General features: G+C 63.2%; 2 protein-coding genes across 2 annotated transcripts; both read left to right on the top strand.

Moving 5' to 3' along the window:
* Positions 1-1,845: 1,845 nt before the first annotated feature.
* Positions 1,846-3,704, top strand: FOXL3 (forkhead box L3). The gene is made up of 3 exons (XM_016166089.2): positions 1,846-1,952; positions 2,301-2,469; positions 2,729-3,704. The coding sequence occupies exons 1-3, from the start codon at positions 1,846-1,848 to the stop codon at positions 3,119-3,121; spliced, it is 669 nt and encodes a 222-aa protein (XP_016021575.2). The 3' UTR covers positions 3,122-3,704.
* A 23,030-nt stretch (positions 3,705-26,734) lies between these two features.
* LOC107497364 (proline-rich protein HaeIII subfamily 1-like) lies at positions 26,735-28,563 on the top strand. The gene is made up of 2 exons (XM_016119077.2): positions 26,735-26,867; positions 27,463-28,563. Exons 1-2 carry the CDS (start codon positions 26,757-26,759, stop codon positions 28,291-28,293), a joined length of 942 nt encoding a protein of 313 aa, XP_015974563.2. The 5' UTR covers positions 26,735-26,756; the 3' UTR covers positions 28,294-28,563.
* Positions 28,564-57,062: the final 28,499 nt, after the last annotated feature.

The raw sequence follows: 57,062 nt of genomic DNA, 5'->3' as shown, positions 1-57,062 counted from the left end.
AGCTTCCCCGATGGTCACGCGACGACATGGACTCGAGGCAGCGGGCGCTGTGAGGGCCCCTCACGTCGCCTCTCGCGGCGGCGAGCACTCCGCTCCTGCCGCTGCCTTTAAATCCCCGGCCACGCCCGTGCGCTCCACTTCGCCACCCGTCATTCCGACAATGCCACCACAGCCACGCGTCACGCACACGTAACCTTTCGAGACCGGCGTCTCTCACGCAGTCGGCGGTTCCCCGGGGTTGATGCGTGGCTGACCAGTGTCTCGTGGTGTGGACGGACTACAGCCGGGTCAGCCACCTCCCTGTGGAGGGACATCTGGGCCTGTCCCAGGTCAGGGATCTGACGAAGGGTGCTGCTGGACTGTGTGCGCCCAGCGGTTTGTGTGACTTGCTCTGGGTCAAGGGCCCAGGGGCATGGCTGGCGGGTCGGCCGATAGCGAATGCTCAGTTTTTTAAGAAATGGCCAACTGTTTTGCAGAGGAGCTGTGCCGTTTTCTGTTCCTGCATTCCAGCACTTCTAATTTTAACACCTGATAGGACGACAGGGGGCCACTGAATGTGCCTGAGCCCGAGTGTGGCTCAGATGGAAGACGGAAGCCAGGCAGCCCCAGGGCCAAAGCAGAAGGGGCCACTGCACGGCAGCCTGCTGTTTCGGGGGGACCTGGTGAACCCTGCCAAGCCAGGCCCGCCCACCCACCCTCCTGCACCAAGGGCAGTGGCAGCCCCTCCCCCGGGGCTGGCTGGACTGAGCACAGGTCTTTCAGAGTGGAAGGTGCTGCTCCGCGGGAAGACTCTGGAGGAGTCTATCCAGACTTCCTGGCCTCCCACAGACTCACCCGCTAGGCTCGCGAGCATAATTCTGCAGGTCATCCATGGAAATAAACACCTTTTGGTGGCACAGCCACTGTGAAGCGACCCCCCCCCCCCCCGATCCCGCCTCACTTCTGTATCCTAGAACGTCCTGAAAGCCCTGTTTCTCTTCTGCTTGCGCCTCCCAACGTCAGGCGCTAGAAGGGACCAGTGACCGGCGTCCTGGCTGCCTGGAAGCAGGGGCTCCAGCCCAGAGCGGACCGGACACGGCTGAGCCCGGCCCGGGCCCCTGACCGAGGCGTGTGGCTGGGCCGGGGATTGCTGCGGCCACACGGGGCGCGGGAGGAAGTGCTGACCCTGGTCGGGCCCTAGTCGGGCCCTGGTCCAGGCCTGGACACCCCCACCGGACCCGCACGCCCCGCCTGGACCAGGGAGCTCTGGGGTGAAACAGGCCGGGCCGAGCCCGGAGAAGGAGGGGCGGCAGCCTGGCCCGTCTGTGGCCCGGTTCTCGGCTCGGTTCTGGCAGCCCCGAGTCACTCCGGGAATCTAGGTGCACGCGAAGAACCTCCGCGTCTCCGCGCGCACCCGAGGCGCACCGACCGGCGGCTGCCCAAGGTGCGCGCGAGCAGGAGCTCTGTCCGGAACTCGCAACTCCGCGGCCCGCGCACGGAGCGAGGCGAGGCGCCCCAGGCGGGCGGGGGAGGCGGGGGCGCCCCGCTCGTCGGACCACCCAGCGCGCTGCTCCCTCCTCCCTCCTCCCGCAGCCGGTCGGAGGGTCACCGAGAGCCCCGCTCCGCGCCCCTGCGCGCTTAACCAGTGGCTGGGGCCTCCCCCGCACCGGGATTGGATGCCAGAGACAGGGTGGGGGCGGGCGGGGGGACCCCAGCAGCCCAGGTTCCCAGCTGGGGCAGAGAGCTCCCCGCAGTGCAGACGCTGCTGGTCCGCTCCCGCGAAGACCTCTGCACACACCGGCAGACCTGCGAGCCGGCGGGCGGCGTGGAGGAGGCGACAGCTGCGGTGGTGGCCCCCACGCCGCGATGTTCGACAGCTCGCAGTACCCCTACAACTGCTTCAATTACGACGCCGACGACTACCCGGCAGGCAGCTCCGACGAGGAGAAGCGGCTCACGCGGCCCGCGTACAGGTGACCTCCGCAGGCGACTCGGAGGACCAGGACCTGCCTGGGACGAGGGAGGCTTTCTTTTCTCGTGTGGGGTTCAGAGAGGGGACACTTAGGTCCACACAGGTAGTGGGAGAAGGGGCTCTCTGCCTCCCTGAGGGGATCCCCAAGGGCAGGCGAGAGCTTCTGGGGTGCGGGATGGAGCCGGGAGCGGGGGCTCCGGGGTCACTCACCCGAGCACCCCTCCGTGCTCTCCTCGCCCTACACCTGTGGCGGGGCCCGCGCGCGGGGAGGGCTGGCCGGGGACGTCCCGCGGGCGGCTCTGGGCGGTGCCCCCTCCGCGCGGCGCGGCCTGACGCGCCCTGTCCGCAGCTACATCGCGCTCATCGCCATGGCCATCCAGCAGAGCCCGGCGGGCCGCGTGACCCTGTCCGGCATCTACGACTTCATCATGCGCAGGTTCCCCTACTACCGCGCCAACCAGCGCGCCTGGCAGAACTCCGTCCGCCACAACCTGTCCCTCAACAGCTGCTTCGTCAAGGTGAGCGCCCCGCCCCCGCGAGCGCGCCCCCGAGCCTCCTGGGGTCCGCGACACCTGGGCCAAGTCGTCCCTGCTGGGGGGAGGGGCGTCCCAGCGGCAGCTGCTCGGAAGTTTATTCTTAGCAAACTGGGCGTCCTCCCCCTCGCCACCCCCAGGACAGGGTCCTGTCCCCTGCTTACCCCACTTCCTGAGCGAGCCCAGAGGCGGAGTTGGGGGCGCCCCGGGAGCCAGCCCCACTGAGCCCCTGTTTCTCACACAGGTGCCTCGAACTGAGGGCCACGAGAAGGGCAAGGGCAATTACTGGACGTTCGCGGGCGGCTGCGAGTCGCTGCTGGACCTCTTCGAGAACGGCAACTTCCGGCGCCGGCGCCGGCGGCGTGGCCCCCAGCGCGAGCGGCCGAGAGGGGCGGGCGCCAGGGCGGCCCAGGGGCCCGCGGGCCAGCCGGAGCCCGCCGGGGCCCCCGCGGCCCCGGGCCTTCCCCCGGAGCCACCGACCCCCGCTAGCCCCGCGGCCTTGGAGAAGGACACGCACAAGGACATCAAATTCAGCATCGACTACATCCTCTCCTCCCCTGACCCCTTTCCGGGGCTCAGGCCGCCCCCTCAGCTGCAGGAGGCCCAGCAAATGAGCCTCCACTTTTGGACAATGTGAGAGGGGGCTGAGGCTGTTTGCATGGGGGTGGGGGGCACCCAATCCGTCTGGGGTCTCCTGGGTGATTTCAGCCTCACCTCTGGCCAAGAAGGGAGGTTTTGTCAACATCTAACCACGTCCACAGACTCAGGCTCAGTGCGGACACCTGCCTGGGAGAGAAGCTGTCTTCAGACAGGTCTTCATGGTGCTGCTGGGGCTTCATCCTTTCAAGGGGGAAAAAAAAAGTTTCCTTGCAGGAAAACCCACGGGATTCCTGTTTGACTTAAAGGTTTGCTCTAGAGTTACGGAGGAATTCTGCCCGAGGCATAAGAACACAGGCTCCGGGCCCGTCCACTTAGAGTCGAGGTAACATTCCATGACTGGTTTTTGAGCATTTGCTTCATAGACCACCGTACCCCAGAACCTGACGGTGACAGTGACTGACACCGTGAGTATCTCCTTAGAGATCGAAGTAATAAAAAAAAGCACAAATGCCGAAGTCAAATACTCTCTGACCCCATGAATGGTGCCCCAAGGTTTTGACTGTGTCCCTGTGATGGTGGTGTGATTGGAAGTGACCAATGCATCTTGTGCTCCGAGAAGAAAATACTGGTGATTGTTTAAGAAATTCTATGCACTTTTTTATACATGAAGGAAGGAAGGAAGGAAAGAAGGAAGGGCAGGAGGGAGGGAGAGACACAGGGTTCGAATCTGGATAACACGGGGCAAAGCTCACTTTTCCTCTGAGGGGGGTCAGGTCCCGTCGGGGCAGGTTGCATCCGGTTGGTCTCCAGAGAAAGCGGACATTCCACAGTCGGCGGTTGGCAAACCCCACTGGGCCGTGAGGTGCACACTCAGGAAGTGTGCCACTGGAGGTGGGTCCACTCCATTTGAAATGTAAATCATTTAATTACTGTGTAGGGACTGGCATTTAACAACAACGACAACAAAACAATTATGCACAGTGAAACTATTTGACCAATCTTATCATTTTTCACCAGCCCAATTTTGCAGAGTTAATTGCTTTCCGTGACTTAATTTGAACATCAGTAAGGATTACACCTAGTCTGATTCACTAGGTGACAATGACTGGCTAATTTTGTAACCGGCAAAAACACACCCAGGGAGGCCAACTCTGTCCACTGGTGATTTGTAGTCTTGCTTTGTCAAACTCTGGAAAACGAGCTGGGAGTGCGGGCAGGCAGGCAGCCGAGCGAGGCGGGTCACGGAAAAGACGGGCTAGGACGTGGCTTCATTTCTGACCCAGAAGACCTGACGTTTTCTGAGGGCACTGATTCCTCCCTCCACCTGTAAGTACAGACCGCGGTCTCCTGTAGTTGTTTGACACAGGGGGAGACGGCTGATCCCGAGAATGCTGTGAACGCCTGGCCCCCGCAGTGGAGATGCCCACTGGTGACCGGCCCGCTCCCCGCCCACCAGCGCCCTTCGGCCTGGCCAGGCCCTGCCACCGGCAGCCTCTGCCAATGAGACGCCCGCCAGGCTCACAAAAGGAGAGGAGCCATGCCTCCAATGGCCCTCCTAAAAGCAGGACGAAGGCCAGTGACCGAGAGGACACCTCTCCTTCACAGATGACAGCTGCCAGAACTCTGCTGGCCAGGCTTGGTGCTGAGTCCCGGATGCCGGCTATCCGCACAGCGCCCCTGGGAGGTGGGACCTGGGACTCCGATCCCCATTTTACAGATGGGGACCTGCGGGGCAGGGCATGCGGCCCAGGATGCAGGCGTGCAGCTCCAGGGATAGGCTGAGGACATGTCCTCCGTGCTGTGGCTCGTCCCGGCTGGGAACGCGTGTGCACACGTGCGTGTGTGCATCGTAGGTGTGTGTCGTGTGTCTGTCTGCGCTCCTTATTTATACCCTTTTGTCAGTTGTGCTAAAAGCGTCATTTTAAATTATGCTAGATATAACTTAGACGGTGACACGATGCAGGTGGCACTAGCCATAATGTGTGGCGTCGATAGTATCTGAAGATATATTTTTCTGCTACCAAGTGAACAAATAAAATTTGCATTTTATCTTTTGGGTTCTCGCTGTATTCCTGTTTCTCTCTGTTGCCTGGAGCCCGAGTAAGGACAGAAAAACCCTTTACCCTAAATAGACAATCTCTGGAGGCCCCAGCCCAGGACAGGGAGAACAGCCTTGGAAGGGGACGGGCTTTGACGGGCACCTCTCCCCACCCCCCACCCACCCCCACCCCAGTAGACGCCCCCTGGCTGCATGAGCAGAGGAGTGTCACCAGCGGCGAGATCTGTGCACTACAAGGTGTAACATTTGTTTTGCAAAGGATATCAATCATGTTTTAAAAGCGAAGGGACATTTTCAATTTGCTAGCGTCTGATATCCTGCGACTTCAGAAAAGCTCGCAGCCCTTCGTGTGAGTGGCATTTAATACCAAGCAACACGGCGGGGTGAGGGCTGGCTCTGACCTATTCAAATGTCGCCGCCACGGCGCAGGCTCGCGCATTGCAATTATAATTAGATGCCGCATGCCTCTCTTGCAAATCCGCTGATTGATCACCGACGCGTGCGTTCCCGCCACGTTACCCCGAGCAGATGTCTGCCACGCACAGTTACGGATCACCAGGTTCCCATTAACGAGGTGGGGAGGCGCCGCCTGCCGCGTTCGAGTCGGGGGAGGGTGGGTGGGGGGTGTGCGAAGTGCCACCGTGCACAGCAAAGTTCCTGGGCTTGGTGGCGTCCAAACCGAGGACCCTTCTCCCAGGCCTCCCGAGGCTGTGGGGGAGACCCTCCTATGGGGAGAGCCTCCTCACACAGCCGGTCTGAGCCGGGGGCGCCCTCCAGGGACAAAATTCAGAACTGCGCATGGGCGGCCCTCGAATGCACACCGGCCTCGGTGTGCCTCGGATGACGCCCCGCTCCTGCCAGCGCAGCGAGTCTTCCCAGGGAGGCTGACGGTGCCTGTGGTCCGACACCTCCTTGTACACCTAGCTGCCGCCCTGGCCCCTGGTCTCCCCCTGGGCAGCAGCGAAGAAAGACCTAGGAGTCCTTCCTCTCCTTATTGAGCAGATCTGGGGGCTGTTCGTTCACTCGAGCCCCACGCCAGCCGCTGGGGCGCAGCTGTGAACCAGAGGCCGTGACTGTGTTCCAGCCGCAAGCGCCGGAGCGGCCCCTGCGCAAACGGAGGTGCGCGCCCCCATACGGCTGGAAGCAAGCCTGCGCGGGGCGTTGAGACGGGCTCAGTCTGGGTGGGGGCAACGACGAGCTCAGAGTGTAGTCGGCTGGGCCCTCCCAGGATGGGCGGGGGCCGCCATGCCTAGAGGAGAGGGCATTTGGGTGGTGGGGGAGCCAGCGGGAACCCTGTGGTGGGGGGGGGAGGGGCGGGGCTTGCAGAATAGACCAGAAGGCCAGTGTGTCTGGGGGAAGGTGCAGAACGGGAGAAGTGCCTGGGAAGACCCCAGTCTGCTCTCTCAGCCCCCAAGTCCAGGCCAAACACCTCATTTCTTTAGCCTTTGAAATTCACCTGGTGCATCTGTATCAGTTTGTCGCTTTTTTCCCGATGCGTGGACGTTCTGCAGGATCATCACCTCCCATATTCTGGGCACTTTACCTTGGTTAATGTGACCTCCACGACAGCTGACTTACTTGTGCACACACACCACACAGCTCCTGCCCTTGTCCCACGCCTTCTCCCCAACCTGCCCCATCCTGTGCTCGAGAAACTGAGTTTCGGGACCCACGACACAGGCGCAGGCGCGAGGTGGCGCGCAGCCGTCCTCGCTCCCAGGCCCAGCGCGCCTGCGCCTTCTAGCCGGTGCTCCATGCGGTGTCGGAATGCGGGCGTTTCTCTTCCCGCCTCTTCCCGCCAGCCCCAGCCCCCTGTGCGCTGGGGTGGGGCAGACACGGAGACGAGGCGCAGGCTCCGAGAGGCCTCGCAGAGCGGTCACTGCTGAGGCGTCCTGGTGGCCGCCAAGGGTGGTCACGCCTGCCAGCCTGCAGGTCAAATGGACGCAGACCCCAGAGCCATTCTGCCCACCTGCTGTGGCTGCCATCTGATCCCTGAGCATCGGGGACTCCGAATCCGGGGACGGAACGAGGCCGTGACCCCCACGCAGCCGAATGCCCCCAGCTGCCTTTTGCAGGGCCCACACTCCCAGTCTCCGGGGGGTCAGCCCCTGCACGGCCCTGGCAGTCGTCACTCCAAGAGGGACCAGGAGGGGCAGAGCGCAGGTCTGCACCTGTAATTTGTGCACTAAGCCAGATTAACAACCCATAAACATTTGCGAGTCACGTGTTCGTCCCGTGAAAAATCCCAGCCGCATCATGTGCGAACGGCCTCGTCCGCGGCTTCGTAGTTCTCACACCCGCTCCTGGGAGCGAAGGCGCGGGGTGCTCGCGGATGCCCCGCTGCGTGCCGCGTGCCGCAGCTGCGACCACTGCGCTGAGGCCGACGCACCTGCGCTGAGCCTGACGCACCTGCACGGAGGTTTCTAACGCGCGGAGGCCGCGCGCTGCGCCGCCACCGTTAGCAACTAAGGAAACGGAGCGGGCGCGTTTGAACTTGGCCCAGCTCGTGTGGGATGCAGGCGCCTGAGGAGGCGTCGCCCGTGTGACGGCGACCCGCCTGCACGTCACGCAGCCGCCCCCGTGCCCCCTGTCAGCACGCTGGGCCCCGTGCCCTCGCGCCCCATAGGCGCCCTCTGCGCCCCCCACGCCTGGAACTCACGCGACGCGCGTTCTCAGGAGCCGCCTCGCCCTCCAAACCCGCTCAGCTCTCAGCTGGGACCGGGACCAGACTCGCGGGCTGGTTCTGCAGACACCATGCTGTTTGCCCCTGAGTTGGGGGCCAGAAGAGGGAGGCGTGTGGACCGCTCGCTCTTCAAACACTCGCGGGGGCCGCTGGGCTCGGGCTGCGAGGGGCGTCACGTCCATCCCTGCGACGAGTCACGTGATCGTGCATCCCCGGGAGTGTATGTGTGTCGAGCCCCCGTTCCGGCCGCTCAGGGCCCAAGGCACAGCAGGCGCTCAGCTCACATGGGTGACCCGTCAGGGCGACCGCAGGCAGCGGCCAGGCCCCCGATGGCGCCTCCCCTGTAGGTACAGGTGCCTTTGGCACAGTGACAAACATGCTGGACCACGCAGCCCGCACAGTGGTGGGGGGGGCACAGGAAGCCGTGCCCCAGCCTGGGGTGGGAGCCTGGGCTGTTCGGGGTCCGGGTACAGCCCGCTACCCACCAAGGACACAGGTCCAACCCCTCCGGGGGCACCTGGAAGGCCTGCCCTGGACTGCTGGCCCAGCGCGGGGTGCCTGAGAGTGAGCCGGCGAGCTCGGCGCCGTGTGCGCACGTGTGTGGCGCGGGCCTCTGTGAGCTCCGGCTGAGTGTGCATCGACTGCGTGAGCGGCAGGAGCACACGCGTGTGCGTGTGCAGAGCGTAGGTTCTGCAGGTGTGTTCCTGCGGGGGTGAGGTGTGTCCCCCCCCAGGTGGCAGCCATCTTTGGGAGGCGGGGCAGCCGGGTGGGTGGGGTCTCTGGGACCTCAGCAGTGCGGTGGGTCGCTCGAGTGAGACACACTCCTCAACGCAAACACCTTTCCAGCCCTTTCTGCACCAAGAACTGTGTGCGCCCAGCAGTGGCACCTGCGCGATCCTGTCTCCTGTGGCAGGTCGGGGGTGAGGGTCCCGGGGTCCCCACGGAGAGCCCGCCTCACGGAGTGGCCGTGCAGCTGAGGGGCAGGCGGTGGGTCAAAGCGGATGTCAGCCGCCTCCCGTCGCGGCCTGAGGTGTGATTTGGGACAGGGTCGCACATGCAGCAAGTGTCCGATTCTGGAGCGTCGTTAAACGTGGGAATCTCCTGCCCCCTGGAGAAAGCCCCCGAAGGGATAGGTCCTTTTCTCCTGTCACACACAGGAGCCACATGGGCTCAGCGGCCCCGAGCCCAGGTCGGCCCACCGAGGAGAAGGTGGGTGCGTTTCAACCTGTGCAGAGGATAACGGGGGACGTGAGCTGGGGCCCCGGGGCCCCCGCAAGTCCAGGTCCACTGCCAGTGCTGGAACCACGACGTGCGTTGCCCACGCCTCACAGACACACACCTTCGCAAAGACTCCCCTACTTGCGTTTTCGACTTCGTAAGGGACAGAAAAATGACATTTCCAATCACCTGTGTGGCTAGGCTCTCCACACGATGCGTGCTCAATGGGGGGACTCATAAGGAAGTGACCCACGCGTGTCCTCAGAGCCTGGCCCCCAGCGCCGTCTGCGATTAAGGCTCAGACTGGCTCCAGCTCCGTCCTTCCCGTAACCCTGACGCCCCCGGCCCTCTCCCCCGTCCCCACAGGAAGCACCTGAGTAGTTTTCCAAGCGCAGGCTGTTTCCTTCCGACCTGTCACTCTTTCCTTCTGGGGCCGGTTTCCTTCCTCCTGAGTCACATGCTAAGTCGTTCTTTCCGTGAAAGAAAATCTCTGTCTCAGTCTGAGGATATCTCCCCTCCCCCCTCCCCCTTCGAGTCTCTTCCATTACCTAATGGCACGTATAGTGGCTGGTTAAAAATCTGCCGTCCATCCAAGGCCAGTCCTGACTATTCTCATTCCTGGGCATCTCCCCTTAACATTTTATTCATTATTAAAAGAGCGCCCCCCCCCCTCCTCCCCTCGGAAACTCTGGATTGTTACGAGCTGGCTGCATTTCCTCTGTCACGTCACGCCCTCCACCCAGTCATGGACCCACCTGACGCCCCTGGGTTCAAGGTGAGCCGCACACACCCCTGAGCACGTCACCCCTGGATACTACAAATACCAAACTACAGTTTGGTATTTGTTACGGACGTTTTAAAGGTAAAATTCGCCTGGAGTGAAATGGGTGAATTTCGAGTGTGCCCTATGTGAGTTGCAATAAATGCATCGGCCTGTGGCCCAAAGCCAGGGAAGACACAGAACACTACGTAACTCCAAAAGTCCCCCGCCCGTCCCGACCCCGGCCCCGAGCCATGCTCTGTTCTGAACTTTTTCTCTCCGCAGAGAGGTCTCGCATGTCCTAGAACTTCACGACACCCGTTTGTCGGGGAGGTGTCGACGGTCAGCATGTTTATACACCCCTAGGCAGCCCGTCCCTTCCGAGGGCAGACCAGTATTTTGCCCACTTTGTTGGGCTTCTGTCGTTTTATTCCTGGGCTGTAGGAGTTCTGTATATACTCCTGATAAAGTTCTCCATCAGCTACACATTTTACTATTTTTTTCTTCCAATCTGTCTTTTGCCTCTTCATTGGATCAGCGACACACTGATGAGGAGGATTTTTAGTCTGGTAAAGTCTGAGTTTTCCAAAATTCTCGTGGCTATTTCTTTCCTTCCTCCGAGTTCCAAAGATGCCATGCTGCCCTCTGTGCGGAGGTGTCGTAGTTTCATATCTGACGCTTAGCCGTATGCTGCATCTTGTACACTGAGTTGGGACGTGGCGTCAGGAGGGGGTGTTTGCTCCTCCCACATCGTCCTGGAAGACCCCTGGGACCGCCTAGAGGTCCTTGTGGGACATCCATGGTCCGTGTGTGGGCGCCTGTTCCCAAACTCCCTCTCCGGCTCCGTCGACTGTCCGTCTGTCCTGGCCCCGGCGCCACACGGTGTCGACCCCCACGCTCTGTAACGGACACGGACAGTGGGGAGCGGCAGACGCAACTCGCTGTTCCTTTTCAAAGCTGTTTGGCGCTCCGAGGTCTTTTGCGATTCCGAATACATCAGAATCAGTTGTGAGTTTCCATCAGAAAACCAGCCGAGATTATGGTTGGGACGGCGTGAAAGCCACAGACCGACTGCGGAAAAACTCCCATCTTGATGAGAAGTTCCTATTTTTGGTGCTATTGTAAATCATAGTTTTTAAATTTCAATTTTTGATTCTTAGTTGGTAGTGTCCAGAAATACAATTAATTTTTGTATATTGCTCTTATATTCTGCGACCTTGCTAGACTCACTCATTGGGAGTAACAGCTTTTCTGTAGCTTCCATTAGATTTTCTACAAAGATGATTGTGTCTTCTGTGAATAAACACAGGGACTTGAACAGATACCTGGACACAAATGCTCATGGCAGCAAAACTCACAATAGCCAGAAACGGGAAACAACCCAAAAGTCGACCGAGGGACCAACGGATGAGTGAAAAGTCGCGTATCTGCACAACCGGACATCATCCAGGCGTGAAAAAGAATGCCACACTCACACACACCGCAACACGGCCGCGCCTGGGAACGGTGCTCGGTGAGAGGAGCCGGTCACAAAGGCCACGCGGGGTGTGGCTGTTTGTATGAATTGTCCAGAACAGGCAAACGCACAGAGGCGGAGAGCAGCCCGGTGGTTGCCAGGCTGGGGCGGGACAGGGAGAGCCCGCAGGGGGCGGGGGAGCCTCTGGGGCGTTGGGGGTTAGCTGGTGGCGGTGGAGGCTCAACCTCGTGGATGTACCCCAAATCCCCGACTTGTACACTTTTAAATAGCGACGTCTGTGTTCTGTGGATCATGTCCTCATTTTAAAGCTGCGCACTCGCACGCCCCGAGCCGGACGAAACCCCTGCCATAGAGGCCGAGCGTGCCAGCCTCGGAGCCGCAGCTTCCTTGTGCCTGAAACGGGCCGTGACCCTGACTCACGGGCCGCTGTGCCAATCAAGTGAGATAAGGCAGGGAACACCCTGGTCACCGTGCCAAGTAACCGAGATAGCACACGCAACGTGACACGCAGCTGGGGAAGTGTGGCCATGTGAAAAACGTCACCTGGCCGGGTTCCCATCACACCTGTGTGCGATTTGGGCCTGACACCTGGCAGTCGGCCTTGATCCTGCCTTGCCTTCGCCGCACGGCAGCTCCTACGGCCTTCACGCCGAAAGGACGCGGCGACTTCCTCCAGCCTTCTCTCCTGAGCCCTCCGGCCAGTCGCCACACGATCCTGCCTGCTGCCTGCTCCAGCCACTCTCCCACCTGCAGCCAGAGCGGGGCTCTGGGAATCCCACTCTGCCCGCTTCTCACGCCCCTAGAGCAAAGCTCACCTCTGCACCACAGCCCCTGGGAGTCTGGGGTCTCCTCCCTCACCCCACTTTCTCCTTCCTCTCCCCTCTCTCCCACTCGCTGGGCTCAGGCCACCTCCTGACTACTGCCCAGGGCCTTTGCACCACTGTCCCTGGCCGGGAATGACCTCCACTCAGATGCCCCCCTGTCCAGGCCAGCGGCCCAGAGCACGGACCCAAGTCACTGCCGACTTGTTCACCTTGTTTTTAACTGCCCGTTCTGCTGTGGGAGACACTGTCGCATTATGCTCTGCAATGTTGTGGGGCATTAATTACGTTAGGATTTCTTGGCATTTGTTTCCTGTGTATCCGCCTGACCACCAGCACGCAAGCTCCGCCCCCGGCCTGGCCTCTGCTCTCCCCGGCCGGTGCCCGAGTGTAGCTAACCGAGCGCAGGAGAGGACTGCCCCCCGGAAGCGCTACCACAGCCTCTCCAGCCTCATTTTCCCCAACCGCGAAGCCAGGGGTGCAGCTCGTGGGTGAACTGCTCTCCCTAGTGCAGGTGATTCCGCACCACAGATAACAATGTACATGTCAGGGACTCGCTAGGCGCAGAAGCTGAGCCCTTCATCCCCACGCTCTTCCCACAGACCTCCAGCGTCCGGGCCTCAGGGCGCCTAAAGCTCCTGGGCTCTATGGGCCTTCCGCGCACCGCACCTGCACCTCCTACCAGCGAGGCCCAGAGGGTGCAGGCACGCGCTGCGCCACCAGGTGGCAGCAGAGCGCCAGGGATGGGAGGCCAGGCTGGGCCTGAGAGTGCGGATCCGGGCCCCGCCCAGGCCCCGCCCCTTCGACTCACGCCCCTACGACCCAAAGCCCCGCCCCGAAGCCCAGGCTCCGCCCCCGCAAGCTGACCAGCGCCCAGGTTTGGGGTCCAGGGTCTTGCAACATCCTAAAATGAAGTCGGTGCAGTGGATGATGGGGCTGGGGTGGGGTGGGGGGCGGTGGGGAGGGGTCCGCCCGTAGAGCTGATGTATGCACAGCCAGGCCTCCCCTAAGCACCCGGCGGTCACTCTCTCATTTAATCATTTCGTGACGACGGGCCTACAGAGGACACGGACACCTAGAGAACATCCAAGGCACGGACAGAAACGGCGCGGAGCGTCGGCTGAGCCGTGCTGGCCCATGCTGGGACCCGTAGTTTGAGCTGGCCCCTCGCGGACGCCCCCAGGGGCTCACTGCACTCAGGTCCGCTTCAGCCTGAGCTGAGACACGATGACCCCCAGGGCTGGGTGGGCTCTGACACCCACTCCCAGGCTCTCTGGCCAAAGCTCCTCCCCACTCCCTCCCACCACCTCCGCTGCGATGGGGGTGGCCTGGGGGACAGCCGTCGGGGGACCGCAAGGGCCTGGCCCTGAGAGGCAGACACGGGAGTCAGACCTGCGTGTCCAGCTCCTGTTTGCCCTCATGTCCCCCTTCCCCTGTCCACTCCCAAATACCCTTTTAGGGTCTCTGAGCAAACTCGGAGCCCAGTCTCTGGGGTCCCTCCCATCCTGTCTGAGGAGAGGTCTTACTCAGGCCCCAGGCCAAGGCTCTGAGCTGCTGCCCTTGAGGGAGACCCTAGGAGGTCTCAAACTGGTACCCCACGTGCCCCAGACTGATTCTAACCCGCCCCCTCACACGGATGTCCTCCAGCACAGAAGGCAGAATGCCTATGAAACCCTATTTACAAAACCGGAATGTTGAAGAAATTTTGAACCTGGGCGGGGCTGTTTGGGGTTGTGTCCTCAGATCCTTGTTGGGGGCACACTTTTAATGTCCTCTGGTTTTAAAGCTGTGCTCGCAGAGATGTTTGAGAAAGGCCGTGGAAAGCTGCCGTCAGCCACTAACGCCGTGGTTAGAGTGAGTAAGAGTGAACTCGCCTGGGTTCCGGAGGGGTAGCAGCGCCTGTGCGCACAGGATGCCAACAGCTGCAGGGTGGGGTGCAGGGCTGTCCCAGCTGTGACACCCGGGCCCCCCCCCCCCCCGGGGGAGCATCACCTGTGCCCTCACACCGCGCTCAGCGTCCCCCATGCCTACTCGGAGCCGAGTCCCACCTGTGATGATGACGACCAGGGGGTATGAAAGGATCGTTTCTACGAGGGAAAATCGTGACTATCGTGCACACACAAACGCGTCAAAGATTTTACTGAACTCGTTCCTTAACGAGGCGATGCGCAACATGCCGGAGCTGGCTCGCGGAAGAATTCAAAGCGCCGCGCACAGCACACAGGCAACAAGGGCGCTGGGCCGACGCCCCGAAGACGTGGCTCCACCCTGGGCCGGGCACCCGGCTTGGCCTGGCGGGCGGAGCGGCCTGCGTGTCTGCAGCGCGGGTCCTGTGCATCGTGGCCGGTTTGCTGTGAAAAGGTGCGCGCGAGCGGCAGAGACAGCCCAGTGCGAGCTGGACGGGACGGCGGCAGCCCGTCGGCTAAGCTTGCCGCAGTCAAGGCCACGGCTCGCCCCGCGGTCCGGCCCGGCCCGGCCGCGCTCTCCCCCTGCCAGAGGATGCAGGGTCCCCCAGGCCCATGAGCCAGCCTGGCCTTGGGCCACCGCAGGGGACCAGTGCGGGCTGTAGGCCCGGCCGAGGGGCACAGAGAAGGCTCTGGAGGCGCCCTGGCCCCCTCCTTCCCTCCCTCAGCCGCATCTGCCTCAGGAGGGCACCCCCACCCCGACCTGGTCCTTGTGGGCCAGCAGGGGCGCCTTTCTCTAATTCTCCCCAAAGTGCCCCAAGCCAGTGAAGGCCCCTCAGCAGGCAGCTTGGCCTTGCCTGCAGCCCCGCCTCGTTCGAGGCACCCACTCGGTGAAAGGACTTCCTGCGAGGGGTGGGGGGCCCCCAGTGTGCCAGCAGCAGGTCCCGAGGCTCATCCTGGGTTCGCGGTCTCTCCTGGCTTTGCTGGGCACTCTGAACCCCACAAGCCCCTGACCATCTTGCAGGTGGAGCTCAGAGAACACAAGGACCCTGGGTGGCCCCTCCCAGGTGGGAGCACGTGGGGTCTCTGGCGAGGGTATTGTCCCGCCGGCCCCCACTGCCCCCCGGGCCCGGCTGCGCCCTGCCGGCCGCTGGCCTTCTGAAAGGCCTTTTCATCCCCGTGTGGACAGCAGCACTGGCCGCATCAAAGGCTGTCTGTGGCAAGTCATATTTTCCCCCAAACCAGAAAAGTTCAGGCTCAGAGCACAAACATTCAGCTCATTATTTAGAAATAACAAGTCCTCTGGGTCCTGGTATCAGATCAAAGCTCAGAAATTAAAATCTGCAGAAGAGGAGGCAGCCTGAGATCAGCAGATCTGTTTGCTTCTCTCCACTCGGCGGCTAAAAACGGGACTCGAAACCTGCCTGGCGGTCTGGCCGTCTGGCCGCGGTCTGCCAGCCGCGAGCAGACAGCGCCATCCGGAGCGTCCTGGGCGTGGAGGCTGAAAATGCTGGTTGACATGACAATGCAGACAGCCTGGCCGTCTATCAAGTGCGGGTCTCCAGGGACGTCTTGTCCCACTGCCCCCACCCCCATCACACACGCGTGTGCATCAGGTGTCCCCCACACACGGTAGCTCACATGCTGAGGGCACCTGCACTGGGGTGCGCGTGGACCACGACCAACGTGTGTGCACACAGGGACCCAACAACCAGATGCGCACGGGCACACGCGCGCACACACATGTGCACACACGCACATACGCGGGCACACACGCATGCACATGCAGACTGCACATGCACATACATGTGCGCGCGCGCATGCACACATATGTAGACTGCTCTCTGCACACACGGGCACATGTGAAAATGTGCGCGCACATGCACTGCGCACACACTCCGATACACGTGCACGCACATGCACACGTGTACACACATGTACGCACACACACGCACATGTGGACTGCGCTGTGCACACACACAGGCACATGTGAAAATGTGCACACACATGCACCGCATACACACATACACATGCACACGCACACGCATGCAGACAGTGCACACTCGGACACGCACAGACACACACCAACAGGAAGAGGAGGCAGGAGGTGCCTCTCTGTGCTCTCGCCTGGGGCACCAGGGCGTGGGTGGCCTGGAGTCCCTCCCACAGCCGGACCGGCCCCAGAGCTCGAGCAGTGAGCCCTCAGCTGCCCGAGCACAGCGCGGCCCTCACTCACATCCAGGGGCACGTGGGCCCTGCTGGCTGGCACTGGGCACGGTGACGGCAGTCACTGGGGCTCGTCACCCTCCCGGTGGCCGCACTGTCCCTGAGCCCGCATACCTCTGGGGTCAGGCTGGGGCCTGCTTGGCAGCTCTTCACCCTGGTCCCACCTGGCCCAGTCCCACGCCTGTCACCATCCCGGGCTACAGGGTCCGTTTTGGGGCACGTGACCTGGTTCCAGCCAATGAGCCTCAGGTGCCGTCCTGCAGAGCTCGGCGCAGGATGGACGTCGGGCTGAGCTGGCCCCTCTGTCTCGGTGGGGGACGCTGCCCGGGGCGGCGCCCACCCCACGCGGGCCCAGGACGCCCGGCGCTCCGTCTCGTCGCCGAGGCGGACGCGTTCCGGAGCCCGCAGCAGCCCCCGCCTGCCAGCCTCGCAAGCCCGTGACCCCGTTACTTCTAGCGGCCTGAGTGCTGCTCTCTCTTCAGCGCGAGTCCTGGGGGCCGAAGCCACCTCGGCGTTACCCTCGTCTCCCGCCGTGACGCGGTCATCTGCCTCTGCAGGCTGACAGGTGGCTCCCCACAGCGGTGCCCAGCACAGCGGCCACTGCCCACCCCGGGTCTGCCTGGCCTGGGCTGTGTTGCCCTGGCCTGGTGCTGCCCCTTGGCCCCCCTCCTTCCCCCGGCCTGGCCTTGCCCCGGACACCAGCGCCCAGCCTGCGCGGCCTCGTCGTCTGTGGGCACGCACGATGCACGCGGGCCCCGCGGGTCCGTCCGCCCGCAGAGCGCCCTGCAGAGCCCTCCCTTCACGCCTTCGCCGCGCGGGGGACCAGGATGCGCGCCTCTCCTGCTGGGGGGCTGGCAGTGTCACCCACCCTGCCGCCTGCACCCGCCCACCTGACGCGTGTCCACACGGGTGTGTCGTGACATGCACTCGGTCCCCGTTCCCCAAAGCAGAGCCCGAGCCGGGATGTGGGCGCAGGGGCTTCACCTGCCGGGGCTCTCCAGAGCGTGGGGGGAGGGGCGGTGACGGCAGAGCGCCCGCGGCAGACGGCTCGCGGCGAGTGCCCTGCACGAGAAGCCCGCCCGGGGCCCAGGAAGCCGCGCACAGGTCACGCCCCGCCCGCCCCCGCCCTGGCAGCGAGGGTGACGCTGACGCCCCGGATGCCCCCGCACCTCTGGGGTCCCCGCCCTGCCCCTCAGCAGCCCCCAGACAGCGACGCCACTGGGGCCACACAGGCCCTGGCACGAGCGAGCCCCGAGCCTCCAGGGCCGGGCAAGGGGCTGGGCGCTGGGCAGCACGCCCAGGACGGGCCACCAAGGAGGGCCCGCTACGGGGGACGCCGGTCTCGGCCAACGCAGAGAGAGGCCGACGCCCCGTCCGCCGTCCCCCAGAATTCCCCTCTCGGTTCAGTTCCCAAAAGCAAATGAAAGAAGCGGAACGGCGAACAGCTGCAAACCCCGGCGACGCGACCCTCGTTTCCTCAAACAGCGGTAAAGACATCGCCAGGGGCGAGTCCGCCTTCCAGGCAGCGCTACGAATGGCGCCGGCCTCGGTGCGCATGGCGCAGATTAGGCAGCGGCGGGCAGCGGGGCCGCCGGCGCCGGTCCTGGGCGTCCCGACTCCGCGCAGGGCGGCCGGGCCACCAGCCCCCGCAGGCAGAGCCAGGCCGGGCCCTCTGGGCGCCCCCCGGAAGCCTGCGGGGCAGGAGACGCGGGCGTCCAGGGCACGGTCCGCAGGGCAAGGCGGCTCCATGCCCCCGGAGGTGCGGGCCGGGCCCCGTGGGGGCTACCAGCCTCCCCCGCAGCGGGACCGTGTCCGAGGTCCAGAGGCCGTAAACCACGCCCACACCGCAGAGCCGGGCCGGCCTCACGCACCTGTGCGGTGCGGTCGCGGGAGGCCCGGCGCCCGCGGGGAGGCTGGCCGGGGGCACGGGCAGTATCCGGGGCGTGTGGCTGCCGGGGCGTGGGGCCGTGTCCCCTGGGAGTCCCCCGGGCGCTGCTGGCTGGGCACCGCTCGCCTGGGTTCTGTGCCGCCTTCCGCCTGTGCGTGGCCCATGGCAAGCCCCTCCCGCAGCCTCAGTTTCCCTGCAGCAAAGGAGGGCCGGGGGCAGCCTGGGAGGGTTTAAGAGAGGAACCGTCCTGTTAAGTGCGTGGGAAGTGCTCTGTGGTGACCTCCCCATGGCTACGCAGTATCCTCTGTGACCTCCTGGAGCCCAAGGTTTGTGTTTAAGAGAAAATGACCTTTCAGAGGGACCATCCTCAGGGCTGGTCTCACACTGACCTCTGACCCTCGACCTTCAACCCCGCAGCTCCTGGAAGGTCTCTACCCCTGCCCACACCCAGGCCTGCTGAGCAAAGTCGGTGCTCATGAGCCTTTGCTGGTGAGCAAAGGGTGCTTCTTCCTGCGGGGTCCTTGACCCCTCGTGTGACCCCTCCAGCTGTCCCCGCCTGTGCTCCGATCGTCAGGGCTGGGAACCTTCCAGGCCACCACCCCTGCCGCTGGGTCCACTGTCTCCAGAGTCCCGCAGCCCTGCCCGGCATTGACTGTCCACCGCCGTCTCCCTCGGCCTGGCCACTCGGAGCGGGTCCCCAGGCCAGCGGCCTCGCTGGCTCGGGCGCTCATGGGGAATGCAGTGTCTGCCCCCCCCACCCCCGCCCCAGGACCCTAAGTCGGAAGCCGTGTTTTCACTGGACTCTCAGGCCCCGGAAACACCGGGGGCTGCTGTTGGCTTCCCACGGCCCTCGCTCGCTCTGGTGACGTCCCGACTTCCTTCCATCGAGCGTTTTCTCTAGGGACCCACTGCTGCCCGAGGAAACCAGTGTCCTGCAGCCACATGTGTGCCGACCCTCGTCCTGCTCGGGGACTGGGAAACGGCCATCGGCCACCTTCAAGGCCACCTGCTCCCGCGGCTGGCCGGGGTCTCACCGAGCCTACGGCTCCCCCGCTCCGGGCTTGAGGGCGTCCCCTGCCCCAGCCTGGCCGCCCCTGGACCAGCGGGGAGGATGGGCCAGCGGGCAGGGGCGCGAGCCAGGCCCTGGCCCCAGGTGTGGGTCAGCCGAGCTCACTGCACGCTCGCTCACATGGCCTGAACGCAGCCCTTGTCTCTGGCCCGGCACGGCCTCCGTGATCGCCCGGTGGGCTATTGACTCAAGATAAGTGCCGGAGGCCCAGGGCAGCTCTGTTTGGTCCGGTGTCTGCTGGCCGGGCCAGGCCGGGACCCAGCTCTGCACACACCTTGTGGCCGGGCGCTTTGTCTTTATCCCTGGGCCTCCCTCCCGGGAGACCCCGCGGCAACCACAGCAATCACAGAGCCGGTGTGTAAAGACAGTCACGTGTTTCCCCAGAAACAGGTGCTGGGTGACATCATATCTCCGGCAGAAATCACTTAGGTCTTCCGACTTCTATCAATATTTACGTTTCCAGCTCCACGAGGCATGTGATCACACTTCTGGTGACACCTGCCATGCCCCACCCGCTCGGCTCGGGGCTGGGGGTGAGCCCTGGCCACCGCTGGTTCGGAGCTGACCCTCCTGGGGCCTGGCCAGCCAGCCAGCAGGGCCTCTGGGCGCCCGACGAGGGGACAGAGCTGGGCTCAGAGACCAGGAGCAGGAGCAGGACAGAGTGGGGGCTCCAGGACTGGGATGGGAAGAGGGGGCGAGTCCCCTTGGTGTGGTCCACAAACCTCAGCAGTCACCTGCCTGAGAACAGCCCCGAGCTCAGAGGCTCGCTTGAGAAAGAAAGGACGGGGAAGCTCTTTCCAGAAAATTCTTTTCGATTAAAATATAAATAAATAAAAGGCAACTTTGCAGTCCATGGCCCAGGTGAGGAGTACAGTGTAAGTCAGGCCCACAGGCAAGTTTTGGCTCTGCTGGGGAGGCCCCCAGGACCCCTGCCCGGGCTGTGCCGTGAGGACCAGATGGGGATCTTCAACCTGCCTGCCCACCTGGAATCACGGGACGGGGTCACCCGGAGCTTCGGGCTCCTGTGCCCTAAGCCAAGCAGCGCCCCAGACACCCTGGGACACAGTGGGCGTCATGTGGGAAGAACTGGGGGGCACCTCAGCGGGCTGGAGGGAGGAGCAACCCACCTCCCCAGAGGGCCCCAGCACCCAGAGAGACGCCCAGCAGTGTCTGGGGTTTTATTGACACGCCGAAGCAGGAGATAAACCCCACCTAATGTCAGAACAAATACAGGCTGAGAGCGAGTGGCTGGGAGAGATAAGACAGGCATTCGCCTGTGGCTGCGGAAGGGGGAGCCCTCAGCCCCCCCCCGCCCTCACCCCCACTCCCCAGCCCAGGCGACTGCGTTAGTCATTCCTGCTGGGCTAGGGGGGACAAGTGGGGGAGGCCGAGCCCCACCCCCGGGCCAGGTGGAGGCAGAGCTGGGGTCAGGCCCTGTGGTCCGGACGTCCAGCCTGGGCCCCCGGAAAGCAGGCCCAGGGAGGGGCTGGCTTGGGCCTCTGCGGGGAGAGCAGAGGAAGCCGCCTGAGGTCGCCTCCCTGGGGAGGGGCCCCAGGGAGGGGATGGGTGACTGGCGGGGGCCTCGCCCTGCCCCTGCAGGAGAGCGGGCGACCTCCTGGAAGGGGGAGGGGCCGAGCGGCCTGGGGCCGGGGGCAGCCCGCCCTGTCCCGCGCCGGGCCCGGGCACGGCACAGGCGGCGTCTCGCACTTCACGCCACCTCGGTTACCTCCACGGGACAGCGCTTGGGCCTCATGCCCGTGACGTGGTCGTTTCAAACGAGACGGACACACCCCGGGGGGACACGGCTCGCCAGGCTGGCGCAGAGGGGCAGCGACGCCATCGGCTACCTCCCGCGCCCCGAACAGCGCTGAAGTCAGCAGCGAGCGGGGGCTCGACCCAGGTCCCTCGGGCCCCGAAGGCCTGGTCTTTCCACGGAGGAGGGACATGCTCCGGTCAGAGGGCCAGAGCTAGGCCGGCCACGAACAGCTGTGTGTGCATGGGACGGGCGTGGCATGGTGTGGGTGTGACGCAGTGGGTGTGTGACACTTTGTGGTTGTGCACGGTGTGGGCGTGTGTGCTGTGTGGGCGTGCACGGTGTGGGTGTGTGCATGGTGTGAGTGTGCACAAGTGGGCGTGTGCACGGTGTGGGCGTGTGTGCTGTGTGGGCATGCATGGTGTGGGCGTGTGCGTGGTGTGTGTGTGTGGTGTGGGTGTGCACGGTGTGGGCGTGTGCATGGTGTGGGCGTGTGCATGGTGTGGGCGTGTGCACGGTGTGGGCACACCTGTGTGCAAACAGCAGATGAAGACTTGTGCACTCCAATGACATCTGAACACAAACAACTCGACTGGGATCTTGCCTTCATTGACGCTAAATGGCATTTTCCAGAGCTAACTCTATTAATTCAATAGAATTAATCCTGGGTGGATTGTCTAGCCTTGAAATCAGAGTTTCTAATTGACTTTTTTTCATTTCACTGAAATTACATTCATAGGAGTTATTTCTCTTCCATTTCGGTTTTACGACAAAAATCAGGATTTATTCACTGTCATTTGTTCCCGTCGGTTTCCATGATTATAGTTTCTCATCGGGAGGTCTTTGGGATCAGGAGACAGATACCCCAGGATGAATCAGCGTGAGAAACAGATCACCGATGCACCCCCTCCCTCGCCCACCTCCCCATCTTTCAGATACCAATGTCCACTTTTTTTTAGGCCAAATTTTGCACGATCCTCTTTCAGCTTCGAGTCCAAAGCAAAACTGACCACGGACAGTTCAGCGTGTGTGGGTTCTCTTTTCCGTGAATGATTTCTGCCGTTCTTCCTCTTTAAAGAATTACATGAAAGAGCGATAGTTTCTGCCAGGGGACTTTTCCTGTTGCTTTGTTGTGTTGTTTTTGTCAGCGAATCCAGGAGAAATTCGTGAGCAATTTTACGTGCCTGGGAAAAGAGATGAGAACCGGGGGGAAGGGGGGCGTCCAGCGGGGGTGGGCTGTGAGAGTCCGCAGTCCCACGAGCTCCCAGCTCTGGTCCCCGTGGCGGCCGCCACGTGCCGGAGTCACGGCTAGCCGCTGCGTCGCCTCGATGGACTCAGAGGGTGTAGGGGTGGGGGTGCTTTGGGGGGCTCAGGACCAGACCCCAGAGCGAGCCCCCAGATCCTCGCGCAGCGAGGGCCCACTGAGGGGCGGCAGTGTTGGGAGGTGACTGCAGGGAGCCTGCCCGCCCAGGTTCGATGGGTTTGGCAGAGTCCCTTGACCTTGACCTTCTGGGTCTCCAGGACTGACCATCCTGCCACTCTGAGCCCAGGCTCCTCCCTGCTCTGGGCCCTGCCAGCATCAGATCCGGGAGAGTCTGGGGCCTTAAATTCTGAGCAGCCTCCGCCGCCGAAGCCCTCCGGTGGCCCGTGTGCGCTGAAAGCCTCACGCAGGGTCCTCGGGGACTGCTCCCCTAAGATGGCCAGCCCAGGTGGCCGCCGCCCAGCCGCCAGCACAGGCCTGAGCCTCTCAGCCCACCCCCCTATGGCAGCCAGCAGGGGCTCCTTGCCGTGGCCCGGGGGCCCAGAGGCCCAGGTGTCACTACCTGTAGACCAGTGGGGAGTCTCCACGCAGGCCCATGTCCACTGCCTCTAGGATCCCCCCTGCCCCGCAGGGTCTGAGCCAGCCTTGGGAAGGGGGCCCGGTGTGGGCCCCACCTTGAGCACCTAGGCAGCCAGCTTCCGTGCAGGACCCGCGGTTGGAGCTGGGTCGCCCACCCGCGGTGCTGCATGGCTGAGCCCCTCCCCACGCGGGCACGTTTGAGGTCGGCCGGCACCAGGTAGACGGCCAGGAGCCCCGCACCCTCCAGTGGCCCCTGCGGGTGGGGGCTCCCTGTCCCCCGCTCTGTGCACGCTGTCCTCTGCCCTCTGCTCTGTAGCGCGTGGGTCTCAGGGTCCAAAGAACCTGGGAGATTGTGAATCACATGAGGGCAAACGGGGGAGGGAGCCGGGCTCCCACTGCCCGTCCGGCCGCTCGGAGCCGGGCCCGCCTGGGTGGGCGCCGCGCCCGCGGCAGAGCCCTGGGGACAGGCCCAGGGACAGGCTCCCGGGCGCCGGGCATTCGTTCCGAGCTGGCGCGAGGTGCCAGGGCCGACGCCCTGAGGGAGCGGAACGTGCCGGGCCCCACGGTGCCTGCATCGTGACGGCCTCACTCACACATCCTCCCGGCTCACGAGACCCCACGGGCGGGGGTGGAGGGGACGGCAGGGTGGCCTGGGTGCTGGAGGACAAAGCCCGCGCAGCACAAACCGCCCCCGCACCCAGGACGGGCACGCTCCTGTCAGAGCCGCCCGCCCCAGGCGGGGCCGCCAGGTCGAGCAGGACGCTGGTTCGGGCCCCTCCTTGCTCCGTCGCGGCCATACCGGCCCGAATGCGGTGGCCCTGGGACGGCAGTCACTGCTGCCCAGCTGGCCGGCCGTGCTTGGTGCCCGAGCCACGTCCACTCCGCCCTGCGCTCCCGGAGTCCCGGGGAGCAGCCCCGTCCTGGAGACTGTGGCGGCCAGCCCGGCCTGTGACGGCCACCTCCTCCCCACGCCAGCCTGCCTGTTCCTTCCGGGAACAGGGACCTCCCAAGGGCCTTGCTGTCAGGCAGCAGCGAGTGACGGCCCTCTGCAAACTCCTCTGCCAGGCTCTGTGATACGCAGACCCACGTGGCCGCCAGCAACCCTGGCCTCCTCGCTCCCACGGCGGTGCAGGGAGGGGACTTCCGAGGCAGGTCACAAAGCCACCCAGTGTTGGCCTTGGTCCCTGGAGCAGCCGCCCCATGGGGAGGAGCCAATGTCCTGCCACGTGAGGGGGACCCTCCGGCCCAGCCAGCCTGCGGGGACCCTCAGCCAGGCTGCCAGCTCTCGTCAAATGCCTGACCACGAAAGCCACACACAGAGGAAGTGGCCATCGTCCTTTGCAGCTGCTAAGTTTGGGGCGATGGTCACGGGAAAACAAGGCTAACGCACATTTCACCGCTCCGGGGGCCGGCACTCAGGGCCGCCGCGGCGGGCCGGGGCGGCGCCGGAGCCGCGGGGGTCTGGTGGGGCTGCAGAGCTGCCCCTCGTCCTCTGGCAGCTAAACACACTTCGCTGTGGAGCATGAACGGTCAGGAGGTGTCCTCACACACAGCTGCCCCCCGGTGGCCCCAAACCCCAGGCCCCGACCTCTGGCTATGAACCCCTCCTGTGGGCTTGGCTGCTGACCGGAGGGTGACCAGCAGAAACAGGGCGAAAGGGGTTTGAGCCCAAGAGCCCTGGGCAGCCGGGACACCCCAGGGCTCAGCCCCGACTGTGGGAGCATTTCCAGGCAAGTGGGGGCCAGTGGGGCCCTGCAGGTGGGGGACAGTCCTCTCCACCGGAGGCCTATGTGGGGCTCAGCCACTCCCCGGATGACCCGTGACCCCCGACGCCCGACCCTGACCCCGCAGGGCCTGAGGGTTCTGCCCATCCCCGCCCCCCCCCCCCCCCAGCCCCTGGAGTGGCAAGACCTTCCAAAACGCCGCCGGCCTGCCGGTGAGTAACGATCCCTCATTGTGATTCCAGGGGCCCTTCCTGATTACTAAGGAGGCCAAGTGCCCGCCGGTTTCCTCCCCGGTGAAGTCACTAGCCCGTTTTGAAAGTCGGAGGCCTTGTCCGGTCGAGTCCTGCCCAAGCCGTTTTTTATAGCCCGGGCCTTCCTTTTTTGGCTGCGCGTCTGGCCGATCCCCTCCTGCTCTGCGGTTTGTCTCTTTACTCCTTTTATGGTGCCTTTGAATGAAGCAGAATTTCTTAATTTTAGCGTGTGAGAATTTACCAGTCCTTGCCTTTGTGACCATTGTTTTGAGAAACAGTCTGAGAAGCGCGTCCAGAGCCCCGGTTTCTGAACAGAGCCCCCGCGTTCCCTCCCGAAGCCCCCGCGGCGTTGCCGTGCATTTGGGGGTCTCATCCGCCCGGCTTTGTTTTGTTTCGTTTCGTTTTTAGCGTGTGGCACACTTTCCGCTCCGTGCGTGGGCGGACCCCAGAGGCGTTCCTGGAAAGCCACCCTTCCTCTGCCTCCCTCATCATGCCAGGCAGGGTGGCGTCCCCCTGGGGCCCGGCCCTCCGGCAGCGGGTGACGCCCGCGCTGGTCGCCCGTGACCCTCCTCCTCCGCGGTGGCTCCGTCCGCACCTGTCGCTTCCTCTGCGCCCGCTGTGGCGCGGGGTCTCCTTCGCGTCCACCTTGAATCCGCGGGTGCCTTTGTGCTTCAGTGGGCCCCTTGCAGGGAACACTGCGGGCGCCGAGTCCCCGCCAGGGCGCGACCCCCGTGCTTCCCTGGGTGCGTGTGGACCGTGCCAGGTCATCGCGACACGGTCATGACCCGCCGCGTTGGCCGCGGTTCTCCGCGCACGGCCCTCGCCCCCGCCCGCTTTGTCTGCCAGCCTTCCCGCCCCGAGTGGTCGAAGCGAAGCGTTCCTCGGGGCCCGCGCTCTCCTGGGCACGTCGGTGATTCCTCCCCCTCCTCCTCCTCCTCCCCCTCCTCCTCCTCCTCCCCCCCTCCTCCTCCTCCTCTTCCCCCTCCTTCTCCTCCTCCCCCCCCCCTCCTCCTCCTCCTCCTCCTCCCCTTCTTCTTCTTTTTCTTCTCCTTCTTATTTTACTTTTCTCAGCGGTCGTCCTAGGGTTTTCGATGTACCTTCAGAGCTAATCCAAGGTCACTTTTGAAGGGCACTGTGAGTCCCCGGGGGGTGCGAGTTCGTCCTGCTCCTCATGTCCCTTGTGCTTGGCTGTCATTCGCTTCCCTTACACACACACGTGCATCCGATACAAAACTAAGCGTGCGGAATTCAGCACGTTGCTGCTGTTACTGTTTTAAACAAACCGATATCTGCTAGATCAAGGAAGAATAAGAAAACTCTGCCCCAAGTCCCGCGGCCGGATTATTTTGCGTCTGGTTTTTCTCTGCTGGAATAAGCCTTCCCTCTTCTCGTCATTACTCGAAGTCCCTGAGTGACACTCTATTTGTTTTTCTCCTTGTGTTTTCATAAATATAACGGAAAGACTAGTGTTTCTAACGCAATGCTTTGTGTCCGGTTATCTGACATTGCTGTAACCAAGATTTTATTGTAACATAGTAAATGTTTGTGGAACAAGTAAAAAAATAAAAGGGTTGTGTTTCGCCTGTGCCTAGCCATTCTTCAATGCCTTTCCTTTTTTATGCAGATCTGAGGTTTTGACCTATAATATTTCCTTCTCCCTAAACACCTGCCCTCTGCCCTCTGCCCTCTGCCCTCTGCCCTCTGGCAGGCAGGTCTCCCGGCAACAGATTTCCTCTGTTCTCACCTGTCTGAGAAGAGCCTTTATTTCTCTCTCACGTTTGGAGGATTGTGTCCCTGGGCATAAGGCTCCGGGCTGGTGGCTGGTGGCTTTCTCTCCTGCTACCCCGTCCACGGCACTTGGCTCTCGCCGAGTTTCAGTGGAGAAGGCGGCGTGACTGTCACCTGTTTCTCTGTGGCTCAGGTGTTTTCCTCTGGCTTCTTTCAGGATTTTTTCTTTACCTTCGATTTTCCACAGTTTGAAGAGAACACGCCGGCCGACATGTGCATGACGTCTGCGTCGGCCGGACGCGCAGTGGCCAGGAGCTGCGAACCACACAAACGTCCCCTGCAGGGGCGGGCCAGCAGCTGGACTGGGAAACCAAGGCTTCGAGTGAGGAGCTGGACGCTGCCTGGAGGGAGTGGGGGGGACCGGGCCTCGGGCCTCGGGCCTCGGTGCCGCGCGGGCAGCGAGTCGCCGTCCACCTGGGGCCGTGGTGGGAAGGTCTCGTGAGGACGCCGTCAGCCCGGGGTCGCTGGGTCCCTCACAGGGAGAGGGAGGGGACTCCTGCGACACGAGACAGTCTGTGGGCTGCTCGTCACCCAGACCGCGGGCCTCAGGAAGGAAGGTGCTGAGGAGACCGTCTCACGGACCAGGCGGGGAGACTGAGGCCCCGGGGAGGAAAGGGGCCCCCCAAAGGTGGAGGAAGCGCCACCATCTGAGCAGGGCCGGGGTCCCCGCAGGGTCGTCCTTCCATTTACCCTGAAGAGAAGCTCATGGCGGGTGGGCTGTCCTGGCAGGAAAGGGGTGGGGCTCAGGGGCCCCCAGCCGGCAGCAGAGCAGGACCCCTCGGCCACCCCGCCCACTGAGTCAGGACCCCTGGGCTGGGGGGGGGGGGCTGCCTCGCCCGCGTCTTCAGGGCATTCCCTGGGCACCGAGTAGGAGGGCGATGCCCCCACAAGATCCTGTTTGTCCGTTTGTCTGTCAGGCCTCTGTCTGGTCCAGCTGGCCGCCTGAGACGGGACGTCCCTCTGCAGCTGGCACCTTGACACCGCCAAGAGGGCGGAAGGGAAAGGAGGAGCCATCAGCACCCGCACACGGCGCTGGCCTCAGGCCGCCTCGCCCGCAGGGCGTCCCAGGGGGCCCTCGCCCGTGGCTCGGAGGAGCCCCCGGCACCTGTTTCGTCCTGGGCCAAGGGGTCCTGAGCTCCGCCCGCCGCCGAGAGACGCGGTCCTGCTCGAATTGGTGGGGATGCTGCTCCAGAGCCCAGGGCGCCCCTTCCGCCTGCACGCAGCCACCCCCCCCCCACGGCCCCGGGGGAGCCCAGCAGAGGCCCCCTGACTGCCCCTCCCACCCTGACGCCCCCCACCACATTCCTTCAGCAGCAACTGCCCCCCTCCAGACCCCTGGGTGTGTGGCTGACTGTCCGTCCCGCTGGCCAGTGCCCACAGAGGGACCCACCGTGCGGGGGGCCCAGAGAGCAGGGGCTTCGGGAGGAGGGGGCGGGGCACCCCTGCGCGGGAGGGGAGGGGCCGCAGCTGTGCGAGTTCCGGACGTGGCTCTGGGCACAAGCCTGGTCTTGCGGGACAGGCGGCCCCTCCTAAAGCTGACAGCGGCCCGAGGGCAGCCTCTGCAGGCTGCAGGTGGCCCGCCAGGGGCTGGGGAGTGGGTCACATTCCTGGGGTCTCGCCCGCACCTGAGCATGGCCCCAGGAGAAACTGAGCCCTCGGACTCAGGCGGGGGCCAGCGAGTGCCCGCTGTGCCGCGGCTGGCCACAGAGATGGGCCGCGGCCGTCTCGCTCTGGGCCGACGGAGATAAGACACCTACGTACACAAACAAGGACACAAAGGCGGCTCTCACGCCGCCTGCAGCTGCGCCCCAAGCCCTCACAGGCGCTTCATGGTGCATTATCTCCTCTGCCCGCGGCGGCCTTGCAGGTGGGAGCCCCGCTCCCGCTGAACAGATAAGGAGCCAGTGTTCCAGGCGGCGAGGGACGGGCAGGCCACGCCGGCCACCTGGACGCAGCCCACCCCCTCACCGAACGCGACAAGCAGACTCTTTGTTGCAGAGAAAACGTGCAAAAGGCAGAGCTGGTCTGGGAGGGGCCACAGGTGTGGGACAGGGTGGTGGGGCGCTGTTTCAGACAGAAGCCCGGGGCCGTGGGCACCAGAGACCAGCGGCCGGCGGGGCGGACGGCCGTGGGGCGGCTGTGACGGAGCCCGGCCTGGGCGCAGAAACCGCGGCAGGCCAGGGGCCGGTGGCACAGGTGCGAGGCCGTCTGTGTGAGCCCCACTCCGCACCCCGCTACGGGCTCCCGGACCGCAGCGGAGCCGGGGTTTGCTCCGAGGCCTCGGTCTCTGGCTGCCAGAGGCGGCTGGCGGCAGGGGCACCGTGGACTGGAGGGGCCTGCACACTGCACAGGAGCGGAAGGCCCCCCGACTCCGCGAGGGCCGGGCCGCTGGGCCCCAGAGCTGCCGCCGGGGCGGAGGGGGCTCTGTAGCTCTCTGCGCCGACCCCTGATCCCCGGTCCCCTGGTAGCCATCTTGGTCCCCGAAAGGAGCCTCGTGGTCATCCCTGTGGGACCGGCGGGGCCCCCCTGGGGTGCTCACACTCCTGCTGGGCCCCACGGGGCATCGAGGGCTCTGCTAGGCGCCCAGCTTGGGTCCGGGAGGCGGCACCCGGAGACAAGTCCGGTCATCGGGTTGTCGGGGGGGGCCTCCGGGGCTGGCCTTTAACCGCGAAGCGTGGCCCTGGGCTGTTTGCAGAGCCGGGCTCTGCCACCAGAGACAGGCCCAGCCGGCCAGATCACCTCCCGCCAGCGGCGGCTGCCGGGCACAGGAGCAGGCACTCAGCAGATGCAGCTGAGGACAAGGGGGGACCCGGGGCTGGCGAGCCCGCGGCGCTAAGGCCTGGCCTCCGTCTCCCCGCGTTTCCTGCCAGGTAGGGTGAGCTGCGTCTCTCCCCGACACCCAAGGACCCCGGCCCAGGGCAGGCGCGCTCCGTTAGGATTCCAGAGCCTCCTGGTGACGCCCTTGACCCAGACCTCCGGGCCGGTGCGGACCGTCTGCTGACCCAGCCCCACAGTCCAGACCGGAGTCCCACCCTCGGGCCCGGCCTGCAGGATGGCTCAGGAGGCCGGACGCCTGACCCCTCTCAGGTCTGTCTCCGGCTGCGGCCTGTGGCCGGAGGCTGCGGAGCAGGACTGCTCCTGCGTCCAGCTGCCTCTCCCCAGCCCCTGCCTCCAACCAGGCTCCTGCCACCTCCGCATCCAGTTCCCAGGCTTGGGCTCAGACAAGGCCCCCAAAGAGCAGAGGGAGCTAGTTGTCCCTGAAGGGCTCGGCTCAGCAAAGCACCTCCGCCGGCCCCGCAGTGGTCAGCCGCAGGATAGACAGGCGATGAGCACCCCTTGATCCCTCGGCAGCGGTGGGGGGGGGGCCGGCGCAGGCCGCCAGGGCCCCGCGCTGGGCTTGGCTGCCTTTCATGTGCAGCCAAGAGGCTCAAGAGGAGAAAGCATTCCCAAGCCGCACGCCCTCTGCCAGCGCAAATTTTGCAGTAAAAATAGACTAGGAAATTCCTAATCTGGCGTTTTGTGTGTGACCAGCGGTTCTGTGGCAGGACAGGGGCTCGAGAAGGCTCTGACCCTTCATCCGAGGTCTCGCTGTCTTTCCCAAAGCCGGCGGACAGCGCGTCACCTGAGGCCCCTGCGCTTTGCAGCCAGCCGACCGCAGGCTCTATCGTGGGGACCAAGCTCTGACCTGCACTGGCGCAACGGCCCCCGGCCGCCCGTCCCGGTGTCGGACCCTCCATGCAGCTTCCCCAGACTGCCCTGCACACCGCCAGGCCTGGACGCGGGGGCCGAAGAGCCCCGATGTCCACCCGCTGAACGCGGGACAGGAAGGAAGGCCAAGCCCAGACCTGGGGACAGTCGGCAGGGGGCCTCGAGGCTAGGAATTGTGGATACACGTAAACCAAAAAAATGCCACAGTCGTTCCAAGGATCTGGCCTCTTATCTGATGACGCCGACGAGGAAGGAAGGGGCGAGCGCGTGAGCGGGCGGGGGACGCGAGCGGCACCCAGGACACGGAGCGGCCCACGAGCACCCCGGCCCGGGTCGGGGGACCCCCGAGCTCCTTCCTTCTGCTCGGAAGGCGTGGTCCCCGTGGGATGGAGCCCCGGGCGCCGCCTCACAAACCCTCTTGTCTTAGAAAAATGCCGGCCCTGTTCCAAGTCCTGCGTCGGGTGGCCGCTCCCTCCCACTCACATTTCTGCTGAATTTTTCCCATTTTTACAGTTTCCCACCTGCCACTCACGTGGAGCTGCTCCATGGTGTTTTGTGTGCAGCGTCCCCTCCCCCCAAGACGCCCCTCTCGTTCATCCTTCCTGTGGGCATGTCTGCGCCAGGCGCTGGGGACCCACAGGTGGGAATGAGGACCCGGTTCCCTCCTCCCTGGGGTACGCATGGTCTGGTTAGGGAGAAAGGCCGGGAAACACATGATCCCAAGTCAGGGCTCAGGCTGCCGCTTGTCCCCCTGCTCAAACGCCGCGGTCGGCCAGAGGGCCAGCGGCCGGTAGGAGGTGCTCGGCTAGGGACGGAGGGGAGGGTCCGCGGCCGCATGGTAGGGGCCCGACTGTGAGCCGGTGGGTGCAGGGCATGGACGGGCGACGGTGGTCCAGGTGCTCAGCTTGCACGGAGGGCCGTCCGGGTCTCTGGGTTTGTCAGCGACCGGACTTGCTAATTTTCGGGAGGCGGGACTGTCTGCCCCAGAACGCACATGGGATGAGGGAACAAGCCGGTGGGTGGGAAGGTGTGTGGACCCTGCCCCCTGACCCGCGGGGCCTGTGCTCCGTGCAGCTGGCCACACGGCCCGCAGGGGCCAGTCCCAGCTTCTGGCCAGGGGAGACTGAACGCCCCGCCGAGCAGGCCCAGAGGTGCAGGAAGGGCCCCGGGGCAGACGTCCTGCAGGGGGCCGGTGTGTCTGCACTGGCCCCAGGGAGGCTGCTGTCCCCTGTCCCCCGGTTCCGGGTGGCTGGGTTCTCACCGCACGGCCCTTCGGCCCTGTGGCCAGTCTCCTGCCACTCGGCTGCTAGCTGCGGCTGCACGACCATCGGGGGTCTCTCCACCACTCTGGCCTTGCATCCAGACCCCAAGGTCCGTCTCCACTTAGAGGCAGGGCCCTGAGTCCCACGAGGACGGAGCCTGGGCGGGGGTTGACAACGCAGCGTGGCCTTCCGCAGCCCCGTGTGGAGCCGGGACAGCCCCACACGCTCTGGGCGGGCCGAGCAGGACCGGCCGTTCTGCAGACGGGGAGACGGGGCTGCGTGGCGGGACTCGGGGGCGCCCCGGGGGTCTCGGAGGAGCCTGGGCCCAGCTGCGGAGAGCATTCAGAGCCGCACGAGGCATTCCCGGTAAAGACAGCAGGAGTCTGAACTCAGGTTCACTCAGAGTTCACGAAGCCGCCTCCTGGACTGTGGGAAGACCGCGTGGAGGGCCGTCCCCGGCCTGCAGAGCACGGGAGGGGGCCCCGGGTGCTCGCTGGGGCGGGGGTCCGGCCTACGAGGGACCCTGCAGGGAACTGGCAGGGCAGCTGTGCACCCCCACCTGGGCGAAGGGGCCAGGGGCAGCCGGGGGTGGCTTTCTCACCGGTCACCCCCATCCTGACACAGCGACCTTCGCCCCAACATCTCCCTTCTCGGGAGCCTGCTGACTCCAGTCTGCCCCGGGGAGGTGGCATTCGCACCGGGCCTTGGAGGGCGGGGAGGGGAGGGCCGGGCCAGGCGGGGCGGAGGGAGGGCGGCCGGGCCAGGGTGGTGGGGACACCGGAGGCCGGGAAGACAGCCGTGGCTGTGGCCGGCGGCTTCGCCTGAGACGCTTTCCTTTTTTTCTACCTGGAGATGAAAGGCAGAGCGGGAAGGTGGGGGCTGGGGCGGGGCGGCTTGGGGTGAAGGCCCCTCCGGGCCAGCTCGGGCAGAATTCGGGAGGAAGGAAGGAAGGCCACAGGCAGGCGGCAGCTTGTTGGCGGCGGAGGGGGGCTGCTCAGCCAGGCGTGCCGCACACGAGCTGGGACACGCCGGTCACCAGCAGCTTCCTCCGCCGCCCCCCGCGCGCAGCCGGCGCCCCCCGCCCCCCCGACACGTCCTGGGGATTCCTGGGGCGGCATCCGCTCTCCCGACTCGGGCTCTGCTCCGGGCTGCAGGTGGGGGCGGGGGCCCCACGGGAGCAGGGGCCCGTGAACTGGTGGCGCAGGGTACGCCTCACGTCTGCTCTGCGAGCAGCCCGGTGCTCGGGCCGTGGGGACAGAGGGACGGACACTCCGCAGCTCGGAGGGCCTGGAGCGCAGGCTTGACTTCGAGGGAACAGCCAGGCAGCAGGAGGAGACGGGGCGTGCTCCCACTCCCCCAGCAGGATGGGGGGGCGGTAAAACCTTGCGCAGCCTCAGCGAACCCTGACCCCTGAGCATCAGCTTCCTTGTGTGTGCGATGAGCTCACAGAGTGTCATGAACTTACCTTATCAGAGGCAGTGCACACAGGTGTTCCCCAGGGGCTGAGTGGATGATGAATGGCTGGGCGGGTGGATGGGCGGGTGGGTGGGTGGGCAGGTGGGTTGGCAGGGGGATAGATGGATGGGTGAGTGGGTGGGTAGGTAGATGTGTGGGTGGGCTGGTGGGTGGGTACGTGTGTGGGTGGCTGGGTGGCTGGGTGGGCAGGCGGCTGGGTGGGCGGGTGGGGAGGTGATGGGTGGCTGGGTGGGCGGGTGGGTGGCTGGGTGGGCAGGTGGCTAGGTGGGAGGGTGGGCGGATAACTGGCCGGAGCAGCAGTGCCTCTGGGGGTGTGATGCCGGCGCGGTGGGCGGCTTCCGTTCAGTCCGGCAGAGCTTGCCGTGTGGCTGCCGTGTGTCCAGCCCGTGCCGGGCACCAGGCAGGTCCTGCATGAGCGATGCGAGGCCGACCTTGCAGAGCAGCGTTTTCTGCTGCTGACAGAGACGGCCCAAGTACTCGCCTGGTCCTAGAGACGCCCCCCGCCCCAGGGCGGTTCTGATTCCCGTTGCTGTGGTGAACGGCATGGTCAGCAGTGCCCTTGGCCCTGGAGGGACAAGGCTGCAGTGAGAAAGGCCGGCCGCAGCGAGGGGCCCCGGGGGGAGGGCGGGCCGCCACTGGGGCTGTGTCCCCCAGCCTGGCCCGGACGCCTGGCCAGCCCTACTCCCCGGCTCGCCACCCTAGCTGGCCCTGCTCCTCTCTTCGTCCCCCATGATGCCGGGCTCTGTGCTGGCTGGCAGGGGACTGTCCCGTGTGAGGCCCCGTGAAGATCTCCATGGCACTGGCAGGGACCCTCGGGCCCTGTCCCCTTGTCACGGTGGCCGTCGGGGCCCGGTCGGGGCTGAGCTACAGCACCGGCCTGCTCGACCCCGGCACACACACCTGTCACCCCTCAGCCCCGCCCAGACGGCGGCCCAGGGCGGACGCTGTGGGAGGGTCGCAGCGCGGCCGGACCTCGGGGACCCCGAGGTCCCACCTCGTCCTCAGAAGGGACGGAGGACACCCAGCCTGTGGGCGGGAAAGGCCTGGCGGCCAAGCGGCAACGACGGGGCCAAAGGGCACGGCACGGAAACCAGACCTCGCTGGACGGGCTGCGCCGCGAGGTGGGACGATGCAATCAGCAGACTGGACGAGCCCGGAGAATCGACCCGACGTGACAGGCCGGGAAAAAACAGACAGACAGACAGACAAAAACGGTCGAAGCCTCAGAACCCGGGAGCCAGGACGGACCGAGCCGAGTCCCGGAAAGCGGGTGGGACCGACAGTTTTAGAACGTGGAACGGCGCGAACGTCTCGAGTTTGGCGAAAGGCGTAAACCCACGGCACGAATGAAAACGCAGATCCAGCACGGCCGCGAGCGGCGCACCCAGAGCGGCGCCCGGAGGGGCGCCCGGAGGGGCGCCCGCCGCCCCGGACCCCGCCGGAGAAAAGCCCCCAAGTCCATGGGGCGAGGTCCCGCGCGAAGGACCAGGAAAGGAGAGTGAACGTGCGCGTGTGAGCGGAGACGCCCGGTGGAGGCGCAAAGCCGGCCGGCGGGCTGTCGCCCCGGGCCCCGCGGCCGTTGCGAGGACGGCAAGGGGACTCCGGCGGTGGTCGCCGTCACAAGGGCCGCAACGGAGGAGAGAGGCCGTTTCCTGAGAAACACGGAGCATCGGCGCCGAGCCGCGGGGACAGTCCGCGCGGACCCGGGAGCCGGAGAGGAGTCTCCCGCATGCGACGGTCTCGCCGAGAGAATTCCGCGGAGCATCGGAAGGCGGAGCAACGCTGACTTTACACAAGCTCTTCCGGGTCAGCGGAGAGGAGGAGGCACCCCCAACCCACTTCACGGGGCGGCACTGTCCGACGCCGAGGCGAGGAGGGCATGGCGAGACGCGGCAGAACCATGCCCCTCAGGCGCTCGGACGCGGGGTCCACCCCGCCTGAGGGCCTCGCCAAGGGCAGGCGGGGCTCGGCTGACCCCGGCTTGGCGTCCCGGCACGGCCTGGCTGGCCCCGTCGGGGCGGGCGAAGCACGGGCACTCACGACGCCACCCTGCAGGCGGCGGGCACCTCCCTCCAGCGCTGGCCAGGACCTCCTCGCCCTCCCCGGCCCACGCTGGCCCGAGGGGGCCCGCCACGGCCCCCACCGACGTCCGCTCCCGTGGGGCCCGAGGCCTGGACCTCCACGCGGAGGCCCTCGGCCTCGGCTCTGAGCCGTCGAGGGACAGGCCTGCCGCCTCTCGCTCCCACGCTCGCACACAGAGGTGATGTCGCGATGGGGAGACGGAAGGACCGGGGGTCCCCGCAGGCTGGAATGGGGAGTGGGGGACGGTGGGGGGGAGGGCAGCGGGGACGGCAGCACCCGCCCGCCAAGGACCCCGGGGCCAGCGCCTCGCACGCTGCTGGCCCCACGGGCTCTGGACGGGCCCCCCGGGGCCTGGCCCGCGAGGACCCACGCCCCCGCATCGGTGGATGCCGGCGCCACGCGGTTGCGGAAAGCCACGGAACGGCAGGACACGGCGGGAGGACCTCGCTGTGAACGCCGGTGCGCGATCGCGCGGGACGTCGGCGTATCGGCCGTAACGAGGAACGAACCAGATGCCAAAGAGCATGCGCGGGGCGGGGGGGCGGCACATTCCGCTCAGGTTTCCTGGAAACTGAAAACCGCTCCGACGAAAATCAAACCTATTGATTTTAAAAAGTCTCTCGGAACGAACGGTGAGACAATGTCACTGCCGCCGGGGAGGTTAAAATGAGGCGGACGGTAACCGGCGTCGGTGAGGGCGTGAGCGCCGGGAACTCCCAGGGCTGCCCCTTCGGGGCACGCGAGGCCCCCGAATGCTCCGCCGAGAATCCCAGGGAACCGGGCGTCACAAGGAGCCAGCCACGAGGAGGACGCGGCCGCGTGGGTCTCTCCGTCAAGTGGGAAAATGGTCGAAAGCCGTGAGGGTGGTAACGGGCTGGGGCAGACGGGGCAGGGGCAGGCGGGGCTGGCTTCCCGGGCGTCCGCCGGGCCTTGAGCCCCGGGGAGGTGCCTCTGCGCCCGGCCCGCATCCCCTCCCCGCCTCTGGGCCACAGCAAAGGCCAGGCTTTCTCTGGGGAATTTGCCGCACTGGGCGAGGACTTTTTTTGAACCAGACTTCAGAGTGGAATTTTTTTTCTCTCAAAATAGAGAGGAATTAGCTGTCCAGGAGTTAAAGATAGACTCCTGTGGCAAGGCCAAGGTCTGCATCCCTGTCCAGCCTGGCCGAGGAGGGGGGCGTGGGGCCTGGCTGGCGCCCCAGGGGCTGGGGCCAGCGCCGAGTCAGGGCTCAGCAGTGAGATGCCTGTCCTCCGAGGGGCGGGGGCCGGGGGCCTCGGTGAGAGCCGGTCACGGAGGGCTTCCTGGAGGAGGGCCGCGTGGAGGTCACGAAGGACGCTGACGAGCAGGGCCCTGCCGGCAGCTGCAGCCTGTGGCTCGGGGGCCTGGGCCCGGGTCGGGTAGGGCCGGCCCAGGATGTGCATTTTAGCTGTGGCCAGCGAGGGGCTGGTGACAGTCGTGGGACGAGGACGACCCGAGGGCCTTCCCGGGGCAGCAGTCTCTGCCCGCGGGGGGGCCAGCTGAGCACAGCGGGGTTCTCGTGCCCCCCGCCCCGAAGGGAGGGAGCGTGTGGAGCTCCTGAGGGCCGCTCCGGCCAACCCCAGGTGGCCTGTCCTCGGGGCGGGGGTCGAGCTCGGCCCTGCAGGGGGATCCCCAGCTCCAGATGCCGAGAGGCGGCTTGGGGCTGCGTCTGCCGACGGGGACGGGCTCCCAGCTGCCACCGCAAGCAAGGACAGGCTCTCCTCTGGGGAGCCCAGGTGCGGGCTCATCACTGTGGAATGTGTGCGCTTGACGCGCTCCCCGCCAGGGGCCCGGACGGAGGGGGGCCCTGGGAGCTGTGCGGCCACCGGGCTCCGTGCCGCAGTGGGCTGTGTCCCCAGGCCACGGGAAGCCACCGTCAGGGCTGCACCTGGCAGGCTGTGACTCACTCGGCCGGGCCACCTCTCCCTGCAGAGTGAGCTTCTCTGCCAGCGGCAGGCGGGCCTGGCCGTGCACCTGGAGGCCCGCGGCTCCCCGGCGGGTGAGCGCGGTGACGACGGGGAGGGGGTGGCCCTCGCCGTGCCACCTGTGTGCCTCGGGGTGCTGCTTTGCTTGCCACGAGGCCCCCTTGGCTTGGCGTCCGTGCCCCATGCTCCCCCTTCTCTCTGGGTGGAGGAGGTGGGAGCTCAGCCTCCAGCTCAGAGGTGGGGCTCGCAAGGAGGGTCCCCAGGAGCCCCGGAGGCTGGAGCCCCAGTTCCAACCATCGAACCCTGCTGACATGTGCGGAGGGCTGGACGAAGCCCCTCCACCCCTCACGTGAATTTCAGGTCCCAGGAGTCACCAGGTGAGGAGACCGAGGCTCAGGGACTGTTGGCCTCTGCTCCGGCCACATGCTGGAGGACGATCTCCCACCCAGACCCTGCCCCCAGCCCCACGGCCTTTAAGGTGACCTGCATGGGCCAAGGGCACGTAGTGGGTCAGGGCACGTGCCCCCCGGGGGAACTGGGGAAGGGCCGTTAAGGGTCAAGCGAGGGCCACTCGAGCCGGGGCCTCGGGCAGGGGTACCCTGCAGCCTGATTTGGCACCAGCCTGCACTCAGCTCTGTGTTCCCGTCAGTGGTCGGCTCGATGGCCACTGTCAGCAGGCCCTCCCGCCCGTCACGGGACCTCTTCCCCGTGTCCCGGGCAGGACCGTGAGGTCGACCGTCACAGTCGGCACTGGTGGGGGGTGGGCCCTGGCTTGCTGACATCCACGCCATAGATCCCCCCACTCCCAGCGAGGCCGATGTCAATCCACGAGCGACGTCGCCGCCACCCGAGGGCAGCGTCGGGGGACCTCACGGCAGGATGCCTGGAGAGGTGCGCCTCCCGGCACGCATCGGTGTGCAGCCGCACCCCGTGACGGCGTCGGCGACGCTGCCTCACCACCGGACGACCGGGCCGGGCGACGGCAGAGCTCAGGGCCCGAAAGCCTAAAGCACTCACCGTCGGCGGACGTAAGAGCGAGTGTCGCGAGCGACGAGGAAGCCATGGGCTTTAGGTACGCATCGGCTTTTAAAAAGCATCTTCGTGGAGTTCTAATTATCATACAATAAACGGCACAAGTTAAAGCGTGAAATTGGTACGTGATGTGTGCGCAGTGTTTGTATGTAAATGTTCCTGTGAAACCACAGCCATCACAGACAATGCCACCCACACCCCAGCTCACGGCCCCCGCCCCCCAGCTCACGGCCCCCGCCCCCCAGCTCACGGCCTCCCCCCAGCTCACAGCCCCCCCCAGCTCACGGCCCCCACCCCCCAGCTCATGGCCCCCGCCCCTCAGCTCACGGCAGCCCCCACTCCCTGGAGTTCTGCACGAACAGAGCCGTGCAGTGTGAAACCTTCTGTCTGGCATCTTTTGCTCAACCTAATTATCTGGAGGCTCGCCCCTGCGGTGGCCCGTGTCACCCCGTTCACTGCCGAGTGCTAGTCCCACCGAGCCGAGGGGAACGTGTCTGTCCACTCGTCTCCCCACCGATGTGTGGGTCGCCCCCCGTTTCGTGGACATTCGTGTGCAAGTTTCGCGTGAGCCACGCTCTCATTCCTCCAGGGTCAATAGCTCGGAGCGGGTCACGTGGCTGGCGTGTGTTTAAGGTTTTAAAAAAAACTGCCAGACTGTTTTCCAGAGTGTTTTCTTTTTTTAATTCCCACCAACAATGTGGGAGAGATGCGGTTTCTCCACGCCGTCATCCGCACTCGGCACGGCCGGTCTCTGATTTTAACCACTGAAAAAACACGCAGCACCGTCTCATCCGGCCTGTCTTCTGCTTCCCTGGTAGCTGCTGGTGCTGAGTGCACGTCACAGGCTTGTTTGCCACATGTACGTACGTAGCATGAACCTCGTCTGCGGTACCAGTTACCTGCGGTCCACCGACATCCAGAAACATTAAATAAAAAATATCCCAGAAACAACCAAAGCAGAGTTTTAAATTCCGTGCTGCTCCGAGTGATGAAATCTCTCGCTGTCTCACTCAGTCCGGCTCCGTCCTGCTGGGGGCCGAGTGGTCCCCACACTGCAGAGGCTCCTCCCCGTCAGTCGCGCAGTAGCCGTCCGGGTTATCAGATCAGCTGTTGAGATAGCGCGGTGTTTGTGTTCAAATAATTCTCCTTTCACTTAACGATGGCTCCGGAGTGCGAGCTCGGTGATGCCGGCAATCTGGGGGTGTCGGCGAGAGGCCGTAAGGCGGTCCCCTTACGTGAAAAGGTGAAAGTTCTTGACCTCGTGAGAGAGGAAGTCCCATGCCGAGGTCGCCAAGCCCCACGGCAGGAACGAATCTTCCGTCCACGAAACGGCGAAGAAGGAAGAGGAATCCGTGCTGGTTTCACTATCATGCCTGGGACTGCAGAAGTTACGGCCGCGGCGCACGGTGCGCGCTTATTTACGATGGGAAAGCGTGTAATTTGTGGGTGAAAGACGCGAACCGAAAACGCGTTCCGATCGACAGCGACGCACTGTGCCAGAGAACACGGAACCTGTACAAGCACCTCGGCGAGGGACCCCCCGAAACCAGCCACCTGCTGCCAGCGAGCGCGGCCGCACACACCGGGGAGCAGCTGTGGACGCGAAAAGACCCCACTTCCTGGAGGGCAGGGGAAGCACATCCGCAAGGCTTTCCTCACGGCAAGCGGTTACCGCGTTTTCACATTAGTTACGGCGCCCGGGTTATAAACCGGACTTTGCCACAGCTCTGCACGTGCGGGAAAAACACGGGGCTCGAAGGGTGCGGCGCTGTCCACAGTCCTGGGCACCCTCACGTCCCCCCCGTTCTTCAGGTCCCATAGTCTCTGTCGATCTTTAGGTTTAGCGACACTGTCTTCTGCGAGGTCAAACCGGTTGTGAACTCTCCATACTCGTTACGACACTTTCGACTCCAGAATTTCCGTTTCATTCTTTTTGTGATTCTACTTCGTGGTCGGTGGTCTCTGTTTTATGAACTATTAGCGCCATGCCTTCCTTTAAGTCTGTCGACATGATTTCTTTCCGTTCTTTGAACAGAGTCGAGTAGTCTCTTTCAAGTCTTTGTCTGCTGAGTGCAGAATCCGGGCCCTTTGAAGGCAGTCCCCTCTCCGTCACGCCTCAGAGGATGCGGTTGGACACGTACACGGGCTAATGGACCGCCGGGGGCGGTTCTGGCTTCAGCCGGGTCCTCTGCGATCGCTTTTCCATGACGCAGAGCTCCTGCTTGTCTGTCGCAATGGGTGTCACACCCGCCTGTTGCTAACTGATTGCTCTATTATTTTCAACGACACCCTGCAGTGTAAACTGCTCCCCTGCCTGATCCAAGGAAAGTGGGGCCCGTTGCAGGGGCGGCATCGACCACCTTTGAAAGACCCTCCCCGGGGCAGGAGCAGGAGCTAGTGGACGGAGGAACCTCCTCTTCGCCAGTCACCCCTCCTGGATCCTCACTGTGGAGAGGGGGCCGGGGAAGGCAGGGGCGGCAACTGCCGCCTCTGGCACCCAGTGCCGACAGCCCAGAGCCGAGCAGAGCGGGGCCTGCCAACGGGATCAGGGAGCCTCCGCCGACTGCCAAGCCCTCTGGAAGAGCTGTCCTCAGCCCAGGCCTCCAGGGAGGCGCCCCCCGCACCGCAAATGCCACAGCCTCTCGCCATTCGTGCCAGGTTCCCTGATTTTGTGGGATAAAGGCCCCTCTGTCAGCCCTCTGATCAGTATCCGGAAACTTTAAATGATTGTCTCTGCTCATTCTGACCAATTTAATAGATGTTTGTCTGGAGAAGAGTTTCTGCCAAACTCACACTGCCATTCTCAAAGTTTGATTACCTTTTAAGGAGATTTAGATAACAATAAAACTTACGGATTTACCCCCTCTGTTCACCATCTCTGATTCTCCTCATTTCTTTTGTACGAATTCATATTTTTTATCTGATAGTGCATTTCTTCTGCCCTGAATGCTGTCTTTAACATTTCTTATAGGACAGGTCTATTGGCAACAATTTCTTACAGCTTTTGTGGGTCTAAATAGTCTTTTTTTTTTGCCTTTTCTTTAAAAAGCTATTTTTGTTGGGTACAGAATTCGAGATGTATAGGTTTTTCTGTTAGTAATTTAAAGATGCTGCTCTGCTGTGTCAAATGAGAATCGGCTGTCATTTTATGTTTGTTTTTCTATGCACAACGCATCTGTTTGTCCTCTGGCTGCTGCCAATGTTCTCCACGAAGGGCTGGTTTTGAGCAATTTACCATGTGCTTTGGTATGTGTTTCTTCATGATTCTTATGCTTGTGACTCATTGAACTTTTTGGATCTGTGGGTTTATAGTTGTCATCAGGTCTGGACATTTTTCAGCCATTATTTCTTCAGGTATATTTTCTGTCCTCCCGCCCCTCCCCCCTTTCTTCAGGGACTCCAGTGACAATATATTGGGTCACATGTCCGTTGTCCCAAAGCTCACTGATGCTTTGCCCATTTAAATTTTTTTTCCTTCGTGTAGTCCATTGGGATAGTTTCTGTTGCTATGTCTTCAGGTTCACTGATCTTTTCTTCTATAATGTCTAATCTGCCATTTTTTTCCTCCGACGAATTTTTCTTCTCAAACATTATAATTTTTCATTTCTAAACGTTCAGTTTAAGTCTTTTCCTGTATCTTCTATGTCCCTAACCTTTTGAGTATATAGAATAAAGTGTTAGTAACTATTTTAATGCCTTTGTGTGCTAATTCTAATACCCACGTTAGTTCTGTGCCCCTTTCGATTGATTGACTTTTCTCCCTGCTAGGAGCCGTATTTTCCTTTTTCTTTGTATGATGGCTATTTTTTATTTTATTTTTTTTTGCTGTCGTCGTTGTTGGATGCCAGACATTGCAAGATTTACCTTGTTAGTAATATTTTCCACTCTCGAGGCTACACCTTCCAAATACTCTCCCCGATGCCATAAAGCCTGAAGTGTTCCAGTTTGGCAGGTAAAAAGAGGCCCCATTCCTGACTTAGGTTATTCTTTTCCTGGCCTTAGGTAGTTTTCTCACATGCACCTGAATACTCAAGGAAGATCCTCGCAAAATTCTGGAGTTTTCTCTCCATGCAAGTCTGCGTCCTGAGAACGAGGGTCACCTTTGCCTCCCCAGACTCTCGGCTCAGATCCCCCTTTGTATGCTGTGGCCTGAAGCTTCTCTAGACAGTCAGCCAGGCCTTTGGAGGGCTCATCCCATTGGCTTTCCTTCCCTCAGGGATCGCCGTCCTTTACTACCAAGGCTCCAGGTTCCTAAAAGCCATTGTTTTATATGTTTTGTCTGTTTTTGCATGGGAGGAGGGATATGGCCCATTCTTTAATCCGCCTTGGCCGGAAGTCCTCGCGTAGGTATTTAACTGTGCAAAAGAAGTGTGGTTGCAGTTTCTCTGGAATCAAATAACCTCGGAGCAGGAAGCCATCGTTCACTTTGTTTTCCCCACCTTCCCGGAACCTAGAACCATACCTGGCACATAGTAGGTGCTCAATAAATGATCGTCCTACTCCGTGATGCTTGAGATTGGAAGTTGTCTACCTGAGCGAATTCCTTCCTTCCCTCTGGGGACCAGTGCATAATGGGCGCCCCCTTGGGGAAGGGGTGGCCTCACAGAGGGGTCAGGGCCCTGCCCTCTGGGGAAGCAGAACCTGGGGAGATAAGACACCTTGGTGCCAGTGGGACTTCTGGTAGAAAGGGAGGTCTCGTTCCCAGGCCAGTGTGGAAGACACTAGTGAAGTCGCCAAGGACCCCATGTGTCACAGGCAGAGGTGGAGAAAACCCCATCCAGGTTTAGTGCGTGTGTGGGGGTGCTTCTCAGAAGACCCCAAGCCTGGAAAGAGCAGGAGGACGTAGCTGGAGGGGCCCAGGGGGAGGACGTGGCGCAGGGCGCATGCTGTGGCCTGAGGCTCAGGCACGTGACGCCGCCACTGTCGTACATCAAATTTGTTCGAAGGCTGACGATTTCATATGCTTCGACCTCACGTAATTCACGGCAGATGAATAGCGTATGAATACATTTTTTGTTTTCGTTTTGTTTGAAGTATAACAAAGTGAAGTGTGCAAACCTTAACCGTGGAGCCTGTCGGCTCTTTCAGGTGTGACTAGTCTGTAACCGCCACTCAGATCAAGATTTGGGATTTCTCCAGTCCCTCGTGCTCCTGAAAGTCAGTACCCTCCCCTGAGGCAACCGCTTCTTAAGCCCGGCACCGCGAGTTGTTGTTGTCTGTCTTTAAAATTCATGTAACTGGAACCACAGAGTATTCGCTTCCTGTCTGGCTTCTTTACCTCGACTACGCTGGTCAGATTCACCCCTGGAATTGTGCATAGCACATCGCGTTTGAGTGGGATGCTGTTCCATGTCCATCTCCCGCCAATGATAATGTCTAAGGACAGAGATGATCTGGGGCTTTTCTCCGTTGTGACCCCTGTGCCCAGAGCCTGGAGTGTAGTAGGTGCTCTGCAAATGTTTTCTGAATCGATAGATGAATGGGGAAGGAAGAGTGGATGGGTAGGTGTTTGGATGGGTGATGGACGGATGGACAGACGGATGGATATGTGGGTGGGTGGATGGGTGATGGACGGATGGACAGACGGATGGATATGTGGGTGGGTGGATGGGTGATGGACGGATGGACAGAGGGGTGGATGGATGGATGGATGGATGGACGGATGGACGGATGGGTGGATGGATGGATGGATGGACAGAGGGGTGGATGGGTGGATGGATGGACGGATGGACAGAGGGGTGGATGGGTGATGGAAGGATGGACAGACGGGTGGATATGTGGGTGGGTGGATGGGTGGACGGATGGACAGAGGGGTGGATGGATGGATGGACGGATGGACAGAGGGGTGGATGGGTGGATGGATGGATGGATGGACAGAGGGGTGGATGGACGGATGGACAGAGGGGTGGATGGATGGATGGACGGATGGACAGAGGGGTGGATATGTGGGTGGGTGGATGGGCGGACAGAGGGGTTGATGGATGGATGGACAGAGGGGTTGATGGATGGATGGACAGAGGGGTGGACGGATGGGTGGATGGATGGATGGATGGGTGGGTAAATGGGTAAAATGGCGAAGAGAGGAGCTTTGAGCCAGACCACATGCGTCTTCCGCCCCTCTGAAGAAAGTGGACACTACGTAGGTGGCTGCTGTGTTCTCAAATCTAGTGCCCATGGTCTGTAAGCTTTTTTGCGGACGTCCCTTAAAAAGATTTTTAATAACCATTGGCCCCTTGCACTTGTTGAAGTTGGTATCTAAACCATTTCAGCAGAACTTGAATAATGAATCTTCCATCAGAAGTGCTTATAAACTAGTAAGCTTTTCATAAGCCGAAATAAGTGGAGAGAGTTGGACACGACCTGAGTGATTATTGCGTGACATAATCTGGTTAATTGGCTTCGGGCGCCTGATTGGTTCACGTGCACTGTCTCTGGGTGAAGTTGTCACGAGAGGCTGCTGGGTGCTGGCTCTTCGGCTGGGATTATTTTTTTTTTAAAGACGGGAAAGGATAGAGCCGCATGTTTCGAACATGAGCACTTTGCTGCCTGTGTGCATATAACATTCTGGTTAAAAACTTACAAAAATTAAGAAGCAGGAGCTCGCGCCTCAGATGGGTTGGGGACCGTGACATCCTGGACCCCCCCTGGAGCCGCCATGGCCGCCCACCCCCATCACGGTCACACCTCCGGTCACCACCCCGAGACCTACGATCCAGCCGGTGCCCACCCGGGCTCCAGAGGGTGCGCGGGACGGGCAGCAGCACCGACGGCATGCGGCAGGCGGGCAGGGCGGCGGAGCCGGGGTCCGCGCACGGCGGGTGCTGCCAGACCCGCGCCCGCGGGGCCCCACCCGGAGCAGCTGTGGGTGCCTGTTCCCGCATGAAGCCAGAGCCCAGAACTCTTTGAAGCGCCAGCGCCCCCCTCACTCAGGGTCTGGACCCAAGATGGGGCAAGAACCAGCTGTCTGAATTTCTGGAACCCAGCGGGAGACGGGGAAAGGGGTGGACGACCAGCTGGTGTTTTGAAAGGATGTCGGCCTACAGCTCCCGCAGGGGGTGGGGGGCCGGCCCGCAGCCAAGCCCACCCCCTCACCCTGGAACCCCTTGGGCTTCCAGCCTCTGTCTCCCGCCCTCCCTCCCACCTCCAGACCACCCTGGTGTTCACCCAACCTGTCGGCCCAGCAGCTGCGGGGGGAGGGGAGGGCCGGGGCTCTCACGCGACTGGCCCTAGGCCTGACCCCTCTCCCGGGGAGAAACCAGCGCTGGCTCCCAGTCATCCCTCTGCCGTTGGGGCCAACACGGTCTCTGAACAGGTCTTGAGAGAGAGAGAAAGAGAGCAAGCAGGCAGCAAAGGCCTGCTTCGAATATCAAGATCTTCCAAAGATCAAAAAAGAAAAAAAAGAACGAAAGGTATTTTGGAAACATCTAATGTGCCAACTAATTAAGTGTCTGATTGCTAACAAGCTCCCTCGCAGCAGAGGGAGGGGGAGACGCCGGGATCCTCAGCCACCTCAGTACAAGTCAGAGGGGGAGCTTCTCACACCGCGAGCGAAGGTAACAAAGACAGAAACAGACAGACTGCACGACGTCAGACTTCGCGGGTTCTGCACGGCGGAGGAAGCCACCAACGAAGGGAGAGGCCCCCGCGGGGCACGAGGAAACGTTTGCCGATCAAATGCCGAACACAGGGTGAACGTCCAGAATGGAGAGCAAACTCCTCCAAGCCGACGGCGATAAAAGCCAAATCTCCTCGTGAAAACATAGGCGGAGGACTCGGACGGTGCTCCAAAGACGACACACAAAGCAGCCCGCGAGCATGTGAGGGGCTCAGCGTCGCTAGTCATTAGAGAAGTTCAAAGTAAAACCTCGCTAAGATCAGGACGGCTGTGATCAAACAGATGGAAAATGCCGCGTGCCGGCCAGGACGTGGAGAAAGCGAGCTTCCGTGCAGCTGGCGGAGAGGCCGGGGCGAGTTTCCTCAAACACTAAGAGCAGAACGACCATGTGACCCAGTGATCTCACTGGTGGGCATTTATCCCGAAAATTGATATCGGGGTCTTGAAGAGTCAGTCATAAGCACCCCACGCTCACGGCACTGCTAGTCACAGCGGCCGAGAGGTGGCGGCCACCCGAGTGCCCGTCGGCGGGTGGATGACGACCACGATGCGGTCCCACCACACGGTGCCATGTTGCCCAGCCACACAGGGAAGGACATTCTGACACCCGTGACATGGGTGGACCAGCGGACGGCACGAGGGAGGTGACCGGTCACGAGAGCCCCAGCACCGGGCGACTCCGGTCGCACGAGGTCCCTGGAGGGGTCAGGAGGGTGGGCACCAGGGCCCGGCCGAGGGGCAGTTCCTGTCTAACGGGGACAGGCTCTCAGTTGTGCAAGATGGAAGGTTCTAGAGATAGGACGCACGGCAGCGTGCACGCAGCTGGCACCTCCATGCTGCGCACACACGACGGGGGACTTCACGTCATCTTTCCACCACCATCGAATTCTTTTAGAAAAGGTATCTCTTTCTCCCCCATCCCGAAACCCGAATCACCTGCAAAGGACCCCGACGGTCCCAAAAACACAGTTATGTGTCCACAGCGCTCACGGCCGCAGCGAGAGTTTAAGCATCACTCCACATGCCTCGGCCCAGCCCCGCTGCCTGGATTCTCAGGAAAGATGGCGCGAACCCAGCCGCCCACCCACCCGCCACCCACCAGCCACCCAGCACCCACCCAGCACCCACCACCCCTCTCTCCCTTCATCTGTTCATTCACCCACCCACCCAACATATATTCATCAAGTGCTTGTCCTGTGCCGGACGCAGGGAGCAAAGAGGAGAGAAGGCCGACAAGACTCTTCTTTTCTAGAGCTCACGGCCCAGTTGAGAAAGACAGACAGACAGACAGATGAGAGAGAGACAGAGAGACAGAGACAGAGAGACAGAGACAGAGAGACAGACAGAGAGACAGACAGAGAGACAGAGACAGAGACAGAGACAGAGAGACAGACACAGAGACAGACAGAGAGACAGAGACAGACAGAGACAGAGAGAGAGGTGCTAGGTAGCTCAGACAACAACGACCGTGCTCTGGGGTCACGGAAGGTGCAGTAATTTTTTCAGAAGGCACGACGGGGTGAAGCGGGGCGCGGGTCGGGCTGCCCTGGGCGGCGGAAGGAGAGGCTTCGAGCTGGGGCCCTGTAGCTTCCGCCAGGACAGCGGGGGTGGGCGGGGCGGACGACTGGACGAGTCTGGGAAGGGGGGTGGGGTGCGGCTGGATCAGAGCAGGGCCGGGAGGGTGCCTGAGTGAATCAGGTGGGGTTTGGGGTTTGACCCTGTTATTTTAAGCCAGGGAAGAGGGGGTCAAATGAGCTGGAACCAGAGGAAGTGCCCCGGGCCCTGGAGAAGGCAACCGTGGGGACCAGGGAGGGGAGCAGCCCCTTATCTGAGGCCCCTCACGCGTGGGACCCCAGGAGCAGCTGTCCTCAGGGCCATCCTCCTTGCCCCATCGGGAGCCTGTCCACCTGGGCACTGGGGGGAGGCAGGGACTCAGGCCCTGTAGACTAATCCACTTGCCTGCACTGATCCGGGCTCAGAGGGGACCCAGAGCTTGGGAGGGTGGCCCTGGCAGGGCCACCAGAGAGCTCACCTGGAGGAGGGCCCCCCACCCCGAACACTAATCCCTACCAGGCAGTTAGGGGCCGGTTGGGTTTCAGAGTGCACAGGCCCTGACGCCTCGGGACCTCAAAGGCCTCACCAAGGCTCATGCAGGGCTGTCCCCACCACTGAGTGCAGAGAAAAGGAGAAGGCTCCCTCGCCCGGCCTCCCCGGTTGGCAATTATCTGAGATTAGCCACGGCACCCCAGAATCCCAGCTGGCTCCTCACAAGCGCCCTGGCCCGACCAGCCCCCTCACCCGGGGGGGGGGCAGGAAGGGGTCCACCAGGCCCACCCACTGCCAGGCCCTCTGGGGCCCTGTCCCCTGGGCTTCCCAACCCCCACGGAGCCACACACTCCGGGGTTTTCAACATCCGGCCACGGCCTCTGCGGCCTCAGGGGTTGGGGCGACACCCTCCTTCTCACCTTGCAGGGCCCAGCTCCGTGTCTGGCTGTGTCTGGTTTGGGATCTTCAAGGAGCTTGTCTGGCGGGGAGGCAGCGTCCCAGGAGGGTCAGGGGCTGTCCCCTCCCTCGGGGCCCCCCGCCTTCTGCCTCCGGGATCGTCCTCTTTCCTTGCATCTATTAGGGCTTGTTTAGTTTTCCAGATTCAGAATGTTTGAGGCAAGATAAAAATCAGTTTATCAAGTTTTGTCTTTTATGGGCTGTTTTTGGTGGTGTTTCTCAGATCGTCTTTCACAGCCGTGGAATCTGTGCTGTTACTGCCTCTCCCTGTGTGACCCTGGAACAGGGCTGCAAATGGGGGGCCGAGAGCCTGGGTGGCAGCACGTGGCCGTGGATGGAGACAGGAGGGGGCGAGGGACAGGGCTGGGGGGTGCTGGGGCCACGGGGAGCCGGGCTGCAGAGAGCTGTGGCTGCGAGGGGCCGGGGCCGCAGGGTCTGGGGCCGCGGGGTCTGGGGCCGCAGGGTCTGGGGCCGCGGGGTCTGGGGCCACGGGCGGCTGGGGCCGCAGGGGGCCTCAGGGGGCTGGAGGGGGCCAGTCCCTGTGGTGGGAGGGAGCCAGGCTGGGCCGCGACCGTCCCTGCTCATCCCATGTTCCCCCGCACCAGCGGAGCCTTTAGAGCGCGGGCCTCACCCCCCACCCTCCAACGCCCCGGGAGTGCTCCCCCATCTCCCCCCAAGTCTGGGGTGTCTAGGCCCCGGGACCAATGGCTTGTCCCCACCCAAGGCAGCCACAGAGTCCAAGGCCGCCCTCCTACTCCTGTTTACGTCTGGTCGTCCGCAGTGGCTCCTTGTCCTGCTCGTCTGACTGCTCCTGTCAAGGCCGAGGTCAGAGCTGGGGCGACCCCACCTCCGTGACCCCCGGGGCCTCCCTCCCCAAGGCCCAGGTGTCCTCTCTGAGGCGGCCGATGACACCAACCTCAGTAAGCGCCCAAGGAGCTGCGGGCCAGCACGGGCGGGCGCCCATCGCTGCCCGGGCCTCGCCCCACACGGCTCCGGAAAGCCGTGCCTGTGTCGGGCCAGCGGCCAGCGGCCGGGCCCCTTGTCTCAGCAGCTGGTTCTCACACAGGCTGGGCCCCTGTGTGAGAAAACTCGCATGTCCCACGTTGCTGTAACCCCGAGACACAGAACTCGGAGAGCACGGCCTCCGGGCCGGCCGGGGAAGCCGGGTCCAGGCAGGGGAGAGGCCTGAGGGCCCGCGGCCTGTGCGAGCTCACGGGGAGTGGACAGGCGCCAAGGAGGGGTGACGAATGGCCTTCCCCAGCGAGGCACAGCCTTCGCCACGCTGAGCAGGAGGCAGTGAGGACGGAGGGCCGAGCGCGGTGCTGGACACACCAAGTCCCAAGCGGCGAGCGCGGTCCGGGGACGGGTCGCACCCCGCAGGCCGGCCGTCAGCCCCACAGTCCGCCAGGCCTCGTTTAACCGGAACCTTGTCTCCTCACCTCCGACCGGGAAACTGTCATCGTCACCTAGCCGGGAGACCCCCGACTCCCCCGGCACGCCTCCCCTCCACGACCCCTCTGCGAGGCAGCCAGTCTGCGGACGTCGGGGAGAAGGGGGTCCCCGGGGAGACGCGGAGCCCAGGCGCAGGCGAGAACAAGGGGGCTCCGTGTGTCGCTGCTTTCCGTGACAGACACTAAACCCGAGAACCGTTTTCACGTTCGTTTACTCGTAAGTGACAGAGACGAGCCCAGGATCCGCTGACGTAGACGACAGAGCTTCCGGAACGATCGCTGTTTTCTAAACAGACAGACGCGCGCGCGGGCAGGACATGCGCGAGTCGCCGATGCAGGTTTGCGCCGCCGCGTGCGGCCCGCGGTCGCCACGTGGAAAGGAGCGTCACCGCGTGCCACGAGGTCGCACGGGCGAGGAGCTGGCGGGGCCCGAACGCGGCCTCCGGCAAAGGCGCAAGCCCCGGATCGAAGACCCGGGGCCGTGGGAAGAGAGAAGCCCCCGGGAACCGAGGCTAATGCGGGCCCTGCCGGCCACGCCGCGGCGGAGCTGGTCACTGTCGTGCTCAGCTGAGGGTCCCAGGGGCCAAGCCCGGGGGCGGAGCCTGAGTGAGACTCATCCCCTAGCCCCTCCAGCAGGGTCGGGGCTCCGAGTGCCAGGGCAGGGTAAGGCTCGGGCGCAGCGGGCAGTGGGCAGCAGGAAGCAGACGCCCCGCCCGAGGCTGTGCCAGGAGACCCAGGCCCGGGGGGCCCCCCATCTCCTCCTGGCGGACTGCTGGCTGGGTGGGGAGGGTGCCGGTGAGGACCGCCGCCTGGCAGGGGCCCTCGGAAGCTCCAGCCTGGCTGAGCCGCCCCCGCCCGGCCCACACTCAACCCGCGGGCCTGGGTTCTCCTGCCAGGGTCTGGAGGGGGCCACCCCGGGGTGTGACAGCCGACGGTCCACACCGAGCATCCCGCAAGCTGGCTGTTAAACACACTCATTGCTAAATGTTAACTCGGATGAACTCACAAACAAACGAGTTACGTGCAGCACAGAGCAATAAACACTCCAGCTCCTCGCGGCTCAGCTATTTGGCTTGGCCGTGCTGCCGGCGGCGCTGAGGGTCGCTGGGGTGCCGCGCGACCTTCGGGTTTGCTCCCGCCGTCGCCGGCGCTGGTGGCTGGCGCTGGGCCCGGCAGGCGCGTTCACACCCACGCCGCCCGGGGCTCCGCCGAGCGAGGCCGCCGCTGCCACGGAGCCGAGACGCGTGCATCGTCTGTGCGGGCTGAGCCACGTCCGCCCACTCGCCGGCCCCCCGCCCCCCGCCCCCCGCAGAGATGCTGCTGTTAGAAGGCAAACCGAGGCACGGCGACATCCTCAGGTGTCTATTGGAGCCAACGCGGACCGGGGAGGGCAGCGCGGGGCCGGGAGTGGCCCCCACAGAGGAGACGGGCCGCAGAGCTGGGCCACCTGCCCCGGCGGCTGCCTGGGAGCCAGGCGTCAGGGCCACCCCAGCCGGGGGCCTCGCGGAGCGGCTGTCACTCTGCCCTGACTCCAGAGCCGGACCTCACGGAGGATCGCGGCCGACGTGCAGGAGATGGTCCGCGGGGAGGAGAGGGGCCCTGTCTTCACGCCGGCTCTGACTTCCGTAGAACTTCCGACATGGGGCCCGCCTGCCGGAGCGGGGGCTCGAGGCGCCCTCGTCCTGTGTTCCCTGAGCCTGGGCACCTCCGCCGGAGAAGGCCACAGTCACGGGAAGACGGGGGCCAGGAGCGGGCCAGGGCCACGGGCCAGGAGCCCTGTGTGGCCACAGGGAAGCGCCCCCAGGCCTGAACTGCCTGTCACTTCCCAAGAGGGCCAGCCCGGGGCGGGGCTGGGCTGCTCGGACAAAGGGACGGCTGGGCCGACAGCCTTGGCCTTCTCCCCGTGTCCCCAGGCAGGCTCTGGCCCCGCGTCTAGGGCTGTGTGGACTCCGAGGGGGGCTGGCGCCTGCGCCCTTAGACTGGGCAGCCCTGCCGGCCCCGTAATCCTCAGGAAGAAAGACTTGGGGTGAGGACAGTGCAGAGGGGCAGCCTTGAAAAGGGTGCTGGCTGCGGTGAGCTGCTGCGGGCGGGGCGGGACAGAGGGCTGGAGCCGGCCGGTGGGGCGCGGGCGGTGGCTGGGGACAGGGAACGGGACCAGGGCCTGGGGCCTGGGGCAGGCAGCGCAGGCGCCATTGCCTTGAGAGCCAGGGGCCAGGGCCATGGGCGCGGCGAGCTGGCTGCTGGTGCACATTGGGCTGTATGCCCAGGAAGGCTGGGGACGGTGGCCACGCCTGGGTCCAGGGGGCTGGCCAGGGCAGCCAACCACAGGCAGGTGTGTGCAGGGGACAGCTCAACACTCAGATGGCCCCCAGCCCCCCAGCCCCCCGCTCTGACCACTCAGTGCTCAGATGCCTCCAGCAGAGGAAGTGAGCGATGGCGGGAGGAAGGAGGGCCTGCGGGAGGGAGGGGGCCGGAGCCCTGGACCGCAGGAGGCGGAGGTGCTGCCCGCCTGCCAGGGGTAGCTGGCGCTCCCGTCCTGTGAAATGCTGCCATGAAGTCAGGTTCAGGGCCTCCGAGCGGGCAGCGTGGCGCCCGCAGGGTCCCCTCTGCAGAGGCAGGGGCGTGCAGCCCCGGACCGTGGCCCCGCCTGGCTCTGAGCCAGTCGGTGCCCCGTTTGCCAGGCGGGTTGACCAAGACTCAGATCCCTGTCAGCGCTGGAGCTGACACTGAGGACCGTGGGCGCCCAGCGGGCCACCCCAAAGGCTCGTCGTCTCCTTCTGCCCCGCTTTGGGGGCGCCAACCCCTCATCCAGGCCACGGGCACCGGAGCCCCGCCTCCAGGAGGCCAGGCCGGCCGGGCGCAGGCCCAGGGAGCCCCTAGCTCCCAGCCCCACGAGTCCCGATTTGTTGGGCCACATGCTTTCCAGTGACAGTGGCTGCCACACAGGCCGGAGCAGGCGGGACGGAGCAGCCCGCCCGCGTGGGCTGGGGGGCCCCCGACGCCAGGGCGTTCTGCCTGACCTGTGCCCCGGCCCAGCGCAGGGCCAAAGAGGCCCGCACTCAGGGTGCTGAGCTTCTGGGTGCATCCGTGCCAGGCCGGTCTGCGGTGTGGGAGGCCAGGCGGGGGACAGCAGCGTCCCCCAGGTCCAGCCGTGCAGCCAGCTCTGCCCGGAACAGTCTGGAAACGGGGCCACGCCCCGACCTGCCGGGCACAGGGTTCCGGCAGTGGGACTGCCCCCGCCAGTCCCACGGCCCACGACTTGCTCTCAGCTCCCGCCCGGGCTCTCAGCCGTCTCTGCCGGACCCTCCACCTGGGGACAGCCCACCTCAGAGGCGCCAGGCTCTCGGGGGTGAGGGCTGCACTGGCCTGTCCCACGGCCCCTGGACCGGCTGCGTCCCGGTGGAGGTGCGCCCGAGTGACTTGGAGGACTTTGTCCCGCGAACAAGTCTGCGTGGGTTACGTGTCGAAATGACAACACTTCGGATCGTCGGGTCAGAACACACGGTCGGACTGAATGTCCCTTGTTCCATTTTACGCCTTTTAGTACAGACACTAGCAAATTTAGAATTACACCCCTGGCTCTCGGCCTGTCACTGCTGGGTGGCTCTGACCTAGAAACACCGTCCTGTTTTAGTAAGGACGTGGGGACTGCAGGAGAAAGCCACCGGCGTCCGTAGGGGCTGAGTGAGTGAGTGAACAGACGAGTCCCCCTGCAAAGGACCCCGTCCTGGAAGCAGGTGACCTCCAGGGCAGGTCACAAGTACCCCGGGGCCTGGGTGGCCCTCCTCTAATTTGGGACTTTCACGTTAACTGCAAAAGGCTCAGACGCTGCATGAAGCAGAGTCCACTTCCGCGTGGGCTGGAGACCGGAAGCCACCGGGGCAGTGTCCGTGGTGAGGTCAGAGCCACGGGGCCACTTGCGGCTGTAACCATGGCAACGCCGGAATCGGCACCGAAGCCCGAAGCCACCTGCCTAGATGCCGCCCGGGGCCCCCTTCCCCGGGCTTGGGGCTGTGTCCAGCTCGCCTCGTGGCCGGAGGGAAGTAGACTCACCTCCCCCCCGGCAGGACCCAGAGCCCCGGCCCATCCATCACTGTCAGGATCCGAGGCCAGCTCTCTCCACAGGCCGGCCTGGCCGCGGCCGCTTCCGCCGCTCACCGGGACAGGACAGAGAGGGTCTGCTGGGGGCCGGCGCTGGCGAGTGCCCTGGGCAGACCAACGGTGCCCTGCCAAACGCATGCTGGCCTCCTCCGGGGGGCCGGGCAGCCAGACCAGGGTCCTCCTCTCTGCAGCCCCAGCTGGACAGAAGTGCCGCTGCGTGGGCATCCAGGGCCAGGCCCTGCCAGGGAGCAGAGCCAGCGACGTGGCTTTCATGAGCGTGTCCAGCTGGCAGCCCCTGTCCTGAGCACCCGCTAAGGGCCAGGGCAGGGGGGCCATGACGTGAGCCAAAAGTCCTCCGTGAGCCGGCCCAGCTCTGGGTCAGCCCCGGGGCAGGAGGCCCAAGCCCGGGGGGGTTCTCGAGTGTGGCTGCTGCCTCTGCCACTCTCTCCTGGGGCCCGGCACACGGCTGGCCCTCCGGGTGTGGCCACGCCGAGCCTGCCGGCCGCCAGCCTGCACGTCTCCCTACGCCCGGGCCGCGCTGCGGGGCCTGCGTCCCTCCGTTCCCCTGCCAGAGTCGGCCTGGCATTTGGACGCCGCCCGCACCCAGCCCGGCTGCTCCCAGCTGCAGTCACCAGCCCTGCGCTCAGAGACCAGGCTGTGCGACGCCCCCCCGTGGTCACCTCGTGTGTCCAGAATGGGCTGCCAGCTGCCGAGGGCGCACCCTCCCCGGGTGGACAGAGGCAGCCCTGGGTCGGGCCAGGGGCTATCACTGTCCCCCTCCTCGTAAATCCTCCCCTCCTCAGAGCCATCTTTGTGTGGGCTCCCCCAGAATAGACCCCGACTGATTGGTTTACTGGGGAGGCAGTCTCAGGAGCCTCTGGTTGGGAATGGGGGTGCGGCCCCCACTGTAGGGGCCACATGCAGACCCTGGAGTCGCCCATCCAGGGGCTCGACCCCTGACCTAACCAGGCGCAAACCCGAGCATCGATCGCGCTCCCTGCAGGCCGGACCTCACGCCCCAGGACGCAGAGGAGAGGCCGTGCACCCCGAGCATCGTGCACCCCTCCCTGCCGGGCTGGGTGGTCCTCACTGGCGGGTCCTGGGCTGACGCTGGGCCCCAAGTCAACGACCCTCTATCCCCCGAGTCATTCTGGTGACGGCAGAGAAAAGGCTACAAAATATTAGCAAACCAAATTCAGCAATACATTAAAAATATCGTACTCCGCGACTGAGTTAGATTTATCCCCGGGGTGCAAGGTTGGTTCAACCTTCGCAAATCAATTCCTAGGATACACCACATTAACAAACCGAAAGATAAAAACCACACGATCTTATCGATAGATGCGGAAATGGCTTTTGACAAAATCCAGCATCGTGAATGATAAAACCTCTCAGCGAAGTGGGAATAGAGGCAACACACCTCACCACGACAAAGGCCACATGTGACAAACCTGCAGCTAATATCGTACTCTGTGGGGAGAAGCTAAGAGCGTCTTCCCTAAGATCAGGAGTAAGACAAGGATATCCGTTTTCACCATTTTTATCCGACGTGGTATAGGAAGGTCTAGCTCAGCAATCGGGGAAGAAAGAGAAATAAAAGGCATCCAGGTTGCAATGGAAGAAGTAGAACTGTCATTATTTGCAGATGACATGATCCCAGAGAGAGAGAACCCTAAAGGTTCCGCCAAAAAAAACCTGTTAGAACTGATAAATGAACTCAATAAAGTAGCAGGATACAAAATTAATATTCAGAAGTCGGTTCCATTTTATACACCAATGATGAACTATCGGAAAAAGAGATTAAGAAACCAATCCTGTTTACAATTGCGTCAAGGAGGTAAAAGACCTGGTCTTGGAAAATGATGTCGTTGAAAGAGGAAATTAAAGAAGACGCAAATGAATGGGAGCCTACACCGTGCTCATGGATAGAAAGACTTAACATTATTAAAACGTCCGTATCTCCCAAAGCAGTCTATAGATTCAGGGCAATCCCTGTCAAAATACCAATGGCATTTTTCACAGAACTAGAACAAATAATCCTAAAATTTATATGGAACCATTAAAGACCCCGAATAGCCGTGGCGATCCTGAAAAAGTTCGAGGTTTCACACTACTTGATATCGAACTATACTACGAGGCGACGATCATCAAAACAGCACGGCTCTGGGATAAACACAGACGCAGAGTCCGACGGAGCAGGACAGAGCACCCCGAAAGCCACGCCGGCGCGGTCCTTTAACCTGCGACGCAGGAGGCGGGGCGACGACCCGGGGAGGAGACGGACTCTTCAACAAATGGTGCGGGGAACACGGGGCAGACACGTACGAAAAAATAACTAAGCGAAACCGGACCGCCCTCTTACACCACGCACGAGAATAAACTCGAAACGGATTAAAGACGTCAGTGTGAGACCCCAAACTATACAACTTCTAGAAGAAAATACAGGTAGTCAGCTCCCTGATATCGTTATTAGTACGTGTTTTTCTCATGTTATCTCCTCAGACGGAAAAATAAAAGAAAAAACAATGGGAGATCAAACTGAGAAGCTTTTATACAGCAAAGGGAGCCATTACCAAAATAAAAAGACAATTCAACAACAAGACAAATAATCCAACTGAAAACTGGGCCCAAGACCTGAACAGGCATTTCTCCAAAGAGGACGTACGGACGGCCGACGGACGCATGAAGATGTTCAGCATCCCTGACCATCGGACAAACACAGACCAGAACCACAGCGCGATGTCGCCTCGCACTTATCATATCGGCCATCGCCGATAAACCGACAAGCGCCAAGTGTGGGCGAGGATGCGGGTAAAAGGGACCCCTCACGCCGTGTCGGTGGGATTGCAAATGGATGCGGCCCCTGTGGAGAACGGCCTGGAGCTTCCTCAGGAAATTCGAAGTGGGTCTACCCTTCGACCCAGCGATGGCACTCCTGGGTATTTATCCGAAGAAATTCAAACGATAATTCAAGAAGATACATTCCTCCCTGTGTTCACTGCAGCATTATTTACAAAAGCCAGGATTGGGAAGCCAGCTAAGCGCTCATCGAGAGACGACTGGATGAGGAAGTCACAGTACATGCATACAGTGGAATATTACTCGGCCACGAAAAATGAAATCTGACCATTTGCAACGACATGAACGGACCTAGAGAGAATTACGCTGAGTGAAATAAGTCAGACAGAGGAAGATAAACACCATGTGATATCACGTAGATGGGAATCTAAGCAACAAAAGAAATGAGCAAATTAAATGACAGCCGACTCGCAGGTACAGAGACCAAACTGGTGACTGCCAGGGGTTGGGGGCTGGGGGCTGGGCGGAGGAACTCAGAATGGCGGTTCC

Source organism: Rousettus aegyptiacus, unplaced genomic scaffold (assembly GCF_014176215.1).
Source record: "Rousettus aegyptiacus isolate mRouAeg1 unplaced genomic scaffold, mRouAeg1.p scaffold_m13_p_7, whole genome shotgun sequence".
Taxonomy (NCBI): domain Eukaryota; kingdom Metazoa; phylum Chordata; class Mammalia; order Chiroptera; family Pteropodidae; genus Rousettus; species Rousettus aegyptiacus.
Note: the sequence above shows the minus strand (reverse complement) of the source record. Positions and strands in the feature narration are given on the sequence as shown.

Coding starts and splice junctions, on each gene's coding strand:
- FOXL3 (XM_016166089.2), top strand. CDS start 1,846: ATGTTCGACAGCTCGCAGTACCCCTACAACTGCTTCAATTACGACGCC. Junction 1,953..2,300: donor CTCACGCGGCCCGCGTACAG/GTGACCTCCGCA, acceptor CCCTGTCCGCAG/CTACATCGCGCTCATCGCCA. Junction 2,470..2,728: donor TCAACAGCTGCTTCGTCAAG/GTGAGCGCCCCG, acceptor TTTCTCACACAG/GTGCCTCGAACTGAGGGCCA.
- LOC107497364 (XM_016119077.2), top strand. CDS start 26,757: ATGTGCATGACGTCTGCGTCGGCCGGACGCGCAGTGGCCAGGAGCTGC. Junction 26,868..27,462: donor CTGGGAAACCAAGGCTTCGA/GTGAGGAGCTGG, acceptor TTTGTCTGTCAG/GCCTCTGTCTGGTCCAGCTG.